This window comes from Dipodomys merriami, unplaced genomic scaffold (assembly GCF_024711535.1).
Source record: "Dipodomys merriami isolate MVZ:Mamm:240054 unplaced genomic scaffold, mDipMer1.0.p SCAF_17, whole genome shotgun sequence".
Lineage (NCBI taxonomy): Eukaryota > Metazoa > Chordata > Mammalia > Rodentia > Heteromyidae > Dipodomys > Dipodomys merriami.
Genome location: NW_027203048.1, coordinates 26,250,518 through 26,311,465, shown reverse-complemented (window position 1 = coordinate 26,311,465; position 60,948 = coordinate 26,250,518). Strand labels below are relative to the sequence as shown.

The following is a 60,948-nucleotide window of genomic DNA, read 5'->3' as shown; positions in this document are numbered from 1 at the left end:
TCACACGCTTTCATTCAAGGAAAAGCAAATTATATATCATTTTCTTTAAAAATTATGCAAGTGAGTGGGATTTCTTTAAAATTACTTTTTCCCTGGTTGGGAGAACTCAGGACCTCATGCATAGGTAGGCAAGCCTTCTACCACTAAACTAAATCCCCAACCTTAAATGAAGTTTGACATGAGCCAAGGCAAAGTTTTATAAGATTATAAAATACTGTAACTTGATCAAGATTCAATTTCTTATTTACTTTACCTATTAAAAAGGTGATACTCTGAATATGATCATGAGAATGATTACTGAATGAAGTTGATCAGCTAGGCAAACAAAAATGAATTTCTTCTAAAATTATTCTTCTAATCCTTTAAAATTCTAAAAAACTTGGATAGCTAGTTTCAATTATGTCTAAAAAGTAACTTTTCAGTAACACAGGCTTTTAAACAAATGAGAATAGTTAAGCATTCACTCTTAAAACAACTCATTTAATAAAAATGTAATATATGTTCAGGACATATTTTCTTCTTTAACTTTCTGGGTTATACATTTTTTTTCATTTAGGAATTATTTTGAAGGGTAACCTTGACAGGTGTCTAGCCTATATTATTCTGTCAAAACTATTGGATTAATAATCTGTATTTACAAATGCAGCAGTAGTACTCACCTGATGCTATATTGAAAATGAACTGTACAACTTGTGGGTGTGGATGGGAGCAAAAGCCAGAGTGAGTAAACAGGTGACATTGTCCAAAAACAAATGTACTCTATCTGACTCATGAAACTGTAACTTCTGTGTACATCACCTTTATAATCATTTTTTAAAAAAAATCTGCATTTAACATTTGATACAAAGGCTTATATGGGGGGAGTTTTTCCTCCCTTTTTGGCAGCAGTGTGTTTTTGAACTTAGGGCCTTATAATTGCTCAGCTGGTAGTCCACTTTGCTGGTGCGCATTTCCAGCTCTGCCTTTTGCCAGTTGGGTTGGTGATGGGATCTTGCAGTCTTTTCTTCCCATGCTGCCTCTGAACCTTGACTCTCCAGATCTCAGCCTCTTGAATAGATTATAGGCATGAATTCTCATTACCTAGCAGAAAGGGAGAATTTCTTGAGTCTTGAAGTTTGAGGCCATTATAGGCAACGTATTATTGCCTCATCTGAAAAAATGTCTGATCATATTAAATATTTATTGAAATGAACTCCAGAAAATGGAGGGTTTTTCTTTGTTGTAAAAAAAAGGGGGGGCTGGGTGGAGGGACACACACACATTGCTGTTAGCAATCTCAAATCGCAGCAACAGTGATCCTTTGAAACTTAATTTGGTTCCATTCCCATCCAATCCTAGTTTCCAAAATCTTCCCATGATGCCTAAGTCCTTTGCATGGCACAACATGGTTCTTGAACCTACATGCTCCAGGTTTCTTCTTGTCAAGGCTTTCCTTAACACAACCTGTCCTGCTGACCAGCACTCCCTGTGTTAGCCACTGTTCCTGTTTCTTGTGTCTTCCCTGGTCCCCATCTGGAAGAGTTGCACTCTGGGTACTTTCCCATTTCCAGCTTTCTAAAGTAACAACTATTGTCTCATTTCCACTTTCTCTTTAAAACCTTACTTCTCCCCACAGCATATCACTTCTAATATATTGTTTCTGGTTCTTACTGTCAGTCATTTTATTAGAAAGTAAGTGCCACAAGGACCAAGACTTTTGTCTGTTTTGTTCACTGACAAATGGCCAGGACCTAACACCATGGTGGACATCTAGTAAGTGCTTCATGAAGATGTGTTGAACAAATAGCCAAGCATGTTCTTGTGCCCGAATTTTTTTGTACCTAGAGGCAGTAAACTGCTCATTAAGACACAGATTCAGGACTCAGACTTGATGACAGTCACCTTCCAGTGCTGAGGAGGGAACTCACAGTCTTGCAAAGCTAGACACTTTACTGGTTACATCTCTCGGCCCTCAGATTTGATTTTGTTTAATGATTTTCTAGCTATTGTTACAAAGGGCCATTTCTTTATATATAATTGATAGCATATACTTTGTTAAGTTCACAGAATTGCTGTGAGAATCAAATGCAATTAACATAAATGCATATTGCTTGCTATGCCCAGCAAGGGGAAAACAGTAAGGAGTTCAATCTTCCAGATAAAACCATCATACATCATTTATTTACATTCACATAGTCCTTGTGTATGTGTGTGTGTGTGTGTGTGTGTGTGTGTGTGTGTGTGTGTGTGTGTGTGTGTAAGCCATAGGATTCCCGGTCCGTCTCACCACCAAACTATCCTCAAAAGCATTTTAGTATTTCTTCTAATTCATTTCAGTCTACCAGGGAGCCAGTCACATGACTTGGAGGCTTTCTACTCAATGATCAGCTCTGAAATAGAAACTGTTTAGTGTTTCAATTTCCTATGTTTTTCTTATTGCCCTTAATCTGTAAGTAGGAAAAAAAAAAATGTTTTAGAATGCTAGGAAGCTTTTCTCCCTTCTCTGTGTGTTTCTTTGCTCTCCCAGTCCATCCTCAAGCCCTGGCCTTAAGTAGTTACCCATCTACTTTCTCTAACAGAAGACTCAATTTGCCTCTTAGAAAATTCCATGCAAATAGAATCACAGACATTTTAAAATTGGTTTCAGGTACACTACATTCTTGTTTGGTTGTTTTGAGACAGTCTCACTACACAGCCCCGTCTAGCCTTTAACAATCTTCATACCTCAGCCTCCATGTACATTTTTACATCTTCATGTAATTATACATGAAGATGCACTAAAATGTCCTACTCACTTGCTAACGAGATTTAGGATGTTTCCAGTATGGGAAACTAATCTTTTTAATGTCTACTAATTTAACTAAGAACAGTCTGCTTCAGTATTTACAAAGCTTTCAGGTCTCTTGGGTAAATACTGAAGTTGTTAGATGTTACGGTTGAATGTTTTGTTCCATCCCAAGGCCTTTGGGTTAAAATGAGGTCCTTAGGATGGGCCGAATATCATGGCTGTTATTAAAAAGAGATCTGAACATAAGAGACCTGGACATGCATACATGGAAGAATGGCCCAATGAAGCCTTGTCAATCCTTTTAATTTTAGACCTTCTATAATTGGGTATAGTGGTATTTCATTGTGGTTATTATTTGCATTTTCCTAATTTAGTGCTGATTTTTGTGTCTACTAATGTATTTTCAGTTAATGGTCTATCCAAATATTTTACCTGTTTGTTTTTTTCCTAAACTAGGTTTGGGTCTCCTTAATATTGAATTGTAGGAATTATATTATAAACAAAATCCTTTCTCAGGTATAAGGAATACTGTGAATATTATCTTCCAGTAACACCATTAAGAAAATACAATTTAAAAGACTTGGAAAAAATTATATTAAGTGAAGTAAGCCAGGCCCAAAGAAACATAGGTCCCATGGTTTCCCTTATTTGCAATAACTAGTATATGTCTGAGTCAAGCAGAAAAGGTCAGATAAGTTGATGTTAGGGAAATGAACCCTAAGATATGTATTCAAATGTTTTTTTTTTCTTTCATGCTGTTTCTAACATATTTATAAGATTATTTCTTTGTTGCTTTGTATGTCCCTCCCCCACGTAATAACCCTTGCTTTCACTGTATTTGATGTTGTTATAATTTGTGGAGGGGAAGGGAAAAAACAAATTGTTTAAATAGGGATACAGGTGGACCCATTGCAACAATGAGACATACAAGTCATTATGTCGAAAACGAACTTTACAACTTTGGTGGGGGCGGGGAGGAGGGTTGGATGGGGGGGCGGGGGAGGATGGGGTGAGAAGGGAAAACAAAGGAGGAGGCTACAATGCTTGATAAGAAATGTACTCATTATCTTGCCCATGTAATTGTAACCCCTCTGTACAGTATTTTCACAATAAAAAGATACAATTTAAACGATCAGTTCAGAAGTTCAAGGTTGAAAATTAGGATCAAAATATTGGTTATAGATTATTGCATCTCATAATGGACGTCCCACTTTTCAAACAGATGGTATCATGGGTATTTCTGAAGTTAACACTATTGTATTTACAAATAATCTTAATTTCATATTCTATCCCATTTTTCCTGTATTTCAAAATTGTATCTTATGTATGTGGAAATAGAAAAAAAGCTCAGCTTTAGCAGGATAATTATTTAACAGCTTTACCTTTCAACAATTGAGATGATAAAGCAAGATCAGTTCAAAGATAGCTGGAACTATACAAGAACCTATTTCCAAAAAACCTACATGCATAAATACATACATACACACAACAGAGTAAAAAAAAAAAGAGTTTTCATTTCTCTGAATCCAACTTTGTAATACAGGTATACCACCCCACACAAAAGAACAGAGAAACAGAAATGTTATAAAACAATGTTTATTCTGTAATACTTTATCATAATGAATTGCATTTCTTTGGTAAAAATAAACTTTATAAACATTTTAATAATCAGAGGTTAGATACAAAAACAACATTCGTAAGTTGTTTTAAATATGAGCAAAGACTGGCAAGTGAGAAATGGCTCACATGTGACTGGTCATCATCTACTGGCAGTTCAACTCAGGACAATTTATGCTACATCAGAAGAGAGAAAACAGTTTAATAACAAATTTCTTGAATCAGGAGCACTCATACTTTCATTTAAAAATAAATAAGTTACAATGAAATGGCAATTATACATTTTATACACTATATGATGGCAACATAATACTTTAAAATTAAGCATTTAGTTTAATAAAAATGTACAACAATTTTAAAAACAAGTTTGTTTTGACAATGGCACTGGCAGTTAGATGCAAAGAATGTACTTTAGGGAAAAGATGGCAGGTATAACATTAATACAACATTAAAATACTCTATCTTGCCTTTCAATAAATATTTTGACTACATCATTAACATTGAAGTAAACTCTGCTTACATCAAAGTTTACACATTTCAAACTAACAAAAAACTATAAAGTACATGTAAACCAGAAAGCCTCAGAGTTGTTTTTTTTTTTAATTAAATGCTAGAATCTCCACAAAAGATGTTAAGTTATTGTATTTAAGACAATAGTCTTTACAGCTTAGTGAAGTATTCACATCTGTTGCTTAAACTGCTGGGGAAGGCCTCCTGGTCTACCAAGACACACACGTTCCCTCCAGAACACTTTCTCAAGCTTTGAATCTATGCTAACATAAGTTTAACTGACCACCTAGTATGACCCTTTTCATAATGCTTCAGAAAGGAGCCAAAGAAAAATAGTATATATACATTACATCATACAATATACAAAGGATTCTAAGGGAGAAGTCATGCTGGTTTTGAGGACAGAAAGACTCCAGAGTAGAAAAAGGTGATTCACTAACAGCTTTCTACTAATATAGGTAATGTTTCTTTCCCTCAATTTATAAAGTAAAATATTAACTAATTTGGTGATATTGCACAAATAAATGTCAAAAGTGTGTAGTCAAGAAACACTGATTCTACTGGGGATGCAAAAGATGAAGATTAATTGTGTTGAGATAAAACTTGTACTAGAGATGTATTATAAATGAACTGGCTGCAACCAAATTTATATTATTTTGATGTAAGGCAAATTATGTTAGCTTAAATCACAGTTTTAAAATATGTTGAAAAACATGTCATCTCTCTGGAGTTTCCAAGTTGTTTTCATTCCAGCAATATTTGTTAATTATTACTGGGAACACAAAATCCAGGCCGCAGGACTTAAGAGTGACTTTCTGTAATTGGATGGTTTCTATCTCAACATACCTGAGCAATGAGGTTATAATATCCATGGAAGCCATAGTAAGGGAACCATAATTAAAAAGGTTCTTCCCCTTAAAGATAACTGCCGTAGTATGTTAACAAATGGAAAGTGATATACTGAATTTTATGCAAGAATGCAAAATTTTGTAAATCCTTTGTATCTTCTCATCAGCTTTCTGTGCACATGTATTCACTGTTGTCTAATGAGACTGTAGCTTTAACAATTAAGATTTTGGGAGGTGAACATTGAAGACTCAGAGGAAAAAGTGATAAATTTAATGTTATTGCTATATATAATAAGACAAGGATCTCTGAAGATCCCTATTAGGGTTGAGAATAACTTTTCCTCTTCCTTATCTTAGATCATTTTCATTTACTTACAAAGAGTAATTACCTAATGGACAGGAACCAGGAAGAATATCTGTGATAGAGAATTTCAGCTGAACAAAGTAAAGTGGAACAAATCACTGCAACACTGTTAACTGGGCAATGGTGAGGCTCAGTGACAGAGCACTTACCCAGCATGGATGAAGCCCCAAGCTCCATCCCCAGCATGGCGAGGAAAAACCAATTACCCAAACAAAAACACTGTTACTAAGATATATCCACAGGGTCATAATGAATAGCTTAAAAATAGTTATTAAATTGATTTCTGTAATATCTTTTATACTGTGGTAAAAACATTTTTTCTTTGTGTTTATTCATTGTCCACAGAAAAGGCTACTTTCATTTAGCCACTTTCTAGAGATACGGTATTTATGAGGAAGAAATTCCAAATACTTCACTATACATTACCTAACAAATTAAAATTTTATTATGCTTCAGAGCACCAATTCTATTAATATAGCTATCTAGACTCAATTATATTAATATGGAAAAAGGACAAAGAATGTTAATGCCGTTATCCTTGGCCTAAAGATTTATTAACTGAAAAAGATGCTCTTCTTATTATTCTCATTTGAGTTTTACCCAAGTAAAAATTTTAAGTTAAAATATAAACATTCATCTTTAAAAAAATCCATGAAATGCCTTTTAATCACAAAAAATGACTGAAAGAAATTGACAATATGAATCCTTGACTGCATGTGTATATGTATGAATATAAATGCATATAAATTATATGAAAAACGAAAACAAGATCATTGTCTATAACAGAGGATGTATCATGAGATAAGTAAGTTGCTCTTGCTGTTTTAAGAAACAATGAACTAATAGTATTAGCATCCATCGTTCTTTCTAAATAATATAGTCAAACTATGTAAGTGATATGAAAACTGTCTCATACAAGCAGATTTGTTCAATACTTAAATCACCTTGGTCAATGCACTTTTGGAATAGTAATAAAAAATCTTTTAGCATGGATTAATGGCACATATAGGTATTACACTGCCCCTTCAAAGAGTTTGGTGTAAGACCTAATTTTATATGAGTTTTTAAATCCCTGAAGATATTTTATCTCTAGTTTTACTAAATCTTTTAAAAAGTAATTCAATATACAATTTTAATTCATACAAGGCTTGGAAAGAAGTTTCTACTCAATGACCTTACTTATGATGACATAAGTAGTAAGTATGTAAAATTATATTCCATTACTGTTAAAATGCTCTCAGAAAACAGTGTATTTAGGAAGGAAATTAGGACTGGGAGCATGGCTCAAGTGGTACAGTGCTTGTCTAGCAAGCATGAAAGGGCCCTGAGTTCAATCCCCAGTACTGGAAAAAAAGAGAGAGAGAAGAAAAAGAGGGAAAAAAAGCAAATGAAAGACTCTCTTATTGCAAAAGTATGCCAAAATTATGTTATCCCATTACATTCTCTATGGCTGTATTCACTCATTGAATAGTTTCTACTCAATAAAGACAGCTAGTGACTAAAATTTCAACAATTGATGCAAAGCACTTTGGGAAAGAATAAAAGGCCTGAATGAATGCTATGCATTATTTGTGAAGTAAAAACATTTCAAAAATACTACTATAATAGGAATTGGTCTTCTTAGATGAAATCACATCTCCAAATTACCTTTTCTATTACTTCTGTATCTAGAAGAATTTTGTAGATATTTAGGATCTTTTCCAATGCATACTGGACTTCGTTCATGCCACAACAATAAAATAATTTAAGACAAAATAAAAATCATAGTCTTATCTATTATATTGGAGTCAGAAAAGGATTATATGAAGAAGATATCAGCAATTGATAGTAACTATAGCTAATTACAGATGGGAGAGAAAAACTAAAAAGTTATAGACTTGCCAAATCTTACATTGTGACACATTAATAGAAGAGCTTTTCCTATAAGTTTAAGACAGTGGCTAGGGATTTTCTTACATTAAAATTTCTAAATCTTGAAAGCACTTATTACAGAAATTATGTTTTTAAGCATTTAGATCACATATTTATGGTTGGGCATGATCCTAACAGCAACTGTTTAATTTTTTTAAAAAAGGAAAAAGCAACCAAAAATATTGTGAAAGAAACAATTGGCACCCCTCTCCCACCCTAAACCTAAAGAAGTCCATTATGGCTTTGATATCCCTTGTAAAGAATTAAGTAGAAGAGTATTGCCACACTATAAAATAATTTCACCTACTAAGTACTTCTATTTTTTCCATTGCTTTTGACTTTGTGTCTTTGCAGTACTTATTAGGGAACCGAGACATGTACGAATTCCAGCAAGGTGGAGCAGAGATCCAGCTGCTTCTTTGAGCTCCTCATCAATTTCTTGACATGACTGTTTTCGCATCTTTTTGCCTGGCTGCCCTTTTTGAGAGTTATCCGTACAAGCCTGTGGCGCATAGCCACTGTCTGCAAGGGGATCATCTTCATAATCAACATCTGTGTCTTCTTCACTATGAAATCCTTCACTGCCACCACTTCCCACATGGCTGCTCTTTGGGATAAATTCATATACCTCATCCACAGAAGACAGGGACGACACACTGGACCTGGATGCACAGCGCTGTGCTGCCATGCTACTTGCACTGTAATTGTGATCTTCTTTTGGATCAATGCTGGTGGCTAAAGAATCACTCTCTTGTAATCGCACAGCACTGGGATGATTAAATGCATTGCTATAATTCCTCTTTTTTTGCAATGATGTTTTAAGAGGAAGAGGCTTCTCACCTGTAGAAAACATAACTATCAATAGGTCAAATGAATCTGATCACAAACACAGACCACTGAAAATTATAACTCTGGAGCAGTAAGTGCTTTGTATTAATACTATTTTTACAGGCTTCCCCCCACCTTTTACTCAAATCATATTCTGTAGGAATTAATCTGAAACATTTAAAAATCATTTAAAAATACATCTTTATCTTTCCACAAAACATAATTACTCTGAACTATTTGTCCAGATGTCTTGGTATGGATCTGCTGTTTAGCAAAACATTTGTTGCTACAATGTATATTCTTCTGGATGACTTTTTTTTTCCCATACACACATATGCAATCATTTTCTAGGAAGGATACCAAGAAATAGAACAACTAAATAAAAGGAAATACAAATTGTCCTCTAAATGCTGAACCACTTAATGCCCAACAGTGTATGATAAAAACTATTCCCATATTTTCAATTATTTTAACTTTCTATAATATTCTAAGCAAAAAAAGGACTATCTCAAAATTGTTTTCTTGTGTCTTTCCAATTTTTAGAGAAGTTACGTATCTTTCCACATGTGTGGCCATATGTATTTCTTCTGATCATACCTATTCATATATTTTGTTGATTTTCCTGTTGAACTCTTTATTTCTTACTTGTAGGATCCTTATAGGAGAGATTCAGTATTCATCCTTTACTTATGATATATAGCTAAAATAATTCTCCTAGCATTTTTTGTTGTTGCTACTTTTCCCTGATCCCTACCGCCCTCCCCTGCTTTTGTTGTGCAAGCACTGGGACTTAAACTCAGAGCCTTGCACTTTCACCTGACTTTTTGGCTCATGGCTGATGCTCTCCTCCTTGAGCCACCTCGAGTTCCTCTCCTCTGTTTCTGTCTCTCACTCTCTCTGTCTCTTGGAAGTGCAAATAATCAAATCCAGGGCCTCACGCTGAGCCTTGCCTAGTGCTTGCTGCACTAGTAGAGTACTACTATTAAAACATACTCTCAGCTTCTCTGCTTATTCAAAGTATCTGCTTCTTGTCAGACTCTAAAGTTTTGATGTTTTATTAAATTTACCCATTTTTTTCCTTTATGGATTTTGCATTTGTATCTTATGGAAACTTTTTATTTTCCTATAAATTATAAATATGCTTTCCTGTATTTTCTTATTGCTTTTTTTGTTTTTGGTCGGTCACGGGGCTTGAACTCTGGGCCTGGGTGCTGTCCCTCAGCTCTTCAGCTCAAGGTGAGTGCTCTACCACTTGAGCCACAGTGCCACTTCTAGTTTTCTAATTGTTAATTAGAGATAAGAGTCTCATGGACTTTTTCTTGCCTGGGCTGGCTTTGAACCGCAATCCTCAGACCTCAGACCCCTGATTAGCTAGGATTACAGGCGTGAGCCACTGGCACCTGGCTTCAAGCTTATTTTTTAAATGTGTTGGGGTTTTTTTTTCTCCATTTATATATATTATATTCTTTCACAGCATTAACTTTTCAACTGCCCAAATAAATTGGTGCAAATATAATGAAATATAAACTGAGTTATTGAGAGGAAAACACAATTTAGTGACAAAGAAATAATGGCACTTAAACATTTCATTCACAAAAATATAATTTAAAAAGAAAAGCATGATTGCTTACATTCTAAAATCCCTTGTTCTATAGAAGTATTTAAAAGTATCATTGCAGTGGCAGCATCAATATCAGATTCTGAAAAGGGAAAAAAGTGGTAACATTAAAGTTTTTTGTAAGAGAAGCTTCTATAAATATTTGCACATGCTCGAATATGATCAGCGTTGATGATGTGGTATGTATTTTCCTACAACAGGCTCAGAAAGCCTCTGCTTCTTTCTAATTACCTGGTCCTCTGGTATCCAACTAAGCTTCTGTTACACTCATCAGAATGCCAAAGAGATTCCCAGCAAATGCCAGTCACCTTTCTATGGTTCTGCTTCCATCAACCCTACATTCTTCAAGGCCCAGTTCAAGCATCTCATTTCTATTATCTGCTTCTCAGCTTAACTGGCTTCTTACTGCTTTCCCCCTAGTGTACACTGCATAACTCTAGCCAACCTTCTTTGGTTAAGCTGTCGCCCTGGGACTTGAACTCTGGGTCTGGGTGCTATCCCTGAGCTTTTGTGCTCAAGGCTAGTGCCACTACCACTTGAACCTTTTTTGGTGGTTAATTGTAGGTAAGAGTGTCATAGACTTTCCTGTCCAGGCTGGCTTTGAACTATAATCCTTAGATCTCAGCCTCATAAGTAGCTAGGATTACATCATGAGCCACTGGCACCAGCTAAGGTGTACGTTTTTTAGAGCAGGGCCTATATAGTTCTCTAACTTCTTCATATCCCAAAGCAACTACTACATCTTGCCCGGCAAGATGTAGTAGACATAATAGATATTGGAATTTAGCCATACCTAAATGTAAAGAGACACATATTAACCACATAGTTAAGAGAAAAAGCAGAACATTATCTGAATCAATTTCCTATTCACTTAGCTACTTATTTGGTTCTCTAACGCTTCTTTGTTTGTCTGTTGGTCATGGTCCTGAGCGCTGTCCCTCAGCTCTTCAGCTCAAGGCTAGTGCTCTACCACTTGAGCCACAGCGCCACTTCTGGCTTTTTTCTGCTTATGTGGTGCTGAGGGTGCCTCATGCATGTAAGGCAAGCACTCTACCACTGAGCCACCTTCCCAGCCCCTAAAGCTTTTTCATATTTTTTTCCCCTTTACTTCTACAGACATCAACTTCTGAGAATCAGCACTGGTTCAGAACCAAAATGTTTCTGACAAAGACTTTAGTATAAGATTGTATAGTTTTTTTAAAGTCATGGAAACTCATCAAAGCAGCAATACTTGAAAAACCTACTTTAAATACTACTCATCTATTAACTATAAGCAGGAAATTTTTCACTAGTAATTTTTATTTGCTTAAAAATATAGAAAATCTAAAAAGGCTGATTTATTAGATTCTTAAATTAAAATCCCTTACATCTAACCTATAAAAGAATCATTTCAAAATATTTTGATGTAAGGAGTGGTAAACTTTGTTTCAGTGATGAGTTTGAAAGCATTTTATGCTTTGCAGGCCAGGAGGAAAAACCAAAGATATAAATGTAAGTATCTGTTGTAACTAATTAAATTCTATTATTGAAGCAAAGTTTTATGTCTCAAAATATAATTGTTGCTTTGTTTTTTCCCAGGAGTTTGTAAATATAAAGTGGTGTTTAGATCATGGGACCTATAAAATAAGGCAAAGATTATATTCAGATCACTCCCAAGAAATTAAATGCTATTATCAAGGAAAAATATACATAACAAGTAATGAAGAGGAAGCATAAAACTGTATTGATGTATAAATCTATTTGGTAAAAAACATATGTACATGTATTATGCATATATCTATACATGTATGTAAACATATCTACTTATACATGAAGCACAGTAAGTCATCAAAAGTATTCTACAATATTAAAATAGAGTTATAGGGATTATGAGTACTATTTCTTTTATGAATGATTTTGTTTTCCAAGTCTGCTACAGTTAACACATAATTTATAATAAAAAACAATTATTTTTATCTGTCTTTTCCTGATTTAAAAGATCAGTATTCATACATACCTTTGAGGGTTCGCACTTGGTTCTGCTTGAGAACAGAGCTTAAGTACTGAGGTGAGAAAGAACTACTGAAAAATAGAAAGATAAATGTGCTTATAAAAAATCTTTATTTCACAAATGGGAGCTAACACAGCTTATACCAAAAAACATGAACTAGTTTTTATCTTGCTTTCTTTGTTAATAATACTCAGTTTAGGAGTATTTCTACCAAAGCAGAAAGTGCTCAAGGACCAAGATTAAATCGTATATTTTTGGTCATTCTAGGCAAAAAATTAATCTATTCATTTCTTCATCTATAAAATAGAGCTAACTATATCTCTCATATGGGGTTGCTGGGCTAATTAAACAATAATAATGTTTCAAATGCCTGTAACAATAAGCAATATATAATAGTTATTATTTGGCTTTGATAGATATTTGGATTTTTAGATATTTAAGTCTGATGTGATATTAAGAAAGTTATTACCATAGAAATCAAAGAATTTATCAAAACAAGTATTTAAAGAAGACTATAGAAATCAAAGAATTTATCAAAACAAGTATTTAAAGAAGACTATATAGTAATAGTGGCAATAAACTTTAGTTCCTCATTTTGTTGTGTTTTGCCTTTTCAAGTAAGAAATTAAAACATTTAAGAAAAATTACTTTCATTCTTTGGAATCTGTGACATGGTAAAAGGAAATCTGTTTTGTTAATGCAATTAAAATTTTATTTCTGCCAAGTGCTGGTGGCTCACGCCTGTAATCCTAGCTACTAAGGAAGCTGAGATCTGAGGATCACGATTCAAAGCCAGCCCAGGCAGGAAAGTTCGTGAGCCTTTTATCTCTAACCACCAGAACTTGAGCTGAAGAACTCAGGGACAGTGCCCAGGCCCAGAGTTCAAGCCCCATGACCAACCAAAAAAAAAATTATTTCCTAGACCAGGTGTGACAGCATGCAGGTGGTGGAGGCAGAAGGCTCACAGACTAAGGCCGGCCATGTCAAAAGCATAAAACCACATTTGGAAAAAAAACAAAAACAAAAAACTAAACTGCAAAAGAGACTGAGGTGTATGGCTCAAGTGATAAGATGCTTGCTTAACTAAATAAAACAAAAGTTTAGTCCTCAAGTGCTACCAAAAAAGAAAGAGCGTCTTAAGAATGCTTTAAAATTCAAATCAACCATAGTATGAAATACTGTTATCAATGTAGCTGACATATCACTATGACATTCTCCTGCATGAGTCGGGAATTTTTTGGGGGGGAGAGGGGCAGGGTCCGGTCGAGGGGCCTGAACTCTGGGCCTGGGCGCTGTCCCTCAGCACTTCAGCAAGGCTAACGCTACTACCAGTTGAGACACAGCGCCACTTCCGGCTTTTTTCTTTTTGTTTATGTGGTGCTGGGGAATCAAACCCAGGGCCTCATGCATGCAAGACAAGTGTTCTATCACTGAGCCACCTTCCCAGCCCCATCAATGGATATCTTATAGGTCTCAACCTCCTGAGTAGCTGAATTACAGACAGGCATGAACCACTAGCATCCAGCTTATATGACAACCTTTTGATAACTGAAATTATACATTTTGTTTATAGCTCAGTTATATTATAGTGACTTCATTTCTGAGAATTCTCAACTACTCATTTTCTCAACTACTTATTTTCCAGAAACACAAGTTAAAGCATGAATAAGACTGTCTTTGGTTAATGTTATCCATAAATCTCTATACAAAAAAAAAATTCCTACTTGTCTAGTTTCTCCATTTCACACAGTAAATCTTCTAAATCTTCACTAACAGTTACATGGTAGACTCTTACCTTTGTAAAGAGGAAGGTTGCTTCTTCAGTGCCTGCACAAGATTGGGTTTGTATTCTGGATCAACACACCATAAGGAACCTTTTCCATTTACCTAGAATAAAATGCACAATAATTTATTATCTGTCAAAGTAACTTTGATACGTATATAATTAGTGTCATACTTTCAATAAATGTGTAAAAAATCGCTCACATATCTTCTAGGATAATACAAAAGTTGAAATGGGCTTGCAATGCAGCATGTGATTTATGAAACTTCCTTATAAGATTACAGAGGTTCAAACTAATAATATCTAGGGTTGTATGTATGTGTGTGTGTGTGTGTTGGTGCTGGAGCTTGAACTTAAGGGACGAGGCATTGTCCTAGAGCTTTTTTGCTCAATCTACCATATAAACTACAGCTCTAGTTCCAGGTTTTTTGTTTTTTTTTTTTGGTAGTTAGAGACAAGTCTCACAGACTTTCCAGCTCTGGGCTGGCTTCAAACCTCAATCCTCAGACTTCAGCCTCCTGAGTAGCTAGGATTACAGGCATGACTCACCAGTGCTCTACCTAACATCTAGTTTTATATTACACTTTTGTACTACAAAAATCTTTTCTTAAAAATTCAAATTACTGGGCTGGGAAGGTGGCTCAGTGGTAGAGCACTTGCCTTGCATGCCTGAGGCCCTGGGTTCCATTCCTCAGCACCACGTAAGCAAAAAGAAAAAGCCGAAAGTGGTGCTGTGGCTCAAGTGTAGAGTGCTAGCCTTGAGCTGAAGAGCTGAGGGACAGTGTCCAGGCCCAGAGTTCAAGCCCCACGACCAGACCCCCCCCCAAAAAAAAAATTCAAATTACACATTACAACTGCAATGACAATTCTTTGAAAACAAGAAAACATACTTGTTCCTCTATGCATTTTTTGCTTGTATAAATGTAAGATATATTAATATGATATCTTCAGACTAGTCCCTTGCTTAAACCATTTTTAAGGTACTATTAGTCTATTATTGATACTCTTACCCTTGAGATAGTGTTATATAATTTTTATAGAAGAATGGCCCAATGGAAAAAAAGTGGTTCTACAAATTTAAAACTGAGATCCTAATCACTGCTTACTGATTTGCTATTTAATTTCTGAGAGTCAACCTCTCATTCATATTTGATCTACAAAATAAAATACCAACTCAGGCCACTTCACTGACTTGTAATGAGATTCAAATAAAGTAATTTATATTCAAGTGACACAGTTGCAAAATAAATGGAGGCTAAGCAGCTATTCTAAAATCAGCATACGGTACTGTTTAGTGAATGTTGGCTGAATAACAGTATAGTTTTATTCCTTTACTCCCAAGATATGAGGGGGTGAATGAAACTAACAATAGGAACAAAAAATAATTTTGAATAAAACATAGATGTTAGATGGTAAAGAAAAATAATGCAATAAATTCAGAAAGAAGAAACTCCCTAACCTGTGGAATGGTAGAGGCAAGGAAGGCATTTTTGTTCATCCTACTACTAGTGTCCTATCACGCTGTCATATGAAAAAAGTGCTAGATTAGCAGGTGAACCTACTGTCATTCAGTGACAAGATATCACAAAAACTATTCCACAAAGCATTTGACACTATAAATTTTTTCTAAGAAAAGTAAAATACACATTTTTGGGCGAAGAGATGAAACTTCTAGTCTTTTGGCCCAAATGATAAAATATGTTTTAGTGATAAAGAAACAAAACGTTAGACTGTTAGACATCAACAACTTCCTTTGCCTCAAAGTCAACTTAATCTTATACATAATAGATATGGATGAATTATTTTTCATATACTGACCAAATAATTGTTTTAATTATTCTGTCCATGTTCTACATTGTTATTATAGAGATTACACTCGTATAAGCTGTTTAGTTTGAGTCTATGTTTCAGATTTTACTGTGAGGTAAATGCAAATTGTTTTGATCACAGATTTGCTAGTTCAAGGAAATTAGCAAATTGCAAGAAACGGTATTGAAAACTTGCAGTTTCAGCACAGTAAGTATCCTGAAATGGTCTAAGTAACAGTCTGGTTTATGTTATCATGGCACGCCTTTCTTTCACTGGGTCTGTTCATGATCTATCAGTAAAAAGAGATAAAAAACCATGTGTTTTTACTAAGCTATGTTGGAGTACATGCAAACAAGAACTTATTTTTAACTTTAAATCTTTGTGTCTCTAGTGCTGTGTTTAAATGATGGAACACAAATAAGAGTTTTAGAACTATGTTTTTAAACTAAATTTGTCTTGTAAGAAATAAATCTTGTAGTTCAACATAAACAGGAAACATGCATTCCCTAATTTGCTATTCTGCATGCTAAGTAGACTTACATGGAAGAAAATCATTGAAATGGTTTTAAGGAAATAAGGAGTAAAGGGGTGATGAAAGAGTGACACTGTTCAAGATTTACTGTACTCATATACTACTTTATGGAATGGCAACTCCTTTGTACAAGTGCTTAAAGATAAAATAAAATTTAAGGGGCTGGGAAGGTGGCTCAGTGGTAGAGTGCTTGCCTTGCATGTATGAGGCCCTGGGTTCAATTCCTCAGCACCACATAAGCAGAAAAAGCCAGAAGTGGCGTTGTAGCCCCACAACCGACCAAAAAATAAATAAATAAAAAATAAAATAAAATAAAATTTAAAAACAAACTTTTTTTTTTCTTTTTGGTTAGTTGTAAGGTTTGAACTCTGGGCCTGGTTGCTGTCCCTCAACTCTTCAGCTCAAGGCTAGCACTCTACCACTTGAGCCACAGTGCCACTTCCTGTTTTCTGGTGGCTAATTGGAGATAAGAGTCTCAAGGACTTTCCTGCCTGGGCTGGCTTTGAACCACAATCCTCAGATCTCAGTCTCTTGAGTAGCTAGGATTACAGGCGTGAACCACAGGCACCCAACTACAAACATTTATTTTGATAAAAACAAATGAGCAATATTATGAAGGCTAAACTTTAATGCTTTATCTTAATGGAATTTTAGAGACAACACAATGTTTACCAGTCTTGAAATACGAGTTCTTGTCTTATACATTTAAAAAATTATTATTATTATTATTAAAATGTTAGGAGTTTGCCATTTTGTAAGTCTTGTAATGAGTACAATTTGGCAGGTGGGGGGGGAGAGAAGGGGGCTGGGGGGTTGGTCATGGGGCCTCAACTCTGGGCCTGGGTGCTGTCCCTGAACCCAGGGCCTCATGCATATGAGGCAAGCACTGTACCACTGAGCCTCCTTCCCAGCCCCATAAGTACAATTTTTTTGGACAATGTCATCTCTTCCTTTGCTTTTGCCTTGTACATTTTAAGAGTTGTCTGCCTTGTCTCTCTTTAGTGGCTTTTATAATCACTAATAACTGATTAAAATTGCACTAATTGGTTCCATATTTTCAGACTCAAATCTCAGTCAAAATGTTTTTGTTGCATTTAGTCAACAAAACTGGAAGAACCAGATATAAGATTTGAATGTTGGACAGATGTAGTTCAGTGTTAAGGTGTTTGCCTAGAATGTGCTAGGACATAGTGTTAATCACCTGTTTAAAAAAATAAAAGATGTTAATGTTTTTTTGAAGCAGGATATGTGGCCTGAACTTGCCATGTACTCCAGGCAGGCCTTATACTCATCATCTTCCTGCCTCAACCAACCAAGTGCTGGTATCATAAGTGTGTACTTCCATGTCCAGCAGGAGGCCAATGTCTAAATTACAAAACTAAAACTAAACCAAAGAGTACCATGTCTACTTTCCATAATTTTTAAATCCTAAGACAGACAAATAATAAATGAAGACTTTCACATGTCTTTTAAGAAGAAATTGGTACAAATGAGAAAGAGAAAACCCCAATGAATCAGCAGCATTATCAATTAGTTGGTAGGATTACTACTTTAGTTTGATCTACACCTTGCCATCTTACGCTCTTTTGTGAATTATCATCTCTGTAACAACCAATTATGAAAAAAGTCCTGTCAAGTTTATAAAATTCAACTCCAATATTTACTCAAGGTAAATATTATAAAAGTATTTACCTCCCATAGATTAAAAGAAAAATAGTGTCATTCTGAAGTACTGACTCAAAGTTTCATAAATAAAAAGATACACACTGTATTTTTTATTGTATTTCAATGTTTTTGTCTAACTCTCAGACATTTAGGTAAATTGCTGTATTATTATTATTATTATTTTTTGGTCAGTCGTGGGGCTTGAACTCTGGACTTGGACGCTGTCCCTGCGCTCTTCAGCTCAAGGCGAGCGCTCCACACTTCCGGTTTTCTAGTGGTTTATTGGATATGAGTGTCTCACGGACTTTCCTGCCCAGGCTGGCTTTGAACAATGATCCTCAGATCTCAGCCTCCTGAGTAGCTAGGATTACAGGAGTGAGCCACCAGCACCCAGCCCGCTATATTAATTTTTATGAACATCACCATCTATACGTTACTTCCCTCCTACTCTGACTTGTGGTCCTTGAGGTCATTTCTTTTTGTTGTTGTTCTTATAAACTTCACACTGAAAATCCTACATGAATTCTCACTTGCTTGTTTGACTTTTTTCCTGAGCCTATAATTTCTAGTCATATTATTGCAGTGGTAAATATACATATTAAAATACTTGCTACATGCTCTCATTTGTCTTTCAAAATTATGATATATATATATTCTGCCCACTAGCAGTATTTTTCCCTATTAATTTTCCAGACTTTGATGAGTACTGGGCAATATCTTTAGTTTTCAATCTGATGCAAAGCAGTGTTTCACTGTAACCTACGTTTTTTGTTTCTTTTGTTGGTAATGGGGCTTGAACTCTGGGCCTGGGCACTGTCCCCTCAGCTCTTCAGCTCAAGGCAAGCGTTCTAACCACTTGAGCCATAGTGTCACTCTGGTTTTCTGATGGTTAATTAGAGATAAAGAGTCTCACACTCTTCTTGCCAGGTCTGGCTCTGAACCGTGATCCTCGGCTCTCAGCCTCCTGAGTAGCTAGCTATTACAGACATGAGTCACCGGCACACGGCTTCTACATTTCTTTATTATGAATTAAAGATCTTATCTATAGGTCTCTAATTATTTTTTGTCATATAAATTAAGAGATATTGGGGCTGGGAAGGTGGCTCAGTGGTAGAGTGCTTGCCTTGCATGCATGAGGCCCCAGGTTCGATTCCTTAGTACCATATAAGCAGCAAAAGCCAGATGTGACGCTGTGGCTCAAGTGGTAGAGTGTTAGCCTTGAACTGAAGAGCTGAGGGACAGTGCCCAGGCCCAGAGTTCAGGCCCCACAACTGGCAAAAAAAAAAAAAAAAAAGAGAGAGAGAGAGAGAGAGATTTATCTAGCTATATTTTTAAGTAAATTTGCTACAAAATAATTTTTATTTTGGAGTATAAACATTCCTGAGATTCATGTACTTTACTATTTTGCTATAAAGTCCTAACTAAACTTCTATTGGAAGTATTATACTAGTTGCAATTGAGTAGTTAACATTATCAGCAATAATAATATTACTGCTAATACTTCGTAGTTTATATGTTATATACTAGAAATATCCTATTTTATTAATTCACTGACTATATATAATAACTCTATGAGGTAAGTATGGTTATAACCATGCTTCTTTTATAGATAAAGTCATTTAGAGAGAATTATGTTTTGCCCAAGTTCATGCATCTAGCAAGTACAAGAGTTGGAATTTTCCCTTAGTCTTTTACTAGAATTTGTACTCTTGACCATTACACTATACAAATATAAAAGATCAAGAGGGAAAAAGTTGTTTTTATAAAAGTCTAATAAGACTGACAAGCCTGCTAAAATTACCAAGGAATAAAAGCAAAAGGCATAGATAGATATTATTAGGAATGCAAAGTGGATGACAAATTTACATGGTGCAAAGAAAATATTATGAAGAACCTTATGAGACTATTTGAAAACTAGTTTTAGTGGTACGGGAATTGAAATTTGTAATTTTTGGACAAGTACTATTGAGCCATGACCCAGGTTGGATGTGTGAAAACTACTAAAATTAACAGTGTCTAGGAAAATATTACTTTGTAAACCTAAAGGAAAAATACAAAATTTTAAAGAATCCTATAATAACTGAAGAACTGAATCAAACCAGCCTTACTGTCTCCCTCCAAGAGGGCATCAAAGCTAGATAATTTCATAGTCAAGTTTTTCCCAGCAATCCCACTTTTCAAATAATTTAATGAATTAAGCTAATTTTAAAGTACTATTTATTATTTTTAAGTAGCTGTACAAAAGACTTACCATTCAACAAAGCAGTTTATAAACACAAGCATCTTGATCAATGTCACCCCATAATTAACCTAATTTTTGTTTATCAAAATTCAACAGAAGCTAAGCACCAATGGTTCACACCTGTAATCCTAGCTACTGTAATCCAGCTCAGGCAGGAAAGTCCATGAGACTCTTATCTCCAATAAACTATTCAGAAAAAGCCCAAAGTGGCACTGTGGCTCAGAGTACAAAGAGACTCACAGCTACAGGACCAGGAAAAAAAAAATTCAACAGATATCAAGCCAGAGTTGATCACAATCACAAGCTAGTCATACTCATGTGTATAAATGCAAAATCCCAAGCAAGATATTAGGAAACAGAATCTAGAAATGCATCTGCCAGGTATCAGTTCCAGACTGAATTATCCAGGGAATGTGAGATTGGCTTAATAATAATAAAAAAATTAAGTGTAATCTGCCATTCAGATTAAGAGAAAAATCAGCTAGGTGCCGATGGCTCATGCCTGTATAATCCTAGCTACTCAGGAGGCTGAGATCTGAGGATCACAGTTCAAAGCCAGCCCGGGCAGGAAAGTCCATGAGACTCTTATCTCCAATAAACCACTAGAAAAGCAGAAGTGCTGCTGTGGCTCAAGTGGTAGAGTGCTCGCCTTGAGCTGAAGAGTGCTGGGACAGCGCCCAGGCCCAGAGTTCAAGCCCCACGACTGACCAAAAAAAAAGAGAGAGAAAAATTATAGAACATCATTATGGATGTAGAATAAGCACCCATTCATAATAAACTGTAGCCTAAGGACAGAAGAAAACCTTGATCTGGTAAAGGGGCTCTCCAAAAACTCTACATTGGGGGGAGAGGGGGGAGTGTAGTTGAGGAGGTAGGAGGGAAGGGATGGTAGGGGAAAAACAAAGGAGGTGCCAACAATGCTGGATAAGAAACCTACTCATTACCTTGCTCATGTAACTGTAACCCCTCTGTACAGTATTTCCACAATAAACAACTTATTTTAGGGCTGGGAAGGTGGCTCAGTGGTAGAGTGCTTGCCTTGCATGCCTGAGGCCCTGGGTTCGATTCCTCAGTACCACATAAGCAAAATGAAAAAAGCCGGAAATGGCGTTGTGGCTCAAGTGGTAGAGCGCGAGCCTTGAGCTGAAGAGCTGAGGGACAGCGCCCAGGCCCAGAGTTCAGGCCCCACAACCGGACCCAAAAAAAACAAAACAAAACAAAACTTATTTAAAAAAAAAAAAAACTCCACAGCATACATCCATTTGTAACTCCAACATTATGCCCACTGTCACTACGACAGTTCATCATTTTATTGGAAGTCATAAACAGTAGAGTAAGGAATAAATTGAGCTTGGTACTGGTGGCTTATATCTATAATCCTGGCTTCTCAGAAGGCTGAGATCTTAAGTTTCTATTCCAAAAACAGCCTGACCAGGCAAAGTGTAAGACTCTTCCTATTAGCCAGCAAGAAAAAAAAAAGAAGTGGAGCTGTAGCTCAAGTGGTAGTATGCTAGGCTTGAGGGGGAAAAAGCGTAGGGATGCCACCAAGGCCCCGTGTTCAAGACTCAGAGCTGGTACACACAAGGAAAGGGGAAAACAAAACAATGTTAAGATTGTATATGTAATTCTAATAAAATTATTAGAATTAATACCTTAAGAGGGTTTCCTCAATATAAAATCATTACCCAAAATCTCAATTGTACTAAATTTTCAAGATCTTATTTTGGGGGGTCGGTCGTGGGGCTTGAACTCTGGACCTGGGAGCTGTCCCTCAGCTCTTCAGCTCAAGGTTAGCATTCTACCACTTGAGCCACAGTGCCACTTCCGGTTTTCTGGTGGTTAATGGAGATAAGAGTGTCATGGACTTTCCTTCCTGGGCTGACTTTGAACAGTGATCCTCAGATCCCAGCCTTCAGAGTAGCTAGGATTACAGGCATGAGCCACCAGCTCCCAACTCCAGATAATTTTTATAACATTAACTGTGAGTACAAAAATATGCATTAGGCTTCTGTAGTGACATACAGAAAATAAATATATGAAGAGAAATACCAGAGAAAAAGATGTCAGTTCTCCCCTAATTCATTTGTAGATAAACTACAGTACCAATCAGCTCCATTAGGCATTTGGTATAGAGATGTGGAAAAGTGGGAAACTATTACATTAATGATGATTCTAGAGTTTATATGGAATTGCAAATAATTACTAAGACACTTGTGAAGATGAACAGGGTGGGATGACTAGCCTTACAGTTAACAGCAACATTTTTGAAATTCTTCACCTTCCTTGAAGGTGCAAGGCATAACTGTAGTTTTTCCTCTGGCAAGGAATTCAGATGGTATTTAAGACAGTATTACCCTATTCTTCAAGCTATCACTTAAAAAATAAAGGAAAACCTCACTCATATTGTTTTAAAACATTCACTAATTTGACCTCAAAACTGAAGTTGAAACAATTTAGCACATTATTTATTGCTCTTCATATTCACCCTTAACCTATAGAAACCTGTCTAGTTTGTTTAAAAGAAACTATAAAAAGGAAAAGCAAAAGTAAAGACACATATAACCTCAATCATATCTTTTAAAATATTAATGTAAATGGTCCATACTTAAACTATACAGATTGTCAACCTGAATAAATATAAATAATATATTTTAAAACTTAGAAAAAAACACACAGAAACTTAAGACAGAACATAGGACATTAAAAATAATAATCCAGGTATCTATAAATAAATATCTAATTAGATAAAACATAATTCTGCTAGATTTTTGTCAATACTTAACAATTCTTTTTTTTTTTTTTTTGATTGGTCATGGGGCTTGAACTCTGGGCCTGGGCGCTGTCCTCAGCTCTTCAGCTCAAGGCTAGCACTCTATCACTTGAGCCACAGGGCCACTTCCAGTTTTCTGAGTGGTTTATTGGAGATAAGAGTCTCATGGACTTTCATGCCAGGCTGGCTTTGAATCATTATCCTCAGATATCAGCCTCCTAAGTAGCTAGGATTACAGGCATGAGCCACCAATGCCTGGCTACTTGACAAAATTTTTAAACATCTCAAATGAAAGCAAGTGATAATCTAATATTATTAGTCTCAAACTGAAGTTTTTGCCTCCCTTGATTGCCCCCCCCCCACCCCTTTTTCTTTGTTGTTTGTGGGGCCTGAACTCTGGGCCTGGGCACTGTCCCTCAGCTCTTCAGCTCAAGGCTAGCACTCTACCACTTTGAGCCACATAGCCACTTCCAGCTTTTTCTGCTTATGTGGGGCTCAGGAATCGAACCCAGGGCGCCTCATGCATGCAAGGCAAGCACTCTACCCCTGAGCCACCTTCCCAGTCCGATTTCCCAAATTTTAATGGTTCCATGTTAGTTACCCAATCAAACGTAGCAATGTTTATAAACACTGACCTTGCTGTGGCTTCTTTCCACTTTTTGAAAACATTTGTTTAAGGACAGATTATGTCGAACAGAATTCTTCCAGCCTGTTGGTGCAGTAGCAAAGTATGGGAAGCGATCCAGAATCCAGCTATAAATTTCTTTGACAGGCAAACATTTATTTGGAGAGTGTTCAATAGCCATATAAATGAGAAGACTAAAGGAGTATGGGGGCTTTGAAGTTGCTGATTTTTTTTCTGGGTTCTGGTAGCAAGATGGCCCAAAAGCTGGCACATCATCTCCCTCTATATCATACAATGGACTAACCATTGGAAGACCTTCACTTCCGAGGCTGAAGTTTGTTAGAAGATTAGTACTTTCATGAAGCCAGTTCAAATTTGTGAGTTCATCATCTGCTGACTCACTGCCTACCAGAGTGGCCTTTGGCCCAGCAGCATCAACAGCTTCGGGCAAGCTTCCCATTTGGTAAATTTGGCTTAGTCCTGCAATCTTTTCAGCTCCTGGAGTTTCAGCTCTCTTATCCGGAGTCATTCCAATTACTGGACCCATTTACTTGAATAGGTCTGCAAGGAAGGAAGGAATTATCAATCAATCAATGTAATATTTACAATTCTGAAGAAAGGATATACATACCTAAATATCCCCAAACTAAAGAAACTTTGCAATCAATTATACAATAGCTAAGCACAGTATTTGTTTTGTTGTTGTTGTTGTTTTTGGTCCGGTCGTGGGGCCTGAACTCTGGGCCTGGGCGCTGTCCCTCAGCTCTTCAGCTCAAGGCTAGTGCTCTACCACTTGAGCCACAGCGGCTTTTTTCATTTTGCTTATGTGGTGCTGAGGAATCGAACCCAGGGCCTCAGGCATGCAAAGCAAGCGCTCTACCAATGAGCCATCTTCCCAGCCCCTAAGCACAGTATTTGTATAATGAAGATACTAACAGTTTATAAAGAACCAAATTTAGTTCATATAATTTTAAACAACTATAAAATAAATGCAATTCTATAGCATTATAGACATGCAGACACTAACAAAATTAAATACCTAATAAAATACCTAGCCGTAGCTATCTTGTAAGTAGTGGCTATTATTATTTTTAAAAAATAGGTAATAGCTGGGCAGCAGTATAGCTCATGACTATCATCCTAGTTTTCTCAGGAGGCTGAGATCTGAGGATCAAGTTGGAAGCCAGCCCAGGCAGACAAATCTTCAAGAATTTTTTCTCCAATCAATCAGCAAAAAGCTGGAATTAGGGACTGGGAAGGTGGCTCAGTGGTAGAGTGCTTGCCTTGCATGCATGAGGCCCTGGGTTCAATTCCTCAGCACCACATAAGCAGAAAAAGCCAGAAGTGGCCCTATGGCTCAAGTGGTAGAGCGCTAGCCTTGAGCTGAAGAGCTGAGAGATAGTGCCCAGGCCCAGAGTTCAGGCCCATGACTGACCAAAAAAAAAAAAAAAGCCGGAATTAGAGGTGTGGCACAAGTAGTAGGTAAAGCAGAAGAGCCTCAGCTGTTAGTGAAAAAGCTAAATGAGAACTAAAAGATCTTGAGTTCAAGCCCCAGTATCAACACCAAAAACAAACAAACAAAAAAAGTAGTCTATGTCAGTACTTTATATATCTTAAGAAACCATATTTTACTATAGAAGTCATATACAGGACTCAATCTTGAAAATAATCAAGCCAGGTCCTGGTGGCTCACGCCTGCAATCATAGCCTGTAATCTCAGGAGGCTGAGCTCTGAGGACTGTGGTTCAAAGCCAGCCTGGGCAAGAAGGTCCATGAGACTCTTTTTTTTTTTTTTTTTTTTTTGTCGGTCGTGGGGCTTGAACTCTGGGCCTGGGCGCTGTCCCTCAGCTCTTCAGCTCAAGGCGAGCGCTCTACCACTTGAGCTACAGCGCCACTTCCGGTTTTCTGGTGGTTTATTGGAGATAGGAGTCTCACGGTCTCTCCTGCCCGGGCTGGCTTTGAACCGCGATCCTCAGATCTCAGCCTCCTGAGTAGCTAGGATTACAGGCGTGAGCCACCAGCGCCCGGCCCATCCATGAGACTCTTATCTCCAATAAACCACTAGAAAACCCGAAGTGGCGCTGTGGCTCAAGTGGTAGAGCATTCGCCTTGAGCTGAAGAACTGAGGGACAGCACCCAGGCCCAGAGTTCAAGCCCCACGACCAACCAAAAAAATAAATAAATAAAATAATCAAAATTGTAACATAGTTTAACCAATTAACAATTAATTTAGGTAAATCCTTTCTTCAAATAATATGTACTATAAAGATAAACCACTTAAAATATTTTGTACTGTTATCACACTAAAGAGATAATATTTCTTTTCAAATTATTTATCTGTAATTGACAAAGAGTAATTGCATTTATGAGATTCAATGTAATAAGGTACATGTACACTTTTGGGGATGATCAAATCAAGCTAATAAACATACTTATTTCTTTTTGTGTTGAAAGCACTTAAAAGGTACTGTAGCAATTTTGAATGACATATTACTAACTATAGCTGTGAAATAGATGACTAGCACTTATTGTTAGCTGAAACTTTGTACTATTTAACTAATACCTCCCTTTTCCCTATCCATTCTCTTTCAAATTATGCACACAGTACCTGCTAGCCCCATATTGCTTCCCACCTCTTAGAATACAAAAAGATAATACTTCTTATTCAAGAAATTTGTTATCAGCTAAATATTTACTTAATATTTTTCTCATAAATTCTAATAGTTTGAACTGTACATTTTTTTCATCTCATTGTGTGCTTATATTTCAAGGTTGAAATTCTCTTAGGAGGCTTGAACTATCACTATATGAATAAGAAAATAAAATGGTGCTTCTAATACTATCCCCTTTAACTTTTTTCTTAAATGATTTTTGTTTTGCTCTTAAAACATACCTAAAACTTACTATGGGAGAATAAATGACCAGAGAGGAAACTGACAACTTTAAAAACACAGACATATGGGACTGGGAAGGTAGATCAGTGGTAGAGTGCTTGCCTCACATGCATGAGGCCCTGGGTTCGATTCCTCAGCACCACATAAGCAGAAAAGGCCGGAAGTGGTACAGTGGTTCAAGTGGTAGAGTGCTAGCCTTGAGCTGAAGAGTTGAGGGACAGTGCCCAAGCCGCCCGGAGTTCAAGCCCCACGACCAACAAAAAAGAAAACACAGATATAAAAATCCAAATATATTTAACATATTCTCCTATGTAATTGACCAAGTTATTTATCTGACCACCAAAGTCTTCTGGTAGAAGTCCACAGATAAGGAATACAGTCTGAGCCTGACACCAGGTATAAAAGGGGTTAATTTCAGGACCGTGAGCTTGTCAGGCAGGTGTTCTACCACTTGAGACACACTCTCAACCCCTTTTCACTTCAGCAATTTTTCAGATAGGGTCTCATATTTTTGCCAGCAATCAACTGGGCATAATGATACATGTCTGTGGACCAGAGATGAACTGTCAGGCAGAGCCTGAGAGTAATGTACCTTGCCCCTGGAAATTATATGTCATGTAATTGCTGACAAAGAGACTTCAATGAGTTTACCTTCATCTAGCAGTGCTGAGACTTAGGCCCAGCACCCTGAGAAATGGGTAAATGTGTGGCTATAGAGCTATATCCCCCAGTCTAGAGGTAAGAAACAGCATTTCAACCTAGTTAACGTAATGCCTTGACTCAACAGTGAGGCTGCCTCAACTGAAGAATACAGATGATTAAAACTTCTAACATCCTCAGCACCACATAAACAGAAAAAGCCGGAACTGGCATTGTGGCTCAAGTGGTAGAGTGCTAGCCTTGAGCTGAAGAGCTGAGGGACAGCGCCCAGGCCCAGAGTTCAAGCCCCACAACCCACAAAAAAATAAATAAATAAGCTGGGCGCTGGTGGCTCAGGACTATAATCTTAACTACTCAGGAAGCTGAGATCTGAGGATCATGGTTCAAAGCCAGCCTGGGCAGGAAAGTCCATCAGACTCTCATCTCCAATAAACCACCAGAAAAACAGAAGTGGCGCTGTGGCTCAAGTGGTAGAATGCTAGCCTTGAGCTGAAGAGCTGAGGGACAACACCCAGGCCCAGAGCTCAAGTCCCATGACCGACAAAAAAAATTTTTTTTTAAGATAAATAAATAAATAAAACTTCTAACAAACGACTTGTCCTACAATATGTAAATCCTAATACAGAAATACAAAATGAGAAAACAAGATATTTCTCTTCCAAAAGTCAATTCCACAATAAAGTTCTTGAACAACAGTGAAGTGGATAAAATTTCAAGTAATAAACTCAAAAGTATAATGAAGAATAACTATTTAAAAGGACATGTACAAACAGCTGTATGTATGCAGCAAATACAATAAACACAGTTGGATGAACTCACAAGAAATCAAATAAACATCTGAATGAAATGAGGAAGACAATGCAGGACATAAAGAATATAACTTCTGCAGAAAGAAATCAAATTACAATCCTGGAAATAAAAAGCTCTGTAATTAACTTCCCTAAAAATTTTAATTAAAAGTCTTACTAGTAGAATGTAGCAAGATGAAAATTAGGTATCAGATAATCAGCAACAAATAGAAGAATATGATCAATTACATAAAGACAAAAATATTAAGAAAGGGGCTGGGAAGGTGGCTCAGTGGTAGAGCGCTTGCCTTGCATGCATGAGGCCCTGGGTTCGATTCCTCAGCACCACATAAGCAGAAAAAACAAAAGCCGGAAGTGGCTCTGTGGCTCAAGTAGTAGAGTGCTAGCCTTGAGCTGAAGAGCTGAGGGACAGCGCCCAGGCCCAGAGTTCAGGCCCCATGACCAGACCCCCCCCAAAAAAAAAAATATTAAGAAAATTTTTTTAAAAATAGGAAAATCCAAATAGAATACAGAAGAAATTTGAAAAGACCAAAGCTAGGAATCATGGGTACAAAAGAGAAGGAAACCAAAGGCACAGAAAACATAATTTAAAAAAACAAAAGTCAAAAAAAATCTCTATCTTAAGTCATCCAAGCAGGAGCCTTGCAGAAGCCAAAATAGGTAAGATCAGAAAAGAAACACTTTAGCTGGGCATCGATGGCTCATACCTGTAATTCTAACTACTACAGAGGCTGAGATCTGAGGATCACGGTTCAAAGCCAGCCCGGGCAGGAAAGTCCATCGCTCTTATCTCTAACCAACCAAAAACAAGAAGTGGCGAAAATGAGAAGTGGTGCGCTGTGGCTCAAGTGATAGAGTGCTAGCCTTGAGCTGAAGAACTGAGGGACAGTGCCCAGGCCCGGAGTTCAAGCCCCACGACCAACAAAAAGAAAAAAAAGAAAAAGAAAAGAAAAGAAACACTTTAGACATACTGTAATACACAACACTAATTATACTCCCCCACCTGAAAAATCGAAAGAATACTGAAAGCTCTGGGAAGCAAGTCTCATATAATGTCAAATCCACAAGAATAAAAACATATTTCTCAATAGGAATTCTAAGAGCCAGGAGAAGGCAAGGACCTGTGTCTCCTACCTATAATCCTAGCTACTCAGGAGGCTGAATCTGAGGATCGTGGTTCAAAGCCAGCCCAGGAAGAAAAAGTCCATTAGACTCTTATCTCCTATTAACCATCAAAAAGCCATAAGTAGAGCTGTGGCTCAAGTGGTAGAGTGCCAGCCTTGAGTGCGAAAGCCCATTCCCAGAGTTCAAATCTTAGTACCAGCATCAAAAAATAAATAAAAACAAGGAAAACACAGATAATATATTATAAGTTCTGAAAGAAAATAAGTACTTGTGAATCTAGATTAATGTGTCCATCAAAGTCATCTTTCATAATTGAAGAAATAGAAACATTCCACGACAAACAAAAACTAAAGGAATTTATGACCACTAAACCAGCACTATAGAAGACACTTGAAGATTAAATGTTCAAAATAAATCCCACTAGATAAGTAAATTAAGAAAAGATTAGAAAAGCACACATCATAAAAAATCAAAATGATAGAAAAATACAAAATGTACTAAATGTTTCATTGAGACTATTAAAGTTCTTGAAGTTTGATTAAAAACAGGGAAAAAAGGATGTCTAGATATACCTAGTTACAGATTCTAGACAGCTGTTTTAACTTCATCATTTCATGGTAATCTACTTCAACAGTTGCTAATGAAATTCCACTAATGTTTTCCCTAAATTTTTCTTTTTTATTAATCTCTCATTTCCGTTTTCTTGTCTGTATTGCATTCTGGCTTTCTTCAGATTTTCCTCTTATTACATCAGTTTTTCTTCAATCAATTCTATTTGTTTTTTAAATCTTTCCATTAAAACTTAAATTCCATGAGTTTTTATTTCTAAAACTTTTGATCCTTTTGCAAAGTATTTGTTCTTTTTCTCATATTTATGCCTTTCTATTTCACATTTGGGCATACCAAAATGTGAACTCCATAAGTCTGATTCAACTTATCTTACACTAAGGCTTGTTAAGTTTGGATAGCTAGTAGTTTTTACTACAATCTACTTATTTCCACTACAACCTTACTGGTGAAAATTCTTGGATAATAACGATTACATCTGATTTGCCACGCCATAGCGAATAATAACAGTTCAGCATCATTTAAAATTCTTAGCTTGAGGTTTAGGTTTGGATTTCTGTGTGTTAAGGGTTGTCTGGGCATCAAATTTTCAGTGAGATTTTATTTTTCCCATTTGCAACAATATTCTGGAAAGACAATTTTGGGAGGACATGAAAGAAAAGAAGTACTAGATAATAAAACACTTAGAAGGCTGAGGCCTATGTTATTTAAATTAATGGAGAAGACTATTTTGGCCCGGTACTTTGTCTTGAATGGATCTGATCTTCACCCTGAATCCCCATAAAGCCAAGAAAATAGCTCACCTAATTTAGCAACTACCCTCAAGGCCATAGCCAACTCAGCTTCCCTCAATGTGTTTCCAATTAGTGTAGTCTTAACTTTTGTGCAAGAGCAGTGATACATTCAAGATTGTCTGGCATTAAGAATTAGGATGTTTTCAGCATAAAGTTGGTCTGAGTACTTACTATGCTGCTGGAACCATGTTTACATTATAGTAAGCCCACCTGATTTCAGATTTATTATACTGTTTTGATCAGCCAAAGAAATCCCCATGTGCACATACATAGCTCACATGATACAGAGAAGCTCTTAGTCAGTCTCATGTTTAACTCATGTAATCTGGTATTTCTATGCCTTAACTTTGTAAAATATGTCTCCCATAAAGCAAACAGTGGCCAAAAGCACGATCAAAGTTTTGGCAATCCTCCCAAGCCATGTAGTTAAGGTACTTAATTTAAGTGATGCTATGAAAATTTTAGATTTTTTTTTCTTGATAGGCAGCACATATGGCTCAAGAGAACTTGCCAAGCAAGCACAGGCCATAGGGGTTCAATCCCAGTAACTCTTAAGAAAAAGATTTATATATTGTTCAAAGTTAAGAAACACTACTCCAAGGGGCTGGGAAGGTGGCTCAGTGGTAGAGCGCTTGCCTTGCATGCATGAGGCCCTGGGTTCCATTCCTCAGCACCATATAAGGAGAGAAAAAAAAAAAAGCCCGAAGTGGTAGAGCGCTAGCCTTGAGCTGAAGAGCTGAGGGACAGCGCCCAAGCCCAGAGTTCAAGCCCCGTGACCGACAAAAAAAAAAGAAAGAAAGACTACTCCAAACTAAAACATATCATCCTGCTGTGTCTAGAGTTAGTAGATAGTGTAATCTTATACTTAATGTATCATATACTTAATTTACACTGTAATCACTGTAGCTGATTATGAGTTTTAATTCCTTATCTAAAACTCCTAGTGCCAGATGTATTTCAAAATTAAGAATATTTTGGACTTTAGGAAAAGTAATACAATATATATGATATGTTATATCCCAGTCAGGTCTGAAACAATACCTTATAATAAATGTTAATATTTCTGCAGAAAAACGTATTGTCACATTAGGAGGAAATACAAAGTAACACTGACAATCTTCTATTGGCTCAAATCACATTTGCTATCTCTTTTTTTTTTTTTTTTTTGGTCAGTCATGGGGCTTGAACTCTGGGCTTGGGCGCTATTCCTGCACTCTTCAGCTCAAGCCAAGCACTCTACTGCTTGAGCCCAGCACCACTTCTGCTTTTCTAGTGGTTTATTGGAGATAAAAGAGTCTCAGGGACTTTTCTGCCCAGGCTGGCTTTGAACCGTGATCCTCAGATCTCAGCCTCCTGAGTAGCTAGGATTACAGGCGTGAGCCACTGGCACCCAGCTTTAACATTTGCTATTTCTTAACCATTAACCATTTCTTAACAACTTTTGGTTCTGAGGGGTCTGGGAAGGTGGCTCAGTGGTAGAGCGCTTGCCTTGCATGCATGAGGCCCTGGGTTCGATTCCTCAGTACCACATAAGCACAAAGAAAAAAAAAAGCCAGAAGTGGTGCTGTGGCTCAAGTGGTAGAGCACTAGCCTTGAGCTGAAGAGCTGGGGGACAGCGCCCAGGCCCAGAGTTCAGGCCCCATGACCGGACCCCCCCCCCAAAAAAAAAAACAACTTTTGGTTCTGAGTCAATATTTAAACTATAGAAATATCTTAATGTAGTTATTACCTTCTATACACTAGAAAGCTAGTAAGTTTCAATAGAATTTTATTTACCATAGATTTGACTCTGATCTGAGTAAAGATAAAAAGCTCATAAACATTACTATTTTTTTCTCCATGTATTTAGGAATATCTATTTGTCTATTTGTAATTGAGGATACAGAATCAGTAATCTTATATGAAGATGCACTATAGGAATTTTAAATACATTTTGAGGCTGCACTATAGGAATTTTAATCAATTTTGAAGCTAAAGTATTAGCCACATTGGACTGAATTCAGTTACTCTACACATATGTAGATTTTTAAAAAGGAGAGAGAAACCCAAAAGATACAGGTATATTAATTAGAAGTACCTATCCTGATTCTTTCAAAAAGAAATCCCTCACTTCTTTTTCATAACTCTATTGTCATAGTTATTAGATTCTACAGAAAACAGTGGCTAACTATAAATGGAAATCTTTTTCTTTGAAAAATGAATTAACATTCATTCATAAGGGTAGGAGACATTGCGCATACTAAGGAAGCTTTTTATTTAAGGTGAAAAGTGAAGAATAAATAATTTCATTAATGAAAACATTGTGAAAGTAAAATCTGAATAATTAATACTGGTATTAATTACATCTGGAGACAGGAAGCAAAGGGTTAAGAACATCAACTATTTGGTTGTATGGCTCAAGTATTTGAGCACCTGACTAGCAAGCATAAAGCCCTGTGTGTTCAAACTCCAGTACCAAAAAAAGAAGTCATGATCTGTAACAAGATAGAATGTGAGTTTAAATCCCTGTTCTGTCATAAGGCTTCCAATTTAGAATTACAATAGCTACCTCTTATTTTCATTGATTTTAGTACAAAATCAATGAAAATAAAAACAAAGCACTGCTGGGTGCCAGTGGTTCATGTTTGTAATCCTAGCTACTCAAAAGGTTGAGATCTGAGAATCATAGTTTGAAGCCAGCCCAGGCAAGAAAGTGCTCAGGCCCTGAGTTCAAGCCACAGGACCAGCACATACATACATACATACATACAGAACTATCAACACAATGAATATTTGTTGCAAAGATGGTAGTGGATGCAGAATGTATTTAAAATTCTTACACTTCTTATAATAATTCTTTTTTTGGGGGGTGGGGGTCAGTTGTGGGGCTTGAACTCGGCCTTGGCGCTGTCCCTGTGCTCTTCAGCTCAAGGCAAGCACTCTACTGGTTGAGCCACAGAGGCACTTGCAGTTTTCTAGTGGTTTATTGGAGGTAAGAGTCTCACAGGAGGGCTGAGAAGGTGGCTCAGTGGTAGAGCACTTGCCTTGCATGCATGAGGCCCTGGGTTCGATTCCTCAGCACCACATAAGCAAAAAGAAAAAAGCCGGAAGTGGTGCTGTGGCTCAAGTGGTAGAGCGCTAGCTTTGAGCTGAAGAGCCGAGGGACAGCACCCAGGCCCAGAGTTCAGGCCCCACGACCAGACCCTCACCCAAAAAAGAGTCTCATGGACTTTCCTGCCTGGGCTGTCTTTGAACCGTGATCCTGAGTAGCTAGAATTACAGGTGTGAGCCACTGGTGCTTAAAATAATTCTTATACTGTGTTTGGGTACTTCTGACATTTTCATAATTTATGACGTATCTCCACAAGGTTACTGATGTGTTAATTTTTAAATAATTTTCTTCATATGCAAATTTATACATGTTATATTCTTCAAGTACAAAAATAATAGTGTACAAAATCAGTATTAATACTTTTGATTTTAAGTTCTTAAATTTTCTTAAAAAATATTAACTACTAAGGATGAATCTCCCCTAGTTGCCAATAAAACATCAGAAAAGACAGCTAACTGAAACTAGGACTTCTCAGGAAAGTGTTACAATAGACATTTCATCATTTTCTATGACGAAATTTTTACTTCCTTATTTTGTGTCTGTGTATCTCATGTCTGTATTTTGCCAAGCATGCTACATGACTGAACTTCTCATTAAATCTCTGCGAGTCATTTAATCTAAAAGGACTTAAAACTCCAAATTCCTTTACTAACAGCTGTGCCTGATGCCAACATTATCAAAACCTACCTATAGGGAAAAAAAATTGAAATTTCACTTATCAGTTCCACCCTCAATAACAAAAAGACACAATAAAATAAAAATAATGGCATAACCAAAACAGGAACATAAATATCTATATATTGTTACATTTATCCATATATCCAAATAATATCTACTGCCCTGTTTCAGAACTCAATTACCAAGTTAAAATATTCAAAATATAACTTCCTGACTACTATCATAATATGACATATCATTAATTTCAGCATAACATCTATATGGTACATTTATTTTTTTGAACACAGGGAATGGCACAAGCTAAGCGCATGCTCTATCACTGATCTACATCCCAAGACTCAGATAATACTTTTCAAATTCATGATCCTGTAACCTGCCCTCCCAAGTTCTGGGATCACAGACCTGGACCACCACACTCAGATTATCTTAAATTTTATTATTGAATACCTTCCCATTGTATTTTCAGCTATAATTAAATGTCCATCTTAATCCCATATTATAGTTCTCAAAGCCCAAAATCTATGTTATTATTTCTAAGTAATTTCTGTTAAAATTTTATAATCTATTTTACTAAGTAGTCTTTTGAGGAAGTAATATATTTTTCTTTTTCATTGAAAATAGATTAGGATCTAAATAAAACACGTCAATTTTTGATACATAAAGCAAATTTATTACAATTTATCTTCCATTGCACTCTGTGCCAGTCACTATTATTTTCCATCTTCTTTCCCCCAATCTCCCAAGCAATTAATCATATTTATTAATTACATAAGATGCTTTCTCTTAAGACTGTGTATTTCCTAGTCTAAATAATATTAAACCTTATTATAAAAACATTTGATAAAATATTTCACTGTTTATAGAGAATAATTATTTTCTAAATCCAAAGGTCATTATAAAAATGGAAAACAGGGGCTGGGAATGTGGCTCAGTGGTATAGTGCTTGCCTTGCATGCATGAGGCCCTGGGTTCAATTCCTCAGCACCACATAAGCAAAAAGAAAAAAGCCGGAAGTGGTGCTGTGGCTCAAGTGGCAGAGCACTAGCCTTGAGCTGAAGAGCTGAGGGACAGCGCCCAGGCCCAGAGTTCAGGCCCCAGGACCGGACACAAAAAAAAAAAAAAAAAAGGAAAACAGCTAGGCACTGGTGGTTCATACCTATAATCCTAGCTACTCAGGAGGCTGAGATCTGAGGACTGAGGTTTCAAGCCAGCCCAAGCAGAAAAGCCTGTGAAATGCTTTATCTCCATATGACCAGCAAAAAGTCAGAAGTAGAAGAGTGGCTCAAGTGATAGAGCACCAGTCTTGAGCAAAAAAGCTAAGGGGGAGTACTCTGGTCCTGAGTTCAAGCTTCAGTATTGTCACACACACACACATACATACATACATACATATGTATACATACAACACACACACACATACACAGAGAAAACAAGGGAGGCTCAGTGGTAAATCAGGTGCCTAGCAAGCTCCAGATCCTGAGTTCAAATCCTCAAATACTTCCCAAAGACAAGAAATGAAAAAAACAATTTTATTCATGTTAATTTATGAAGTTGGTGGCAAAATGAAGCCTCACATTTACTAGCAGAGATTTTTTTCTTAAAGGATGAACGCAAATCTAACAAATACTTATACTTTAAAAGACACTTTAGCTGGGTGCTGGTAGCTTACCACTGGGATCCTAACTACTCAGGAGGCTGAGATCTGAGGATCTCAATTCAAAGCCAGCCAGGGTAGAAAAGTCCATGAGACCCTTATTCCCATTTAATCACCAGAAATGGAGTTGTGGCTCAAGTGGTAGCACCTTGAGCAAAATGAAACTCAGGGACAGTACCTAGGCCCTAAATTCAAGCCCTAGGAATGACACATACATACATACATACATACATACATACATACATACATACATACATACATACATACATACATACATACATATATAAAACAAAACTTTAGTTCAATCCCTGGTAACCCTTATACAACACCAGATAAGTGAATGGTTTAAAATCTCAAATATCTGAAAAACTTGGTTACCCTTAGGTAAAGCGGGTAGTAGAGTATAAAAACTTAGCACAGCACAGTGGTGGTCATAATCTCAACATTTGGAAGTCTGACGCAGGAAGCTTCAATGTTTAAGGTTAGAGTGAAACAAAGTGTAGCTTGTCTCCAAAAAGAAAAGAGGAACTCCTATTTTTCCTATAATCATTATATGATTATGATTCTCCATTATAATTAGTACTCACTCAGTAAAACCCAACACTGACAGTAGGGTATATCCAAATCCCAAATGTATTGCAAAAAGATGTATATTTGATTATAATGCTACATGATGTCATGTATCCAGGACAACTGAAGCATTATGGTCTCTTAGGGATAACACTGTCTCTTGGTCATAGATTTAGGTGACACAGCATGTGATCCATTGTCTCGAAACAAACAAAAAAAATGTGTGCAGCTGCATTTTCTAGGGTGGGGGAGAAGGAAGCAGAAAACAAAGGGTACAAAGATTTATCTCATGGAAAAACTGCTTCTGAAATGAGGGCTAAAAAGGAAATAAAACTGAGTGGGAACTTTTCACCAACCCATGCTAAAAGCAGCTATCACTAAAACTGGAGAAAAAAAAACAAACTGGAGAGAGAAAAGTAAATCATATGTGGCAGTCACTGAACCCACTTTTCTCCTACCTAATTTGCCCAGATACTCTTGCAAATCCAAAGTTTTGTAATTTTGTACCTTTTCTACACAGAAAAAGAGTTCCCCTATCTACTGTTACAAAATTTGTCTCCAAAACAATGTGGCAGTTGTTCACCAGAATCTTGGTAAAGTTAAAAAGTAATAATTTGATAAGCCAGAAAAGAAACATCACTGCTTCTTACCAGTAAACAGAAAAAAAGATACTTTCTGTATAAAGAACAAAAAGGTTTTATTACAATGAATAGCATACAATTCTACTTTACACAGAATACAGATGTCAAAAAGCAATACCACAAAAGATCTAAATTGAATAAAAATTGCTTTCTCCAATAAGAAAAGTGGTTGTTTCTAGGCAATGTTTTTTTAAAAGTTGTTAACAAATAATAATATAACTTGTAAACTTTTACTATTCCCTAAGATAGCAATTTTCCCTGTTATTAAATAATAGAAAGAAAAGCCAGGAGTAGCGGTGTCTGTAAACTTACGCACTCAGAAGGTTAAGGCAGAAGAATTGCAAGTTTGAGGTCAGTCTAGGAAAGAAGAAAGGGACAAAAGGAAGAGAGGGTGGCAGTAATGGCTCTCAGAATAAATCTAGTTTAGAAAATCCACTTTCTCAATTTGGGATTGCAATCAATTCCATATCTGAACAAGACTATGTAAAAGACAGGAAAAGAAAAGAAAAAGGGAGGGAAAACCCACCTGGATAACACAGAAATTAAAAAAGAATGAAAAATAACTAGTAAGAAGTATAACATACCATGGGTACCCAGTTAGCCAATCAGCACTGTAACTTTCTGACAGCTTACAATACTTGAAAAGTAACACTTGAAAGGAAGAAAATTAACCTGGTGTGGTGGTGTCTGCAATCTTGTGGGAAGCTGAGGCAGGAGAACCGCAAACTTCACTCCAGCCTGGGATACATACCCAGACCCTGTCTCACAAAAAACTGAGGAAGAAAGAAAAAAGGAATAAAAAAGAAAGAAAAATTAAGGAAATCTTAAAAAATAAACATCTAATATCCTGCAGTTCAAGGGTAAATCTGGTTGGCATTTGAACAAATGGTATTCTTTGTCTTCAGAATTTATGCATATGATTTTAATACATTGAATATCATGCAATAAATCTCCTGTAGCCAATTAAACTTCTCCTCTGAAAATAGCATCTAAAGCACAAACATTGTAAGAAATAAATCTAATAAAGGTGAACAATAAAATCTTACTAAGAGTGATCAAACTTGACCCAAAGCATAAAAACTAAGAAACATATACTGCTTGGTTCAATATACTAATTTTATGTAATTCTAAAATCAAAGGCATGATTAACACAGAATTATACTGATTTTAGCTAATCTATATACTTTAACAAAAACACACTTATGACAAAATTATTAAATATATTTATCCTACTAAACAGAATAACCCCAAACATTATATAGTAAACCACAATGAACATTTAAGTTTCAAAATAAACTTGGAATAAACATGAAATATAACCTAAATTCTAAAAAGCTATATCTACTTCAGCTCCATATAATAAGCAATCTAATAAAAATCTGATAATTCTCTTTGATAATATAAGGAATATTGGAAAGGAAAATAGATGGGGTTTTTGTTTTGTTTTGGAGTGAGGTGAGTGCTCACAGTATCATTTTGTTTTCTTTTACCTGTTGGTTCAATTTCATATGCTTTGGAGATATCTAAGGAGAATAAGCATTTGTGATTTCCATGGTCTATCAGGAAATTGGAGTAGAATAAGTATGGTTGGTCATGGGGCTTGAACTCTGGGCCAGGGCACTGTCCCTCAGCTCTTCAGCTCAAGGCTAGCACTCTACCACTTGAGCCACAGCGCCACTTCTGGCTTTTCTGTTTAAGAGGTGCTGAGGAATCAAACCCAGGGCCTCATGCATGGGAAGCAAGCACTCTACCACTCACTCAGCCACCTTTCTAGCCTGCAGATAAATTTCAGAATGGGTAAATCCCCCAGATTTCAAATCTGTATCTTACTGTTATAACCACACAGTCCAAGTAATCATGACTTTTAATTTAGACAGCTAAATAGGTAGTATACATAAATGGAAACTCTAATATACAGTAAACTCTGACAGTATCTTCTCTAACTTTACTCCCCTTACATCCAAGTTGCTCATAATATGTCTAAAGCAATCATTTTGAAGATAAATCTGGCAATGGCCATTTCCTGCTTAACTCATCAAAGTGCCCTAAGGTCAAAATCTTCAACATGGTGTACAAGACCCTGCAAGATTTAGCCACTGTCCAACTTCTCTGACCATGTTTGTTTGTTAGTTTAACCACTGTTTCCTTTATTTTCTACCCTTTACAAGTCTGAGTAAGGCATGTTTTTTCCTCTGTCAGGGCCTTTACAACCAACCTTTTATACCACCTAATTCTGGCTAAGTGCTCTATCATTCACATCTCAGCTTTAGAATCTTAAGAAATTTCTAGTATCTCAGGCTAGCAAGGTTCCCAGTTCAATTCTCTTGCAGCACCTTATATTTCTGTAATATTTACCACACCCAGAATGGTTTAATATACACCTTTCCTGACAGGCTGAAATTTCAAAGGGGCAGGGCCAGCTTATTTAGTTTACTGCTCAAATATTTGTTGTCTGACAGATCTTGGTTCTGGCTCTGCTATTTTAAGTTTGATGTCTATAAAACCAGAAGACTAAGTATCACTGCAATAATCTAAATCCTAACCAAAATGAAATTTGGGTGGTTCATGCCTGTAATTCTAGCACTTGAAAAGCTGAGGCAAAAGGAGCACTCTTCTCTCATTTTTTGGTTTATCTGATATGTTTACTTTTTCCTGCAATTCTTTAACAATAGCTTAATTTCTGGATTTTTTGTTGTTATGATAGGGGTTTGCTTTGTACCCTAAGCTGGCCTTGAACCTGTGATCCTTTTTGCATACAATTCTTGATAAAATGTACAAACTGGCTTAACAACAAAGGGTCTGATCTGTACATTCCAGGAAACATTCTCTAGATAATCTCAGAAGTAAGTAACAACAGTCTTCCCAATTCAAAGGAAAAATAGGCAACTTTTTCTCTTAATCTGTTAATAATAGCCAGCAGATGATAATGTTACAAAAATTAGAAGTAGCATTTTATAGTCAACTCCAAACAACTATTTTTGTCTTAGCTATAACTGGCTTTCCAATATTTTTTTAAACTTTATTATTTTTGTTTTGTTTTGTTTTTTGGGTCCAGTCGTGAGGCCTGAACTCTGGGCCTGGGCGCTGTCCCTCAACACTTCAGCTCAAGGCTAGCACTCTACACTTGAGCCACAGCACCACTTTCGGCTTTTTTCTTTTTGCTTATGTGGTGCTGAGGAATCGAACCCAGGGCCTCATGCATGCAAGGCAAGCGCTCTACCACTGAGCCACCTTCCCAACCCCTTAAACTTTATTTTAGATGTGATTTTTGTTTGTTTGTTTGTCAGTCGTAGGGCCTGAACTCTGGGCCTGGGTGCTGTCCCTCAGTGTTTCAGCTCAAGGCTAGCACTCTACCACTTGAGCCACAGTGCCACTTATGACTTTTTCTGCTTATGTGGTGTGGAGGAATCGAACTCTGGGCCTCATGCATACAAGGCAAGCACTCTATCACTGAGTCACCTTCCCAGCCCCTAGATGTGATTTTTATAAATAGTTGTGATAATAGTCATTCTATAAAATGCTTTTGCATTTCATTAAAGCATATGTGCTTATAATGGTCAAATTTCCTATGCCTAAAAGTGTTCCCAAATTGTGGAATGGAACCAAATACATACATACATGTGTGCATAGATACATACATTCTCCAAACATACATATATATATCCTATATTATGTATAACACATACACATACTTTTTAGCAAAACATCATGAGACCTCAAAGGGAAAGGTATTTAAGCTCAGTCCTTTACGCTTCAAAGTCATTTCTCCAATACCTTCTTGAATTACTTTCTTTTTTTTTTTTTTTTTGTATAGCACCCTATACAGAAACTCTGATTCATGATTACTTGGTTACCATCCCCATCTGTCACTAAACCAGTAGTTCTCAAACTTTTGATACTATTCCATAATAATTGATCTTTTAGAGATCCATGCCACTTATACATACATAGCTAAGACTAAAACTTCAAAACTTAATTACAGCTTACTACATACAATGCATGAAATTTCCTACTGTATTTTTCCCTTTTACTTCCAGGGCAGATCAAAATAAAAATACAAACATCTCATTCTGGCAAATACCCATTTTCTCAAGGCTTCAGATTATATAGTACAAGGAGTTTGTGCTTTTTTATTGTGATATTCAAATACCCAGTACCACATTTACATAATGTTGTCCAATCAGCATAAAAGGAAATAGCACTGAAACCAAAAATAATTGGGGGGGGGGGGGGGCGGGAGGGAAGAGTGTCAGTACCAGGGCTTGTAGGGGCTTTTTACTCTCAGCTTTCTTGCTCATGGCTAGTACTCTACCACCTAAGCCATATCTCTGAGTCTGTCTTTGTTGGTTAATTGAAGATGAACTTTTGCATTTTTTGCAAATATCCATCCTCCAGGTCTCAGCCTCGAGCAGCTAGGATTACAAGGATGACCCACCAATACCAGGAAAAAGGTACAGCAAATAATTTGTAAGAAATCTATTTCCCTCTTTTAAAAAAGAATCAGTCATGGGGCTTAAACTCTGGGCTTGGGCGCTATCCCTCAGCTCTGCAGCTCAAGGCTTGTGCTTTACCACTTGAGCCACAGCACCACTTCCCATTTTCAGACAGTTAATTGGAGATAAGAGTCTTATGGACTTTCTTGCCTGGGCTGGCTTTGAACCATTATCCTCAGATCTCAGCCTCCTGAGTAGCTAGGGTTACAGGTATGAGCTACCAGTGCCCAGCCAAAAAAATCCTTTTTAAGATAAAGAAACAAACCACACAGATACAAGTTTATTAAGTTCCTCAATTCCTTTCCTTTAAGTTTATGTATAAAACTCAAAATAACTAATCCTACATCACTGTGAAATTTGATATAAAATTCTGCTCGGTGGACTGTAAAACTTAAAAGTGTATAAACACATTTTAGAAAGAATTTCAAAGATGGACATAATGGAACATGTCTATAATCCAGAAGTACTGGGAATGTGAAGCTAACCTGAGTACACAGCAAAGAACTGATGGAATTTCAGTAAGAATATCTTGTGGTTAACCCAGTATTCCATAAAACAATTGGAATCCTAATTCAACAAGTTTTATTTACTTACTTCCAATAAAATTGGCAATTAATAAAATTCACAATGTTAGAACAGCATCACTCTTCTATTAAAGTGACTTCTCTCCAAAATAAGCTTTATCATCACTTTTAAGACTTTGACTAGTGCTCAACATAGCTTCAACTTCTTTTTTGCCCCATATCATTGCTCTTATAAAGAAAAACAGCCCAGGCCGAATGCCAGTGGCTCACGCTTGTAATACTAGCTACTCAGGAGGCTGAGATCTGAGAATCACAGTTCAAAGCAGCCCAGGCAGAAAAGTGTGAGGCTCTTATCTCCAGCTAACCACCAGAAAATACTTGAGCTGAAGAGCTCAGGAACAGCACCCAGGTCCAGAGTTCAAGCCCCATGATGTAAGAAAGAGAGAGAGAGAGCAAGCAAGACAGCAGCCCAGGGTGTCTTGTTTTTCTTTTCCTCACAATATATTTTCCCTAACACACTTAGGGAAAAATCACTTCTCCAGAATAAAAAAAGGACTCTGAGTAGCAGAAGTACCAACTATGTATGAAAATACAATCAGAGAAAGAATTTTCCTTTAAAAAATGTACAGATAATTAATGATTAAACTATCCTAGTAACCTTAATATATCTAGTTGGGAAGAATTTAAATACTTTTTCATGATATGTGTTGGTAGCAAAAAGATGGCTATTTTTACTGTACATGCATTAAACCTTATGACAGTAACATATCTACTAAATAGTTAATTAAGAGCTTTATTTACCCTTTTAGGGTTCAGTAACTTTCTATACGTGAAAGTCAATTAAAGTAAGACTTATGGTGAGGAAGTAAATCCTATTTTATGATTACTTGAGACAGACTCAAAGTGTAGAATTTTTTCTAGTGCTCATCATTCGAATTAGTAGATGCTCAAAAAATGTCAAAATTTAAATGTTTTCTTTTTTACAGAAAGAATAATGAGTTTGAGGAAAATAAAAAATACACAAATCAAAATTAGGCCAACGGCTTTCAGCTCAAGTTGTACTTAGTGACTTGCTTCCAAAGAATATAGTGTAGAAGGAAAGGGCAGAAGGGGCTGTCAGTAAAACCCAGCAAACAGCCAAGCCTGGTAAGTCATAACTATAGTAACAGCTACTCAGAAGGCAGAGATGGAAGAATATTGGCAACTATTAGCTCAAACATTTGCAACACCCATATCTCAACCAATGAACTAAGCATGATAACACATGCTTGTCATCCCAGCTACATAGGAGGTATAAATGGGAGGATCACAGTTCAGGCAAGGCCAAGCAGCAACACCCATATCTCAACCAATGAACTAAGCATGATAACACAGGCTTGTTATCGCAGCTATATAGGAGATATAAATGGAAGGATCACAGTTCAGGCAAGGCCAAGTAGTATTTGAAAACTTTAGCTGAACACCAGTAGCTATAATCCTAGCTACTTAGAAGGCCTCTGAGATATGGAGGATCTCAGTTCAAAGCCAGCCTAAGCAGGAAAGTCCACAAGACTCCATCTCCAATTAACCAGCAAAAAACCAGGTTGACCATGAGCAAATATGAACAAATACAAGACCCTGACACCCCTATTCCAAAAAGGAATAGAGGTATGGCTCAGTGGTAAAGTGCCTGCCTAGAGACCCTGAGTTCAAAGCCGAATACTCCCAAAACTAACAAGCAAGCAAGCAAAAAAAAAAAAACTAGAAAATAAAAATATTGCTCATACCATCAAAGTTAGCATCACTTTTTATCACACTGCTGGTCTGTACTCTTGATAAGATGGCCTGGGAAGGGTACGATATCTGTTACCCACCTCCCTAAAGCCCATTAACCCAGTCTCATGGTGGGCTGGAGGCATGGTTCAAGTGGCAGAGTTATTAACTAGCAAGTGGGAAGACCTGACTCAAAATCTCAGTACCATGAAAAAAGGAAAAAATAGAAGGGAGAGAAAGAAGGGAAGGAAGGGGGAAGGGAGAAAGGGAAAAGGAGGAAGGGAAGCAGGCATCAAACAAATCAATTAAGGGTCTTTTTTTTTTTTTTTTTTTTTTGGTCAGTTGTGGGGCTTGAACTCTGGGCCTGGGCGCTGTTCCTCAGCTCTTCAGCTCAAGGCTAGCACTCTACCACTTGAGCCACAGCACCACTTCCGGCTTTTTTCTGCTTCCATGGTGCTGAGGAATGGAACCCAGGGTGAGGGAGGCATGCGTGGCAAGCGCTCTACCACTGAGCCAACCTCACAGCCCCTGAGGGTCATTCTATAAAGCACTTTTAACTAGGACTTCTTAAAACAGTCAACCTGCAAAGTATGAAAACCTGGAATTCTGGAACAGGAAAAAGAACACTAGGAGAAACTTTGGTTACATCTGAATAAAACATGTAGTTTAATTAACAGTAATGTAGCAAGTTTGCTTCCTTAGTTATGACAAATTACCATATTAATGTAAAAAGTTAACAATAGGAGAAACTGTGAGGTATTATTCTGTGTACACCATGCAACTTTTCTGTAAATGATTTATTTAAATAAAAATTTTGGGATGAAGGAAATAAGGAATATAAGAAGCCAAAATCTCTTTGAAAGTAAAACAAATTCTTTTACAGTGGCAGCATTCTCATACAATGGGAGAAAAAAATAGGTATCAATTAGATTATACCAAGAGGTGTTAAGTCTATAGTGTTTATTATGAAGTTATATGCAACCAAAGCAAATGATCTGTAAGTTCCAGTTTTTCTGAAACTGCTTTCTCCAACTTGTTCCACAGCTTCCCCACTGCATTCAAATAAGAACTTTATATTACTCACCAGCTCATGACTTTTTGGGGGGAGGGGCTATTAAACCATATTTAAATTCAAAAGATGTCTGCAAGGCCATCCTTAGTTGGTTATTTTTTCAACCCTACACTTGAAAAGACAGACTTTTTCAACTCTAAAAGAAAGAAGAATACAAATCCTACTTTTCCTTTACTCAGAAAATAATCAAATTCTTATTAAACATATATATGTCAGAAAATAAGACTCCTCTAAGTGGTCAAAGATCCTATTTGGTGAGATGATAAACCCTAAAGAGAAGTGATATAGGTGAGGTAATATATTGTATGCACAAACAATGTATGGTAATAAAAACTTTTTTAAAAGCCTAAAGAGATAATAATAAATGGAAATTCTTTTTAATAGTTCCTATAACAGGGCCTGGAACATTAAATGTTAGAAGCTGTGTGCCGGTGGTTCACATCTGTACATCTAGCTATTCAGGAGGCTGAGATCTGAAAATTGCGGTTCAAAGCCAGCCAGGGCAGGAAAGTCCCTGACACTCTGATCTCCAATTAACCGCCAGAAAACCGGAAATGGCGCTGTAGCTCAAGTGGTAGAGTGCTAGCCTTGAGCTGAAGAGCTGCGGGGCAGTGCCCCACCGACAAAAAAAAAAAGAAAGAGGGCTGGCAAGATGGCTCAGTGGTAGAGCGCTTGCCTTGCATGCATGAGGCCCTGGGTTCGATTCCTCAGCACCACATAAGCAAAAAGAAAAAAGCACACACACACACACACACACACACACACATACACACACACCCCATACAAAAAGCAACACTTGTTCTGAGAATAAGATTATGCCCTGTGTCTGTGGAATAATGTTGCAAGTGCCTTTCAGAGTGTTTACAGTGCTTCCTGCTTCAGACAAGTATTTCGTCACCTAATTTACTTTTCTTTCTCAACTAAGCTTTGCATTCAGTGATCAGAAAACACTCATTTTGCAACTGTATCCTTTTTTCTGCACGGGACACCTACATACCTCTTCACTGAGCCTAACTGTTAAAGAATCAAATCTCGCCAGGCATCGGTGGCTCACGCCTGTAATCCCAGCTACACAGGAGGCTGAGATCTGAGGATCGCCGTTAAAAGCCAGCCCGGGCAGGAGAGACCGTGAGACTCTTTATCTCCAAAAAACGGGAAGTGGTTGTGGCTCAAGTGGTAGAACGCTAGCCTTGAGCTGAGGGACAGCGCCCAGGCCCAGAGTTCAAGCCTTACGACGGACACAAAAAGAAAAGAAAAAAAAAAAAAAAGATTGAAAACTCCTATTTCATTATCTCTTCATTGATGGTTTGGAAACCCAAATTGTTTTTTCAATGTTAAGTAATTCCGTAATGTGCTATTATATTATCCTCATCACTCTTGGAATCTAACACTGCCGAGCCTTTAAAAGTGAATCATCAAAACAGTCGAAGGCAGCGAAAATGTCAAGACAACATTCTCGCCAGAACTCCCAAATCAGAGGAGGATTTGGATGCAACAGAGAGAGAGACAAAAACTGTTCCGCTGTTTGCGACGCCCGGTGTCAGAAGGCACCAGGTCACAAAACCCCAGGCTAGCAGGGAGGCCTGGGGCCCCAGCGCCGCGCCGCGCGAGCACGCGGGGCGCTCAGCCGGCCACGTGGCTGTCACGACCAGAAGAAAGACGCGAGACACAGCACCAACTCCCAGAGAGACACTCTCCTCCCCCGGGGACCGGGCTGGGAAAAGTCCGTCCCGTTTCTTTGCACACCAAGACATGGTGTGTAACCCCGTCAGGCGAAAGAGAAATTTAAAAACAAAGCAAACCCTGCAGACCTAAACTGTGCCCAAAGACCCCGCACGTCGTGTTCCAATCAACCGGCCACCCCAACTCGTGCAGGCTGCGGAGGCGATTGCGGGGGGTGGCGGGGAGGGAGGGGAAGGGGTGGAGTTGAGAGCGAGAAGCGGACTCAGCGCCACGCACATGGGGTACGGGGCCCTCCGGGGTTCCAGATGGGCCGCGGCGGCGGGGCCGACTCCGACGGCTTGTCTCCCCTCTCCCCTCCCCACCGCAGGCCTCTCCCTCCACCGAGGACCCGAGGACCGAGGCCCCCAAGGGGCGACGGCCGACAGGAAGTGTCCACATTGCAAGGCTGAACACATTCAACCCGTCCAGACGGCCGCTCTCCAGGGCCCCCGCCCCCGGCCGCGGCGAGACGGCCCCGGGCCCGGCCGCCCACCCTCCCCATCCGGGAAATGAGCCGTCCGAAGTTCACTCGGGCCGCGCCCGGCGCCTCCCGGGGACCCTGACTCCGCCGGGCCCGGCCAGTCTCGCCCGGGCCGGACGAGGACTCCACGCCCGGCACGTCCCGCTCCGCGGGGCGGGGCGGGGGGAGGGCGGCGGAGAGGCAGCGTTGCAGAGACTCCCGCGGGGCGGAGGGGGCACTTTCCCGGTCCCAGATCCCCCAGCCCGCCCCGGAGCGAGCCCGGGACGCCCTCGAGGCCGCGACGCCCAGCCCGACCGGGAACACCGCACTCCCCGCCACCGCGGCTTCCGCCGCGACCTGGGGAACAACTCCTAACTCCTCCCGGGGCCACACTCGCCCTCATTTCCACACGTCCCCCCCCCCTCCCGCGGGGATCCCACATGCCACGCCGGCCGCGAGCTGGGGACACCCGCGCCGGCGCCAGTCCTCCGCGGGACAGCCGCGCCCCGCGCCGGCCGCACGCGCTGCCTCCGCGCCCGGGAGCCCCGCCGCTCGGCCCGGGACTCACCGTCAGCTGCGGCCGCCGCAGCGGGGAGGCGAGGAGCGGACCGGGGAAGACACAATATGGCAGAGCACCGCAGCTGCTGCCTGCGGCTCGCAGCAGCCGCCTCCGGGAAGACACGGCAATGAGCAGGCAGCGGCAGCTGCGGTGGCGGCCGCGGCAGCACCACATTTCCCCCCCCCCTCCTCCCGCTCGCTTCCTCCCCCTCCTTCCCAGCCCCGCTGCCATGGCAACGCGGCGCCACGGAGATTAGCCCCGCCCCCTCCTTCCCGTTCCCGCCTCCCGCGACCCCTCCGGACCGAGCCTCGGCCCGCCCCGCCCCTCCGCGTCTCCTCCTCCCTCCTACCCATTTACTGGCGGCCCCTTGCGGGCGGCCCAACACCGCGAGTCCCGTGGGGGTGATATGCGCCGCCCGGAAGGGCGGGGCTCACACGGAAGGCAGGGTGGAGCCGCCGAAGGCCAGTGCGGGTTTCGGGCCGGGCGAGGGAGGGGGGGGGCAAGGGAAGGCGGGGGGGCAAGGGAAGGCGGGAAAATGGAAAGGCCTCGCCTGTCCGGAAAAGGGACCTATCAGAGTGCTGTAGAGGCGCGGCGCGGCTGATGATTGGACGCGTTGATGAGGGGCGTGGTTAGAGGGGCGGCCGGAGCAGGTCGGCCTGGGTTGTGGTTGTTGGACTTGCTTTGCCTGGGTAGAACGTACCGGGGTCTGTTCCCCAAGGACTTCCATCCATTGGAAGCCTTGAAAGCGCAGGCAGGGACGGTAAAGTATTACTAGAAACTTAAAATAGCATTGCCCTTGACTGAAATTTTGTGAAAACTAAACTCAGCTTATTTTTGTTGAGGGAAAAATTGGGACTTTTAGAACCAGATCCAAAATGTAGTAAAAACAGCATTTAACTGACCACTTGCTAAGTGTTGGACTTTACACAACTCATCATTGCCTTTTGGGAACAGCGCTGCCACATAAAGGAGTACGCAGTTAAATCTGAATTTCTGACAACTTAATATTTGAGATATACTTCCTGGTTGCTTAACCCTTTACTAACTCATGAATTCCCATTTTAACACATAAGGAAGCGTAAGATTAGGGGGGAAAAATGGACAAAAACTGCAGTTGACTGCTGTCATTAGAATCCTGATCATTAAGTCTGCTTATTTCTATGTTCACATCTTCAAAAATTAGCCTAGCCATACCTGTTTTCACAAAAGTGTTGAGTAGATTTGGTAGAGCCGGGAGTTGGTGGCTCACACCTGTAATCCTATCTGTTCAGGAGGCTGAGGATCACGGCTCAAAGTAAAGTTCACCCAGCAGTTAAGTTTGAGTCCCTTAAGGTACAATTAACCAACAAAAAGCCAGAAGTGGAGGTGTGGCTCAAGCAGTAGAATCCCAGCCTTGAGTGAAAACGCTAAGGGCCCTGAGTTCAAGTTCCCGTACTGGCACCAAAAATAAAATAAAAAGGGAGAAATCCATTTCCTTCCTAAACTATGAATGTTAACTAGACTGTGAGGCTTTCGGTATAAAATGAGCTGCATATAAAGCAAGATGCCTGATGACAGTAAAACAGGTGAAACTGTGAGGATGACAGACATACAAAAGAATTATAGGTGAAATTTATGAAGATAAAAATGGGAGGATGTGCCGGGCACTGGTGGCTCACGCCTGTAATCCTAGCTACTCAGGAGGCTGAGATCTGAGGATCTCGGTTCAAAGCCAGCCCGGGCAGGAGAAACCGAGAGACTCCTATCTCCAATAAACCACCAGAAAACTGGAAGTGGCGCTGTAGCTCAAGTGGTAGAGCGCTCGCCTTGAGCTGAAGAGCTGAGGGACAGCGCCCAGGCCCAGAGTTCAAGCCCCACGACCGCCAAAAAAAAAAAAAAAAAGGGAGGATGTGAGCCTCTCTCTAATCCCACAGATGATAGCATCCATCCAAGGTCACATACTACTTCCATTTGTTTTTCTTTACCCTCTCCTGCAGGGCCACACAGCTGCATCCAGAGTAAGAGAACCAGAGACAAATGTGCAATATGTTCCAATGGGAGCAAGAATTTCTGCAAATTCTACCTCTAAAAATATTGTGAACAAATTGAAAGACACTTCTAGGAGAAGAATGTAGAAAAGGGAGCAGAAGAAAAGAAGGAAGGTTAAGAAAAGGTGGTTGCTAAGGAGCTACAGCCACCCCATTTATTAGTCTTGTTTCCTCTCTGCTGATCATTGGCATGGGTGGCCATAACATCATATAGGTCGTGATCTCCTTAATATGTATTAATATCATACTTGAGATATTACACTTTAATTCTTTTTCTTCATTATTATATCTATTTTAAACAAGTGACTAGCCTTCCTTGACTGTAGATGATTCACAGAATTTGAGAGCTGAAAGGTATCACCTGCATGATAAATCTATCATGCATAAGAAAATCCAGAGAATTTATATAATATCCAAATTATATGAGTCTACTATTCCCTCATTCACTAAATTCTGTCTGCTAGTCCTCTTTATTAGTGAAGCTAGGCACATTTAAATGATCTTAGAAAATCTCTTGCTCTTTGTTTTTTTGTTTTTTGTTTTTGTCTGTCATGGGACTTAAACTCTGGGCCTGGGCACTGTCCCTTTGCTCTTCAGCTCAAGGCTAGCACTCTACCATGTGAGCCATAGTGCACTTCTGGTTTTCTGGTGGTTTATTGGGGATAAGAGTCTCATGAACTTTTCTGCCCTGGCTGGCTTTGAACCTCGATCCTCAGATCTCAGCCTCCTGAGTAGGTAGGATTACAGGCGTGAGCCACCAGCACTGGCCTTGCTCTTAATTTAAAAATGATACTTGTCTGCCTAAAAGCTAATTTAGAGAACTTTAAATATCTACTAAGGAAAAGCTCTGATTTAAAATAATGATAATTCAGAGTCAGTAGCTTTTCCCAGGAGTTTATAAGAATACAAAGGCTAAAGGACCAGAATTTAACTCTTTAGGAAAAAGATTCTTGGGGCTGGAGGATATTTGCCTAGCACAGGGCCTGATTCAACTCTCAAGGCTGCAAATAAAATAATAGTAATAATAATAACAATAATAGAAAAAGAGGATCCTGACATTCAAGCTCTCTTGTGGAGCTTTATTCTTCTTTCTCCAAAATACTTTAGAGAAACATACCCAAAGATGAACTTTACTGTAAAACAAACATATTAGGCTGGACACTGGTAGCTCATGCTTGTAGTACTAGCTATTCAGGAGGCTGAGAACTAAGGATTACAGTTTGAAACCAGAAGAAGCTGTGGCTCAAGTGGTAGAATGCTAGCCTTGAGCAAAAAATGCTTAGAGATAGTGCCCAATGCCCTGAATGAGTTCTAGCCCCCAAACTGGTATACACACACACACACACACACACACACACACACACACACACACACGCACACACACACACATAAATATATTGTTTAAAATGCATTCATATTTAGGCTAAAATGTAGGAGCTCAACTACATGTGTTTGTCTTAAGTGCTTTTTATATAATGATATAATAATATTATGTAATGCTACAGTAATATTTAACAAAAGACTTTTATCAAAAGTCTTTGTAACCATAATAAAGAACCTAGACTTCACACCCCATAAGGATAAAACCAGGTCTTTTTCATCTTTATCATCTAGTTTCCTAAAACTGCTTCAGGTATGGAGGTGATGTTCAATGTTTGCTAGTAGGAGAAGTAATTCCCTCAAATTATGGGATAAAAGCCTGGGATACAACATTCCTAAGTACTGGCCTAATGCTTGAATTAAAATGTTGTAAGTATGAAAAAGGAGTCTCATTTTTGTCCTGCTCTGAATTTTTTTTTCAACGCACTTCTCAAAAGCAGCACATCTAATAATATCTATACTTCCATGCGTCCTGGTATTGACAGTGATTTGGAGCAATGCTATTGTAGTGAAGCAGAGAACTGGAAAAGTGTAACAAAAATATTTAAAAAAATATAAATTTAAAGCATGGGAGAGCTAACAACTTAATGAAAATTACCAGCACCGATGGAGGCCTAAGGAAGTCCATCTGCCATTTCATAGAGAGTTGCTGGGAGAGCAAGCAGGGATGGGAGACAGAAATTAGTGTTCAGGGAATGATAAAAGGGTAGAGAACAGGGGTGGGGGTGGGGGTGAGAGAAGAATTCTGTTGAAAGCCCCTTGCTTCATTCTTCCCATTGATTGGATTCTTTAATTTATCTATAAGTAGTTCCAAGACTTTCTGTCCTTATAGCCTTTCCAGTTAGTCTCTCCAGAGCATGTAGGCAGATTTCTTACAACCTCAGGGATCTCAAGATTAGACTTGAAACTAGCATATTGTCTCTTCCCCCAGTTCTATCTATGAGTTATCTGAGTCAAGGGGAATGAACTACATAACAGTTTAAATACTAAGAAGTGAAATGAATCTCGGACCACTGTTTGGTGTAACCAATTACTATAAATTATCAAAGTGAAGACAAAATAAAAAACTAGCAACATGTTGATAGCATACATACCTAGAACATAGCATACATACCTAGAACATAAAAATGCATAAAGTTTGAAAGTGAAATGATAGAAGAAAAACTGGAAAATCTTTGTTATTATCAGATTATGTAATCTCCAAGACAATAGAGATAAAGGAGACTCCTCATAAAAGACAAAGATTTAAAATATATATAAAGCAAAAAATATATAAGTATATAAAGAAAAAATTAAGGAACTACAAGGAAGAATAGAAAAAATTATAATTTTGATAGGAGACATTAACATATCAGTTACTGGTAAAAACTGAGTCCCTGTGGCTCATGCCTGTAATCCTAGCTACTCAAGAGGCAAAGATCTGGGGATCACAGTTTGATGCCAACACAGGAAAGTCTTTAAGAATCTTATCTCCAACTAACCACCAAAAAATCTGGAAGTGGAGCTGTGGTACAATGGTACAGTAACGGGGCTGGGAAGGTGGCTCAGTGGTAGAGCACTTGCCTTGCATGCATGAGGCCCTGGGTTCGACTCCTCAGCACCACATAAGCAAAAAGAAAAAAGCCAGAAGTGGCGCTGTGGCACAAAGTGGTAGAGCACTAGCCTTGAGCTGAAGAGCTGAGGGACAGCACCCAGGCCCAGAGTTCAAGCCCCACAACCTGACACCCCCCCCCCCAAAAAAAAATGGTACAGTATCAAAAAGTTGAGGAAAGGTGACTTGGCCCTAAATTACAAAAAAGTTTAATTACTACAATACTTAAACTTTTTTTTTTTTTTTTTTTTTGTCGGTCATGGGGCTTGAACTCTGGGCCTGGGTGCTGTCCCTCAGCTCTTCAGCTCAAAGCGAGCGCTCTACCACTTGAGCTACAGCGCCACTTCCAGTTTCCTGGTGGTTTATTGGAGATAGGAGTCTCACGGTCTCTCCTGCCCGGGCTGGCTTTGAACCGAGATCCTCAGATCTCAGCCTCCTGAGTAGCTAGGATTACAGGCGTGAGCCACCAGCGCCCGGCAAACTTTTTTTTTTTAAGAAAAGTTTATTTCAGCACCCTGTTCTGAAGGTACAAGGTCAAGATATTGAATCTGTTAATGACCTTGTTGGCAGAGTCTTATATACTTTGCTGCCTAGGCTGGCTTGGAACCTCAGTCCTCAGATCTCAGCTTCCTGAGTAGCTAGGATTTAAAGTTATGAGCTTGTAATTTTGATTAATATAGGGAATCAAGTTCTAACTCAGCTGTAGAAAGGTTGAAATAAAAGAACATGTAGTAGTAGTGAAGAAGCCAAGGTCAGGGATGAAACCATACCTACCAAAGCCTGAGGTGTAGAGTGTTAATCTCGTGGCTGTGGACGTCAGAGAACTGCCAATCATTTGGGAAGTCTGGATATAAATGGTTGCTGATTTTAGGGTTATCTGCTGACAAGAAATAGAAATGCAAGCCAGTTGGCTAAAGTAGGGAGACCTGAATATAAAAATAGGCAGGGATTATGTGAAACCCAAGAGTGGGAAGTCGAGCTGGTCACCAGTCTTGGCTTTTTCTTGTATGATTGGGATGCTCACTTATCTGCTTGGATGTGGCCTAGTATAGCTGTCCTATTTAGTAGTGCTGGGTCTCCATTTTAGTCTCACTCTCACCCCAAACCGGTCACCCCCCTAAAAACTTGCCATCATTACCTGATTCAGTTTCAAAACCCCAACTCCAAATTCCCAGGAGTTGTGATCAGACTGATTCAACAGCCATGTACCCAGAGATCAGGGAGTCAGCAGACTGAGGCCTGGAGGGGCCAAATCTGGCCTGCCTTCCCCTTTGGTAAATATAACTTGAATGAAACATAGATACATGTATTTATGTTTTGTCTATGGCTGATACCTCATTATAAGAATAGAGTAATTTCAACGAAGAATCTTACGGATAAAAAAGCTAAAAATATTTTCATACCTAGACATTACACAAGAAATTTGGAGAGTCTATATATGTAAATGTCAGCCTATAAGAGACTTAGTAAGATGTCAGCTTGGAAAACCATAGCTCTGAGAGTGATGGTCCTTTCTCCCCTTGGATGAAAAAGAATCATGTGGGAGAAAGGTGCTGAGCAAGTATTTTGAGAAAAGAACTGCTTGAAAGTTCTAACAGAAGAAAGAAAATAATCAATCTTAAGTATGTACTCAATGGTTTACCGAGTGTGGAAGGGTACAATAAGATAGTGACTCCTTAATCTGGAGACATTCATGATACTGCTAAATTTAGGGAAGAATGTCACTCTAACCACCTTTAAATAACTCACTTGTGGCAAATTTCCCAGACCCTCTATAGTTGGCTCTTGCCAAGATGATCTGGCTAGGCACACTGTTGTACATATGAAGAGTTTCTCTGCCTAGTAGTTTAAATATTATTTGAGAAAGACAAACAGATTGGCAAGACAGAGTAAGGACAGAATGAGACAAATAGATGGAAAGGCAGGCTAGGGGAAACAATTAAGTCCAGAATTTACCATTTTGGTAGACTTAGGATCATTGTGGGTCAGTTCTTTCACAAACCTGTTTTGGGTGAATAGAAAAGATATTAAAGTATATCATTCATTTTTCTACATCATTCAAGTCCCATACTAATTCAAGATTGGCTGAGGGCATGCGTGCAGCACCATTGGCCTCACTGGACCGTTTATTGGAAATGTAAAATCTCACACCCACTCCAGACTCACAGAATAAAAATCTGCATAAAAAAAATCACACAGCTATATTGTTAAAGAAAAAGACAAAACAAAACAAAAAGATATTTGTTAAAGCATAGTAAGACAGATCATCAGATTAGGTACCAGAAACTACTGCAAAGGTTTCTGCAGCAAGAGGAGAAACTGGGCTGAACTCCAAAGCCATCCTGGGCCACTGGGAATTTGTAGGCAAGGAGCAGGGCAGAGGTCAAAGGATGGAAGAGTACTAGGAAGATTACAGGAGTAAGGGAGGATTCTGGCTATACTGCTCCAACAGCATTCTTGCAGTAGATAGAGGAAAGCTTCAGAGATCACCTGGGGTGGGGGTGGGGTGGGAGTGGGGAATGGATGAGGAAGCCAGATACTGAGGTCAGATATTGAAGGTAGGGATTCTTGCCAAACAGACTAAGTAGAGTACTGAGCTAAAACTGTATTTTACAAGAAAGTACACAGATGAATGCTCCTAGGAGAAAATTTAAGATCACAACAGCTTGTCAAGCAGATTCTTTGTGAATTCATATGAACTCTAAAGTATGAGCAGTACTGGACTAAACCAGTAGTTTTCAGACTGTAAGTGGAACAGTTGTTTCATTTTCTTGGATTAAAATCTTAACATCAGGCCCAACTTTGCAAGACAGATGGAAGTAGATCTGCTGTGATTGAATGAAGATCGGAGGTTTTCTGAAAGGCAAAAGCCCAAGCATTTCCCCCAGGAACACAATCTGAGCAAAAGTAACATCAGAATCATCCCACCTTAGGATACTGAAGACTGCAATACTTGGATCAGATCCTTTGACTTACTCTCTAAGAGAGAGGAATAGACAGAAAAGATTTATTGAAGAATAAGATAAGCAGAGCTCCAGCTAGATAGGAGGGGTCACAAGAGAAAGCATCACCTAGATGCCTTGTGCAGGGGCTAATAAAGTGTCTCTGTAAGAGCTATGTGATTCACAAGACCACTGGATAGTCTGACAGACATTTCAGTTCCTATATCCAATCAGAGGCTCCAATGAGCTTGCATGAACTCTGCATGAGTCATTCAGCTGCTGTGACTGAATGCTCATTCTGATACACACCTCTGGGGGCTGGTCAGCCTGTTGTTCACATGCACATCTCCCAGATGCAGTGGGCCATGAAGTGATGCCCAGGGGCTCAAGGCCATAGCTAGAGATGAGAACCACTATGAGAGTAGGCCTTTGCTTTGAGTGTCTAGCCAGGCTTTTTCTGCTCTCATCAAGACATGAGATAGAGCACTAGCTTAGCATGCTCCAGGCCCTGGATTCAATCCCCAGCAGAACTTTTATTACAATAAATCCTTGATAATGGGGATGGGGGTGGGGTGGGGCATGGCTTGAGTTCTATCCTACCCACCCCCCAACCTTTTTGCTCAAGGCTAGATCTCTGCCACTTGAGCTACAACTCTACTTCCAGCTTTTTGATGGTTAATTAGAAATAAGATTCTCACTTTCCGGCTTAGACTAACTTTGTACTTTGATCCTGAGTAACTAGGATTACAGGCTTGAGCCACTGGTGCCCAGCTAAGAGTGGGAATTTTTTAAAACTTGAATTCATTATCTAAATTATGCTCCTGACAAATATAATAGGAAAACCAGGGCTCACAATATGACTAATGGAACTTTACTAAAACACAGCCACATTTAGAACTATATTAACCTGGTATGGTGGTGCTCACCTGTAATCTTAGCATAAAGGAGGCTGAGATTAGAAGGACCTTGAGTCTGAGGCCATCTTGGCTCTACACAGTCAGATAAAACTCTCTCAAAACATTAAAACACAAAAAAGAAAGAGAAGAAATTTAGTTAGATAATCTAGGCAGTGAAGAGGGTTGGGGGGGAGGGGGGGAGGGGGGGAAGCCAGGGAAGGAGGGAGAACAAAAAACAATGGTAATTGTTAAAGCACAGCAAGACCGACTTTATAGTGGGACCAACACAACAGCTATAAGGACCCTTTCCCTTCTTTCCTTCCTCTTTTTCTTCCTACCTTCTTTTCTTCATTTTTTTTTTTTAAGGAGAGAGGATTGAGACAAGGTTTTGCTATGAAACCTAAGCTAGCCCTTAGCCTTGCAAATCTCCTGTCTCTGCCTCCCCGTGCTGGTGCTGATTACAGCTATGTAGCACCACACCCAGCTCTGGTTTTTCATTGTTAGAAGAGTATAAAACAATTTATATCTGCAGCAGTCAGCTATGAAATAGCTTTTTCAAAATTAAATTCTGCAGCTGTGAAAATGGTCTTGATAAATGAAGTAAATGTTTAGGGAAAGCAGTGAGCAATAGAGATTTCATGTTCTGTTTATATGATTGCCAGTACAACCTTCTTGCTGCACTATCTTGTTGCATTTAGTAAAACATTTCTAGGAACCATGCTCACTTGCCTCCCTCTGTCTCCTTAGCTGTGCATTCTCCAAACCTTGGCATCACCTTTGGCTTCCCTTTCTCTCACACCTTCAAAAGAGATCTAGAATCTGGCCTGTTTTCTCTACCTGTGCTGTCACCAACAGTCAAAGCTGCAGTCACCTCTCACGCCCGTGACGTGTTAATAACCATCTCATTCCCTGCTTTGAGTCTTACCCTAGGCAGGCAGCCAGAGTGAAACTCCTAAAAGTTGTCACCTTCAATTCCTCATGGGCTCCTCATTCTATTCAGAAAAAATGGCATGATTCTTATAGCCCACAAAGTCTAGAATGATATCAGTCTTCCCCCATTAGCCTCCTTATTCTTTCTTAACAATGCCAGGCACACCCTATTCAATGATCTTTGCTCTCTTCCTGGAATGTTCTTCCCTCAGAGACAGAGTATACTCTCACCTCCTTTAAGTATTTGATTAAGTCTTTATCAGTGAGACTTGCCTTTTAGCCTCTTTATTTAATAATGCAGTTACCAGCAACCAATTTGAGCTCTGTAGTCCTCATCTGCAATCCCAATATTTGGGAAGTTGAAGCAGAAGGATCAAGAGTTCCAGGCAAACTAGGCTCCAGTGGTTCATTCCTATAATCCTAGCTACTCCTAACTCTAGTCACAGAGGATAGAGGTTTGAAACTACCCTGGGGGGGGGAAAAGTCCTGAGACTCCATCTCCAATTAACCAGCAAAAACAAAAAACCCAGGGCTAGAGGCATGTCTCAAGGGGTAGAGTGCCAACTGAGTGAGCAAGAAAGCTGAGCAAGTATGTGGCCCTGAGTTTCAACCCCAGTGACAGAGAGAGAGAGAGAGAGAGAGAGAGAGAGAGAGAGAGAGAGAGAGAGAGAGAGAAAGAGAGAAAGAGAGAGAGAGAGAGAGAGAGAAAGAGAGAGAGAGAGACAGAACGATGATCCTGGGCTTCACAGAAACTAAAATATTAATAAACCTAAATAAACAAAGCTCTAGACATATCCTAGGAATCCCAATCTTGCTTCCTGTTTCCCTCTATTTGCCATGGCAGTCATCTTTTTGGATACACTAGATAGCTAGTTTATTCTCCTTTGGTTAAATCTGTCTCTACTGAAATGTTTCCAGGTGCTGCAGTCTTTGTTTTGTTCACTGCCATATTCTAAACATCAGGAACACAAAACACACACTCAACAAATATTTGTTAAATTCACTCATTAGTTTTGTGGTTATTCTTTTATGTATGTTTCCTACTCATATTATTTTGACAAAACTAAACCACATTGACAGTCATTTAAAGTAAATGACTACATGAGTTGGGAGCTTTCCATGTCCTTTGTTTCTTGTTGTTTTCAGTTTCTTCTTGGTACTGGCATGAAAACTCCCATGTATCCTGAGCCCAACTGGAGCTTAAGCTGATGTTATGTATGTTTGTTCACCTGAGTCTATCTCTTCACATTTCATACTTTGGCCAATTCCACTCCCTTTCCAGTCCTGGCCCAAATCCAACATGTGCAACAGGACAGAACTTTGAAGTCCCAATATAGACTAATTTCAGGACTGCTCAGCTCTTTTGGCAGAGAGGCTCTCACTCATCCTCAGGCCAGTAACCTAGGTGGAGACTACTCAGTAGAGCAAAGATATGACAGAATAGATTCTCCTTAAAGAGAAGAAGGGCAGGTTTTCCTCTGTGGGAAAATGTCCCAACTCTTCACACACCCGACCCCACCCCACTGCTGGAAGGGAGAAGAAACACCAAAAGAAGCATTAATAATGTGTAGGGTGTGGTTTATAAAACACTCCCTGGCTCCTGTACAAACTCCAGTAAAATTGACATTGCTTATAAATATTTGAAGGGTGGATTTTCTTTTGAAGAGATTTACCTATGTTTTGAATCTTACATCAAGGTTGGCGTGGGACAAAAAGGGAGGCTTCCCATGACAGGGTTACACAAGAAAGTTTTGGATGTATGATTAATATAATCTACGTACGGAAATGGGAAGTGTTGGGAGAGGGACCATAAAAGTGGCAAAAATTCACTGGGCACCGGTGGCTCACGGCTGTAATCCTAGCTACTCAAGAGGCTGAGATATGAGGATCACAGTTCAAAGCCAACTTGGGCAAGAAAGTCTATGAGACTCTTATCTCCAATTAACCACCAGAAAACCTGAAGTGGCACTGTGGCTCAAGTGGTAGAGTACTTGCCTTGAGCCCAAGAGCTGAGGGACAGTGCCCAAGCCCAGAGTTCAAGCCCCACCACCAACAAAATAAATAAATAAATGAATAAAAAGGCAAAAATTTAGAGTTCTCTTTGTGTCTGTGGTGTGTGTATGTGTGTTTATGTGGCAGTCCTGGGACTTGAACTTGGACCCTGGGTGCTGTCCCTGAGCTTTTGTGCTCAAGGGCTAGTGCTCTACCACTTGAACCACAGCTCTACTTCCAGCTTTTTGGTGGTTAATTGGAGATAAGAGTCTCACAGACTTTCCTGCCTGGGCCAGTTTTGAACCACAATCCTCAGATCTGAACTTTCTGAGTAGCTTGGATTACAGGTATGAACAACTGGCACCCAGCTAGAATTCTCTTTAAGGTTAGGAATCTGACTTTCCAAAGCAACTTTTCTTTTTTTTTTTTTTTTTTTTTTTGGGTCTGGTTGTGGGGCCTGAACTCTGGGCCTGGGCGCTGTCCCTCAGCTCTTCAGCTCAAGGCTAGCGCTCTACCACTATGAGCCACAGCGCCACTTCCGGCTTTTTTCTTTTTGCTTATGTGGTGCTGAGGAATCGAACCCAGGGCCTCGAGCATGCAAGGCAAGCGCTCTACCACTGAGCCACCTTCCCAGCCCCAAAGCAACTTTTCTTAATGGGTGACATCTAAATGGGTGACATGTCACTAACATGTTAGTAAACAATGAGCAAAACACCTTGAGCAAAAAGGCAAAGAGATGAGGGGAACAAAGTATTGTAAGAATAGAAGAGGATTTTCAGAAACACTCAGAGACAAAGTTTACTGACACCAGATTGGATGGGCATCCGTACCATAGCATGTGCTCTGGCACTGGGCAGAGAGGTTGGATTGAGTTCTATTCAATTGCGTCATGTGTTTGTCTAAGATCATTTCTGGCCTAAAGTTTTTGTTCATGGATATCCTCATTCCCCATTCTTTCTTATTTGCAACGAAGATTTACTCTCATTTAAGCAAGCTTTATTTCTGTTTTGATTTTGACAGTACTGGGATTTGAACTAGAGGCCTCATGTTTGTAGGGTAGATACTCTACCCTTTGAGCCTAAGAAAAATATTTGTTGTTTTGTTTACAGGGCTGGGGATTAAACCCAAGACCTTTCACATGCAAGGCAAGTGCTTTACTAATGAGCTAGTTACCTAGCCCTTGGGGTTTTTGTTGGTTTGTTTGTTTGACCTGCTAAGCAGCTCAGGACTAGCTGTAACTCCCTCA

General features: G+C 38.8%; 1 protein-coding gene across 5 annotated transcripts; it reads right to left on the bottom strand.

Annotated features, from left to right (window-relative positions):
* Positions 1 to 4,347: 4,347 nt before the first annotated feature.
* Positions 4,348 to 48,071, bottom strand: Foxn2 (forkhead box N2). Of its 5 annotated transcripts, none has more exons than XM_070025549.1 (7): positions 47,954 to 48,071; positions 38,035 to 38,135; positions 23,890 to 24,440; positions 14,249 to 14,340; positions 12,460 to 12,524; positions 10,477 to 10,545; positions 4,348 to 8,857 (listed from the first exon to the last, which is right to left on the bottom strand). In XM_070025549.1, exons 3-7 carry the CDS (start codon positions 24,424 to 24,426, stop codon positions 8,334 to 8,336), a joined length of 1,287 nt encoding a protein of 428 aa, XP_069881650.1. In that variant the 5' UTR covers positions 24,427 to 24,440; positions 38,035 to 38,135; positions 47,954 to 48,071; the 3' UTR covers positions 4,348 to 8,333. The 5 variants fall into 5 exon arrangements, with proteins under 5 accessions (XP_069881650.1, XP_069881656.1, XP_069881651.1 ...); XM_070025555.1 differs by having other exon boundaries at positions 24,289 to 24,440; XM_070025550.1 differs by lacking the exon at positions 47,954 to 48,071 and adding an exon at positions 47,163 to 47,228.
* Between the last annotated feature and the right edge of the window lie 12,877 nt (positions 48,072 to 60,948).

Excerpts from the sequence above, each read along its gene's own strand:
- Foxn2 (XM_070025549.1), bottom strand. The coding sequence starts at position 24,426 with ATGGGTCCAGTAATTGGAATGACTCCGGATAAGAGAGCTGAAACTCCA. Across the intron at positions 12,525-14,248 it reads CAACCTTCCTCTTTACAAAG|TAGTTCTTTCTCACCTCAGT; the intron begins GTAAGAGTCTAC and ends TCTATTTTTCAG. Across the intron at positions 10,546-12,459 it reads CCAAGTGCGAACCCTCAAAG|AATCTGATATTGATGCTGCC; the intron begins GTATGTATGAAT and ends TTCCCTTTTCAG.